At 40.9% G+C, this 72089-nt stretch overlaps 3 protein-coding genes across 3 annotated transcripts; all 3 read left to right on the forward strand.

Moving 5' to 3' along the window:
- The first annotated feature begins 15297 nt into the window (after positions 1-15297).
- LOC139297953 (zinc finger protein GLIS2-like) lies at positions 15298-24849 on the forward strand. Its single transcript, XM_070920769.1, has 6 exons — positions 15298-15463; positions 16004-16197; positions 17447-17626; positions 18417-18550; positions 20527-20645; positions 24120-24849. The coding sequence occupies exons 1-6, from the start codon at positions 15298-15300 to the stop codon at positions 24806-24808; spliced, it is 1482 nt and encodes a 493-aa protein (XP_070776870.1). The 3' UTR covers positions 24809-24849.
- An 8210-nt stretch (positions 24850-33059) lies between these two features.
- Positions 33060-38191, forward strand: LOC139301447 (beta-1,3-galactosyltransferase 2-like). The gene is made up of 2 exons (XM_070924846.1): positions 33060-33103; positions 36952-38191. The coding sequence occupies exons 1-2, from the start codon at positions 33060-33062 to the stop codon at positions 38066-38068; spliced, it is 1161 nt and encodes a 386-aa protein (XP_070780947.1). The 3' UTR covers positions 38069-38191.
- A 6462-nt stretch (positions 38192-44653) lies between these two features.
- LOC139299043 (beta-1,3-galactosyltransferase 2-like) lies at positions 44654-46051 on the forward strand. The gene has a single exon (XM_070921921.1). It carries the CDS (start codon positions 44654-44656, stop codon positions 45623-45625), a length of 972 nt encoding a protein of 323 aa, XP_070778022.1. The 3' UTR covers positions 45626-46051.
- Positions 46052-72089: the final 26038 nt, after the last annotated feature.

Consider the following 72089-nt stretch of genomic DNA (forward strand, 5'->3'; position numbering starts at 1 on the left):
TTACATTCTCTAGCTCATCTCAGATATGGAGCTCCTCAAGGGTCTACCCTGGGCCCTCTGTTGTTGTCCTTATGTGTACTACATATTATTATATATTATTTTTTTTACTGCTATGTTGATGTTATACATAACATATACCAGACGTTGGCGAACTTCATGCACTGATTTTGTGCACACGAAACTAATATATACATGTAAGTATCCTCACCAGGAATTCAGTATTATGTCTAAAGGCAAAAGTGTTTATAGCTGTTGTGAGTGGCCACACTCAAGTCTGGGTGAAAAGCCTGTTGTTGAAGAGAGGAGAGAGACGTAATGAATCATACAATGGGGATAATGTTGCACTCGGTCATACACAAGTCAAGTAGTAGAGGTGTTTGTGTGAAGAATTCCCAGCAGTTTGGTTCATCAAATCCCACGAGTCCTCCACCCCCATCACCGATCTTGACTCCTCATGCTCCCTAAAGGATGAGTACGCCTCCCCATTAGAAAAACTTCCAAACTCCAGCTGTGCTGATTTTCACGCTTTTACTTAACTGAAACTCCCAAGAGGCAGGGCAGGTTCAGGGATTGACCCGTGGGTGCGTCAGCTCCACTCAAACCCCTTCCTTAGTTGTCTGAGATGCATCATGGTGGTCTGGGTGAAGTGTTTTTGAGGATGTGAGGTTTTTCTGTGACGGCAGCATTGTGCAGGTTGCAGGCTCGTTGCATCATGCTGTTGCTCTAAAGGTTGGACAGACCTTCGTGGATGGATTTTAAAAAAGGCCCGGAGCCAAGCAAACTCCTTTCCTGTTGTTGTTGGGTGCGTCTGCCTTACAGCCCACTTCCACCCACACTGTCTGCTGCAGGGTGGGAGTGTTGCTCATGCATATGGCATATATGAGTGTGTGTGTGTGTGTGTCAAAATAGTGTATATAGAGTGGAAGGAGGGGAGGAAGGAAGCTAGCAAAGAATGATAGAAAAGGCAATAAGAATGGAATAAAGACAGTAAGTGAAAAAAATGAGTTAAGGAAAAAAAGAAATGGGAGAAGAAAGCAAGGGGAGGTAGCCAAAGAAAGAAAGGAGGCAAAAGAAAGTAAAAAGAAAGTTAGTTGAGGAAGAAAGTGAGGCAAAAAAAGCCAAAACGAAAAAGAACGGCGCACTGGAGGCCTAGGGGTTTATGGCGCCAACCTGCAACGTGCCCGGTTCGAGTCCAGCTAGAGACATTTTGTTTTCTGTCAACTCTCTAATAAAGGAATAAAAAAAGATCTTAAAAAAGAATGAAGGCAGCAAAGAATGACTGCAGGAATAACTGCAGAAAGGAAAGGATGGCAAAAAGAAGAAGTTATCTAGAAAAAAATTATATAAAAGGAGTTAACAAAGTGGAGTAAGTAAAAAGTGAAGGAAGCAAACAATGGAAGAAAGGAGGAATGAGGGAAGGAAGGAAGGAAGGAAGGAAGGAAAGAGGGAAACAGATGATGGAAAGTGAGGGATAGAAGAATGGAAGAAGGAGAGAAAAATGTGAAGAAAAGAAAGAAAGCAGAGGAAGCAAAGAAAAAGGCAACAGGAATGAAGGAAGCAAAGAATGGTGAAAAGACTGACTGGAGGAAGGATTAAATAAGATATGAAAGAAATAATAAAGAAAAACAAGTGAAGGAAACAAAGTGGAGTAAGCAAAGAAAAAAGTTAAAGAAGCAGACAGTGACAGAAAGACTGAACGACTGAAGGGAAAACAGAAAGAAAGAAAGAAAGAAAGAAAGAAAGAAAGAAGTGAAGGAAACAAACAACGGCAGCAAGAAGGAAAGACAGGACAGGAGGACAGACAATTAGAAAAAATAAGGAATGACAGGAGGCAGAGCAGAGAAAGAAGGAAGAGAGGGAAAGAAATAATTAGGAAGGAAAGAAGTGAAAGAAGGTGAAAGAAACAAAGTGAGGTAGCCTAAGAAAGAAAGTGAAGAAAAGAAGGAGGGAGGAGCAAAAGAAGGTGCAGTAAGTAAAAAAAGGCAAAGTGTAAGTCCTAAGTGAAGGAAAGAAAGACCCCAACCCAAACTGTACAGTTGAACAGGGAGTAGAGGGAGACCTGCAATGACTCTCCTCTCCTTCCTCCATCACTCTCCTCCTCCTCCTCCTCCTCGTACCTCCTGTGCTCCCCGACCTGAGACCCCCCACTGAAGCCCCCTGTGTGGCTGCTGGTCTCGGCCCTCTGTTGTCTCCATACTTTGCCTGCTGTTTGCACATGATGGGTTCAGCGGGTTCAGCTCAGCTATAAAAGCACCACTCCCCCATTTTCTCCCCTGCGGCAGAGGCAGGAGTTAGCAGGCCTCATATGGGAGGAGGGTGGGAGGTGGTGGGGGAGGAGGAGGAGGAGGCCTCCCCTGGTTCTCCCCTTTTACATAACTCTTTTTTACTTGATTTCTCTCGCTTGGCTCGTTGGCTGGTTGTGGTATCGTTTTTGGGCCCAGCCCTGGACCAGACATTCATTTTTCTCCTCTTAGTTTCTAACCGCTAACTAACCACTGGCTCCCTGCATCTCCCCCCTCCTCCCCCCCCTCCTCCTCCATCTTAGGAATGTCTTTTTCACCTCCTCTCTCTGTCTTCCATCTCTGATTCTTACATGCTAAAAGCTTACGTGCACCCGTGCCAACATCTGCAAATAAACAGACAGATGTACACACATGCTTTGAGCACACATCGCTTCGCCAACGTGCAGACACAACTCAGCACACACACACACACACATTTTGACACACAAAAGGCCCCCCATCAGTATGTGCCGACCACCTGTGAGGGTACACACACATCCATAAACCTCCCTTTCTTCTCCCTCTCTTTTCCATTATCCTCCTGAGAGCCCAGCGCCGGGGCATTTACTTCCAAACCAAACATAGACCAAATTCCGCAAACCCCACCCCGACGCCCCCCTCCATCACTCCCCTACTCCCTCTCTCTCTCTCCCTTCTTATTCTCCTCTTCTCCCCTCCCTCCCACTCGCTGCCTCTCGCTCCCTTTCTTTTAGGTCTGTGTTTGAGGAAGGAGGCAAATGAAATGCTGGCCGACACAAAAAAAAAGGCCTGGCAAAGTGAGGGAGTGAACCGTGAGCAGAGAAAGAGAGGAAAAAATGGATGAAGACAAAAAGATGTCTCGGTAAAGGAAAGGAATTATGATTCTAAAGAGGGATCAAGTGCCTTGAAAGATGGGCGTAGAATCAGAAATGGACTTCTTATGTGTCCCACTGGCCCATAGACGTGGAGTACAATGGATAGACTGTTAGCTTATTTCCCTTCTTCTTTCATCGCTCTCTTTTCTCATGGCGTCTTTGAAGATGTTGGCCCAATGCTTTGGTGTCAGCTTCAACACGTTTTTAGCTCCACTACGGCTGCAACTACAGAATACTTTGAAGATGTTTCATTTACAATATTAATACAAAACAGAAGAAAGAAGCAATCATCTCATTAGAGAAGCTGTGTGGCAGTTAGCTTGGCAAATGACTTAAATGACTAATCAAATATCGAAATGGTTGATTCATTTTTTGCCAATTGACTAAACCATGAATTGTTTAAGCACTTTTCTCCACTTGACGTGATTTAATGGATTAAAGTAAAACAGTGACACTAATAATATCCTCACAAGATCCTGTAGGTGATGCTGGAAGATTTGTAACTTGACCACTTGCTGAGTTGCAACCCTACTGTCAATATTGGACAATTCTGCAATTTGCTGTCTACAATGTCTGCTACATGGTTCTGGAAAGATTGTTTTTATGGCAAATGAACTGTGGTTAAGGTTGGGCAACGAAAACACTACGTTAAGGATGACTGTGGATGGGGGTTAATGAAAAGACCAATGCTGATTCCAAGTCTGTGATGGTACGCAAAGTCAGACGTGTTACATGCCAGTACCCCAACTTCCATACCTGTACTTTTCTCCTCGCTACATAAAGGACGTACTGCTTTCTGCATTGGCACTGAATGTTAGCATTCGACGTAAAATAACGAGGTGCAGAATCGTCCGACATGGACTGCTGGTTGGTGAGCTACTGTGGCTGCCTGTTAGCCAACTCGTTTGCTGCCAGAAAATAAGTCACAATCATTGACTGATTTCAGTTAAAAAATGTTCATATTTGTTTTTAATACTGGACTGGCTTTGGCCCTAAGGGTAAAATATCTGTATTTCAACATATTGAAATGATAATACTTGAATGATGCATCGAAGTTAACGTTTCACTTTCAACAGCTAACTTTTTTTCTGTGCTGGTTCCCTTTACATCCATCTATCTCTCTTCCTTCATCGATCTACATTGTTCACTCTTCGTAGCCTCAGTTGTTCTCCCCCTAATCTCTTGTTTTCATCAACTCTTTTCTCTCCCTTAATGTGGAAAAACACTTCTCTGTTTTGTTAAGACTCAGCCCCAATTAGGTTCAGCTACTTCACACAAATCCAGAGAATCAGGATGAAATTGGTGGATTATATTCCGCAGTGTGAGGAAGCCAACTTAATGAGTAATTGTTTTCAGGAACTCTGAAGGTAACTGTGGAGTTTATTTACCTGTGTAGCAGCTTTCCCTCCTCTAAAACGTGCTTGCTGGCAGGATGGAAACGTATCAAGGTGGTTCGACTTAAGGTCCCCACTGAAATGAGTACAAATTGGATTTTTTTCAAATGGCATGTAACTCCTATACGTGGAGACCATTGGCTACCAGCTCTACAGGATTCATGTCTGTTAGCATTAAAACATTATTAATTCTTCCTGCTCAACTCTCTGCTGACTTTTTTCCAGCTCATTACTCTGTTATTAGATGGAGCCCTTTTCCTTTCTCTCCCTCTTTGTTTCCCCACTGAGAATGAGAGGGACGGCCTACAGTGCAGCTGGGATTGGTTATTATTTACTGGCTTGGCACACACACACCCACACACACACACACACACACACACATATGCAGTGGAAACAAATTGGGTGAATCTGCTCCGCACGTAGGAATGTGAGGCGCATGTGTTTGTGTGTTTTAGGTCTGGATGACAGAGCTGATGGAATGAAAGAGGGATGGAGAGAAAGAAAAGAAGGAAGAAATTAAAGAGAAAGACAAAGCACAAAGAAACAGAAGGAAAATGAGTGATAGAGAGAGAAAAAGAGATTGATTTCTGGGATGCAGACTGCTCTTGGCCTCGTCTGTCTCGCCTGACAACAGAGGTTAAAAACACTTTTCTCCTTCAGTCTTTCTGTCTCTCTCCACCGGCTCCCCTCCTTCCTTTCTCTGACTTTCATTTCCTAATGTTCCTTCCCTCTTTTGTCCTCGCTGTCTTCATATTTTCAGCACAACGCAGAATATCTGCGCTCATTATTTTTCAACTTCTCCTTCGTCCTGTTCTCCATCTCTAGTCCCCTCTCTTTCCCTCGCTCGTCAGAGGGCGGCGGCGGCGGATGGCAGGATCGGGGAGGGGGAGGGATCTGTTGCTCCGTTGATGTGAAGAATTACAGGGAGGGAAAGCAGAGAGGAGAAGTGAGGAGGTTTCAGTGTTGACCTTGTACCGCTGCCAAACGGTGGGGTGGTGGTGGTGGTGCAAGGGATTATGGGTGGAGGTTATGAGTGAGAAATAAATGAGAAGAGTAGATGATCTGCTACTATGGAAGGAAAAAATGTAGAAGAAAGAAAGACTTCATTCACTGACTCAAACAAAAAGGTACAAGATGAAATACAACGGCAGAAATAAATACGGGCATGCCATCTTTGTACATTACATCACCCCCCCCCCCCCACACCCCCCCCTGGTGGAACTGCTTCCTGTCCTTCAGTACATCCCAGGACCAGAAGTGTTTGGCTTTGTCCTAAAATCCCTGTTTGTATGCATTAAACTTTAAATATACTTTCAGAGCTGTTTTGATTTTATATTTGTAAAAGACCCTTTGGACCTTTATAGACATACTAGTTTACGATTGGCTGGCGAGTGTTTATTAAAATCATATAACAGGACACCTCCAACAAAGATCTGGTCAACAGTTCCAAATCAGTGCTCAAAGTATATTAACCTGCAGTCAAACACAGCAACACTGTAGCTGCTTGATGTTCCCATAAAACTGATGAAACAGACCTGAAACTTTAAAGCAGCAATCATTTTTCTTTTTGGAGCAGCAGAAGAACATATTATCACTAGATAAACTTATAGTGTTGAACGTGTTAGCACAGCAAGTGCCTATTTAAACCTTCAGGAAACACACAGCAACATTTAGCATTTATTTGAAGTCAAGAGTCTGGCTGACCGATAAGTTTTAAGTCCAGTGTTCATTCTCCTTGTAGCTCCGTTTTGCTCTCCAACTCCTGTGGAAATACCTGGCTCTGTAGAAGATAATTGCTCCACCATGTTCACCAGGTAGTTGGAAACGACGCTATGAGAGTAGTGAGACTGAACCAAAAACGAAAAAGGTAAAATCAAAACAGCTGAAAGGTGCTGAAAAGCTCAGGAGAGCTAGTAGAGTGCAGGTTAGTCTGCACTCTGTTTGTCACTATAATCATGTTCCTGAAAAAGAAAGTTATCAGTTTAGTTTTATTATTAAAACTAGTGAACTTTGTTGTCCTCCACAAAGGAAGCAGACACCACTTTAGCCCGGGAGTAAGATGGTCTTCAAACTTGCTCCAAAATGGTATCAGCTTGAAGTTTGTATATCATGACTATATATGGTTAAGTTCATCTTTGAGCTACAAAAGGATAAAGTGGGATGAGGTGGGTTTATCCTTTATTATAGCCCTGCTGCATCACTCCCCCGACCTCAACTGATCTCCTTCCCATCTGACTCAAAATATTTGTATTCTGTCTCCTGTTTGTCCAAGAATGAACTCTGTAGCAATTTCCCTCTAGGATCCAACCTGTTTGCCTGTGACATTTAAAAAAAGGTAATTGTCAGTTACCAGTATTTTGCAAAAAACTTCTGTCAACCTACCTAATGTACTCAAGTTTTCTACATTTTCCATAATTGGTTTTGACAATCCAAATACTGTGACTGTGTGGAGAGAAAAAACAACAGTGTGGTTTTGCCTCTGACTGAGATGCAACATGTGTCATGTCTGTGTTGTAATCTGGCTGAAAAATAAATGATTCAGAATAACTGCGTTTAGTGTTAAAATGTTTCTAAGGAAAATGCTTTTAAATGGTGTCATCTAAGACAAAGAATAAGATAAATATATATTCCTTTTTACTTAGACTAGACCTAGACTTAAGTCAAGGACTAGCTACATAGAATTTGCAGTTCTTGTTTTGGATAGCTTGAAGCACTAGAGGATCACTGTCCCTGACACTGCAAACAGTGTCAAGTGTACAACACTACTAAGACCACAAAGTTGACTTCCTGCTACTTTACTGTGAATCATTTCTGACTCATGGAAGTTGAGAGAACCCTTTCTCTGGTGCAAATATAGTAAGAAATTCTGGTGTCCTTCCTGGCATTTTGGAGCACATTGAGCCCTAAAGTCGCTGCTCTGCAGTTTTGATAAAATCCACACAGGTGATGAGCAGCCAGCTGTGATTTTAGTTTAGAAAAATCGAATCTATCGGCTGCAACAACTTTTAAAAAGTCTAATAGTCATTCAGAAATATGTTTGGAGATTTACAGAAAGTCCAGAAAGAGAATTTTTGTAGTGAAGAGCTAAATAATCCCTGTTTTGAGAGATTACTCCCCCGCTCCTCCTCCCCTGACAGCCGCCACCACTCCCCTCCTAAATGGTAAAGACGCCAGTGTCAGAGCGAGAGACACTGCAGGCTCCACTGGTGGCTATTGCAGACTTGCTCTGCAGAGTTGCATCACTTAGTGCTGCCGAGACTCAAGAGAGAGAGAGCGAGGAAGAGAGAGGAGGAGAGAGGAATACTGGGACAAAATAATGGGAAAAGTGTGAGGAGAGGAAAGGGTGGGAGCCCACGTCTGACTCCCACAGTTTCTGTCTTTGCCTCCCTCCTTTCTTCTCTTTCAGTTTTTGCCGTTTTCACCGCCTGCTCACTGTCTGTCTCCCCGTGCGTTGCCATTTTTCTTGTCCAGAGAGAAATTCACTCTCCTGAATGTTGGCACTGAGAACATGCTGTGAATCAGAGCTGACATAATTTAAAACAGTGGTTCAACACATTCACAAGCTGTGAACACTGACAGTAAATTTCCTTTTCGCTGCCGTGGCGGCAGAAACCACCTAACTGCAGTGGCGGTGGTTTTGTTTTTGTGACTTGAGTTTGAAATGTGATATGGTCATTACTGTTTTGGATGATCTATGTAGGCTTCAGTCAAAAACATATTGTGTAATGTGAAAAAATACTTGGATGTCAATAAGAAAAGAACTCTTGTTTGTGTTCCTTCTTTTGCCTCAAAGAATTACAGTATGCTTTGCTTGATGTCTGTGTGGTGAGAGGAACCCCCGGCTGTTTTCTACATGCCTCTCAACCCCTCTCTATGTCCTTAAAATCCCTTTTTCTCCTTAGTGCAAACCATTCTGACTTTTTGTTTTTATCCATTGAAATGTTCCCTGCTATTTGCTGTTCAAACAGGTGTGAAGTTTTGGCCAATTCCAGCCATTCCCCATGAATGCACCTCAGCCTTTACAGCCAGCCTCTCCCCTCTTGTCTCTGAATGCCCCTAAGTCACAAAAACAAAGCCTCCTGTCATCCTCGCAGTTGCAGCGACATTGCGTAACACCTTATAAGGACGTGGGATGGAAAGATCAAAGGATGTAACCCCTAAAAAAACAAGGGCTGACATCGCCATCATTGGTGCGATGGACCGTCTTCTGTCGCTCCTCCCTCCCACTGAAATCCATTCCTCTTCTTCAAAAAACCCCTAAAATACCAACTTTTTAAAACGAGTTCACTCCCCAATCCTGCTCAAGATTTGAGAAATATTTTACCCCCAGATTTATTCAGTTTTTCTTAAAAACTTTGTTCATTGGGATGTTTTGACAAAAGACTGAATGATATATTCAGTGACATATTATGTAAAAACGAGACAGGAAAAACAAAATGGGACATACTGACACTAAAAAACCCCAACATACAATAAAAAAGCAAACCCCCAATAATCCAAAATGAATTAATAAAAAGACAAGATAAGAAAGTAGCAGGGCAGAGAGAACTGTTTTTAGTGAATGTCTTATCTAGTAAGGGAGGTTTTTCAAAGAGAAGGTCGTATCTGAGTCCAGATCTTAATGGTTGCAGTCACAACTTTATTTTTTGGTGAAACAAACTCACAAAACAACTTTCCTCATTAAACAGAAATATACAACTGCATACCTTCTGAATTCAAGTTTCTCTCTTCCACCGGACTAAGACTAGCTTATTGCCTTGTGAACTCATCATAAAACACACTCAATTCAAACGCGACAAAAACTGAAACTCACCAAAACCGTCTTGATAAATCTTTCTACTGTTCCAACAATCCCCAACTCAAGACAGCATTTTGCTACATTAGCAAGCTAGCATTTCGTCTGTGTCCACAGGCTGTTAGAGGCAGCCAAGAAAGTCGGGGAGGGTCTAATATTTAAGTGACGTTACACTCCGTTCACACATTGGCAATAAAAAGCAATTAAGACATGTCAATTATTGCACATTGTTACATATGGCACCAGAAGTGACTCTTGCATGATAGCGGCAACTTTGCACGGATCATAGTAATTTATTGTAAACAAGAAAGTAATCTATTCAGGAAAATGTGCGATGAACAGGAGAGAAAAATGAATATCTGTGAGTGTTGAGGTTAAGACAACACCATAGCACAACAGCAAAGTCGCTGAGAAAAGTATTAATCACTTTTGCAGATCTATAATTAGCAGTTATTTTATTAGAAGATCTGTCCAAACTTTAGAAGTCTCCCCCAATAATAAGGTGATGCGAGTCAATATCAGATGAAGAGGAAAAAAGCTTAACAAAAAACTCCTCATCATCATAGTAAGGGGCGTATACACTTACTGGAATCAGTGGAGAGTCGTACACACCAGCAGTTAACCTGTCTTCCTCACTGGGACAGCCTAGCTCCATCTCTTCAGTGGATGCGCTAGCATTAGCACCACGAGTGCTCCTGTTATTCGACAGTTTATTGCTCGGAGACTTCATAGTTTGCTCTCAAAGTTGGTCAGTCTCCGCTATGGTAGTTTATTTTAGTCGTTTGATGAGGATTGGAGGTCGAAATTGTCTGTTTGTATCAAAATTAGAAAGTCACCTGATGGAGCTTGCATGAAGTTCACCTACATCTCCTCTGCACAAAAAGCACCTCCCTATTCTCTGTTTAGAAGAGGGAGAGAAAGAAGAGAATGAAAAGGAAATTATCAAAAGATTATATGTCATAACATGTGCGTACATGAGGGAGCAATATACGAATATATGAAGTCAAGAATGACTTCTTGTAAAGAATGATGCGATGTGTTTCTGCTATGACAAAATGACAAGAAACTGAAGAAAAATGGAGAAGAGAGTTCAAAAAACGCTCTGGAGAATAAAAAATGGGAGAGAAGAAAAAGGAGTGGGAGGTGCAGAGGAGAGGGGAGGAGAACAGGAGAGGTATGCTCTGCTGGAGGACTGGGAGAGGAAAACCACAGGAAGGAGTGAGAGGGAGGGGAATAGAGAGAGAGAGAGAGAGAGAGGAGTAAAAAATGGGGAGGGAGAGGCCAGATCAGGGCGCCGTGGAAGCAAATGTTTCCTGTGAGAGGGGGAAAGACTCTCGGGTTAATGTACGTTACACCCGAGGGGGGCATCCACTTTCTGTCTGTACAGTTTTACATATGACTGTGTGAAAAAATATTTAGTTTCTAGTATGTTTCTGTGAGAAACTATCATTCATGAGAGAGATTTGGTGTGTATTTGCATGTTGAAAGTGTAAATGCACGTGTGTATTGAGCGCTCAAAAGAGCTCCAGTGCACAGAGTTCGGAAGGGATATGAATGTATATAGACATCTGTTTGTATCTGTGAACTCTTTTACATACAACTGTGTGCAAAGTGTTTGGTTTCTGCTTATGTTGTTTGCTTAAGTGTGAATAGGTGTTTATTTGCATGTACGTGTGCATGCATGTGTATACTGTACTGCAGTCCTCAGAATATGGGTGTGACCAAACGTATAAATGCACATGCACATATACTGCGTGTGGAGGGATTGTATGTGAGGACCATTTTTAGTTTTAAAAGATTGTAGTGAGGACATTTCTGCATTATGGGGACATTTTGGCCGGTCCTCAGTACTTCGAAGGACTGTTTGAAAGTTAAGACTTGGTTTTATGGTTAAGTTTAGAATTAGGTTTAGGGGTTGGGGTTAGGCATTTAGTTGTGAGGGTTAGAGTTAGGAGCTAGGGAATGCATTTTGTCGATGAGGGTCCTCACAAATACAGAAAAACAAACCTGCGTGTGTGTGTGGAAAAAGTGTTACTCCTTACATGTGTTTAGAATATACTCTATATGTGACTGTGTGTGCATGCATGTGTGCACAAGTACATGTGTTTGTGTGCCAGCGTGTGAATAGTCAAAGTATGTGTTTTGCTAGGCAGTAGGGGATCCATAAGAGGGTCCGGGCATGCTGCCCAAACACAGGTCATTGAGGGAAAAGAAGGGGAGGAGCTGCTGGAGGTGGTGGGCTCACGTGTGGTTATGAGTTTTTGCGCATGCCTGCTGATGTGACTTCAGTCTGCATGCGTGCCTGGATACATATGGTCCTGTATGTGCGTGCCGTCACAATACCTCCAAATAGCAGCGTGTGTGTGTGTGAGAGAAGTCAGCGAGGTTGCTGTGGAATGTGAAACCAGTGTGGTGAGGTAGCTGGCAGGCCGGCAGAAGGACCTAAACACTGACTTCATTGTGGTTTAGCCTCTGCCTCATATTATGTCGGGGGGGGATCCTGTCGGTGATTGTGGAAGAATCTGTGGTGACAGCAAGTTTAGAAGTTAAAGAGGTGTACATGTAGCTGGAAGGTTGCCAGTTTGAATCCCAGACTGCGTTTGGAAATCCCGCCAGTGAAAGTAAATGAAGAATGCTCTTACTGCCAGCTATCATTAAAGAAACATATAGTGAGACAGTCAATAGAGGTTTTCTCAGTTTTGTCACAAATCTACTTGCAACCCACGTCTGGCGTTCCACTGGAGACGCATGCTGGCTAAATATATAACAACTGGCAAGAAAAACAGATATCTGAAAATATGTTGGTGCTGTGGGTGTAAGGTTTCAAGTGAAAGTGAAATACATTTATTTGTTGTTGAGAGTTTGATGAGAAAATCGATACCACTCTCATGTCAAGTATGGAGATAAAGCCGGGAGGCAATTAGCTTAGCTTAGCTTAGTTTAGCGTAAAGACTGGAAACAGCTAGCCTGGCTTTGTCCAAAGTTTAAAGATACACCTGTATATATACCAACACCTCTAAAGCTTAGAAATGAACACAACCTATTTTGTTTATTTAATGTGTGTACAAACATAAACGTAAAAATTACGTTGAAATTAAATGAAGTTACACGCTGCAGAAAATTAGTTATGTTTTCGATCTGTATCTTTACCATCGATTCTGTTTGGATTACTTTAACACTTCGTTTATAATTGAGGTCTAACAGGGAGTTTGACCTCCCACAAACACGGCAAACAAAAGGAATATACATTTGTTCATTTGTAGCACATTTAACATTTAAAACATGCAATATTTCCATAATTTGTGTAATAACAATGCCTTATGCTTGTTTATGTATTTTGTCACCTTCAACAAATGTAAAGCCCAGTTTGTGGCAAAAGGGAGGGTCACCACTTTAATACTTTTCCCAAAAGTATCCCACATATTGGGATTTAAGTCAAAAATGTTTGGTTTTTACACTTGAGTAGTTGCTGTGGACTCTAAACAATGAGGAAGAAAAGCCAATGTCAACAAAATTAGTGGTGGAGGACAAACTATGCAAATGCTACCCTGTTAACATATACCTTTTGACATTTCTGTAACTTCTTGTTACTTATCTACTGATGATACTGGCTATATCGATGTATCGATCATGCTCTGCCGATGTCAGCTTCTCGGTATACTGTATATCAAGAAATCAGATTTACTAAAAGATGGTGAGTGATGGTACAGTAGAGACAGTAGACTTGCAGAGATGACCTTAAAACAAACAGAAGACAAGGGATGTGCCAGGCCGCTCTCAGGTGTGAATGTTGTGTGAAGTGTTACTGAAAAACTGAGTGTGCTTCAACTTTCACAACAGCTGTCAAGCATTTGTTTGCAGGTTTGGTCCACTTCACTGCAGAGTCCCCCCCCCTTTGGTTTCCTCCTATGAGATTATTTTCCTTTGAAGCAAATATCTGGGTCTTGAGTCATTCGGTCTAACAAGAACTCACGAGCTGAGTCATGGACCAGGGTAGCTTTTTGTCTCATGCTTCACCCAGAGTATCATACCGCTACGGGTGGAAAACTACTGCAAAATCTTGTTAAGCCCCTCAGTGAAGCCCGACCACAGAAATGTAGAGGATGGCAATAACAAACCCACATCATAATGCTTCTCAGAGGTTTTATCCCTCAGGAACTGAGCAAAAACTAAAATTCACAACCCAGGACTGGACCCTGCTATGATCCTCAAATTGACTGAATGGTCTTAGAATACATGGACTAGGACAGGACAACAGCTAAATCTAGATTATTGTATTTTCTGATGTCAGGAGTAAAACAGGACTTTAAATTTTCAATTATGTTCACACCCCTATTGATTGAGCATGTACTACATCGTGATAGGCCTTTTTTTTACAGTGGTTATTTTGACTTGTCTTGGTAGGAAAAGCGCAGGTGTATAATGACATTAACGATGGCTCCAGTAAAACAGTGAGCACAGTGAACCAGCTTGCACAATAGCAGGACCCTGAAACTAAAGCAGCCAAAGGGAATCAAGCAATCATTAATTATATAACTGTGCTTGTCCTGCTGGGACATGTCAAAATATCTTGTGAAGCCCATAGCCTGTAATTTCTTTATATTTAAAAGTGGTACTGGACACATTACATTTTGGCTTACTGAAGTTTTCCATAGTCATTTATGTAAATAACATGTTTTAGCTGGAATCTCTTTACTATGCCTGAAGCTGCGTACTTCCAGCTGATGTTAAACTGCCACTTTAAGTTACTTGACTGACTGTAGCTATGACTAATGTTGCTGGAATTATTTCGCAATAATTCAAAAGCCAAACAAATTTTTAGAACGGCAAACCTACCAAAATGATGGTTCAGCTGTCTATAAAAGCAAAGTAGAGATTTTTATGGAGAAGATTTAAATGCAGCTGGCAGTTAGTTGGCAAGTGTTTTCTTCACACAGTCACGCCACACGCCTAAGTCTGTTTTGCACTGATGTCAATGGCAGATTGGTGCAAAATGATTGTACTTAGCTGATTGGTCAATGTGCCACTGCGAGAGACTGTTCACGAGGTTGTTTTGATTACTAGGTAGCAGACACCCACAAAAGGCATGTGGATGTGGATCCCTGTCAGAGAGAGAGAGAGAGAGAGAGAGAGAGAGAGAGAGAGAGATTCCTCTGTAAAACATTCAATGAAATGAGGAACATTTACTTTAAAAAAATCAACAAAACTTTCATGCCAGTCACTTTCAAATTTGAATTGAATTGAACTGAGAGAGAGAGAGACCATGTGCATCAGATACCTTCCAAAAAGTGATTTTATACATTTCACTCTGTGAGTGTCTAAGAAATGTCGTCCTAATGATATGTATCATATTCCTGTGTAGACATATAAATGTAATTAACTAGTGTCGTTTCAGCCAATCAAAGCAAACAGAAGCCCAGTTAAGACAATAACAAAACTATGTGTATGACAAGATATTTTTTAACCCCAAAGCTTATTTTGAAGTTGCTCTAATCAATATTTTTTACATTAACAATGGAGAAATGACAAAGTTACATGTGTGTAATGTGAAAAGTGCCGTTCGTAGTGATAAGCCCACAGAGAATCATCACTCGCAGTTCCACTTTATGGAGCTTTTTAGCGTCTTTCAACTCATTGTTTTGGTTTTACGGCCCACAACTTTACTGTTGTGATTCACTCTCACTGCTCTCATAAGTGCCATTTTCAGACGTAGCAGGCAGCTGTTTTCAGCAAATAAACTCTGATAAATCCACTGTACACGACCTGCCCAGCACCAAACGGCAGACAGACAAAGTTAGCCACTAGCAGGTGAACTTAGTGGAGTTTTATGCAAAACTATTGCAAATATCTGAAGATAACTCAGATAAGTGTGCATAACAAGGATTGTTTCATTTCTGATACAACATTCAATTGAAAATGATGGTTATTTATGACCACTTGACTCCTCAGGTGAGCAGGAGTAACCAGCCGCCATGCTGTCATTGGACGAGCCGCTGGACTTGAAGCTTCCCTCAGGACGGACAGATGGTCCGGTGAGATTAGGAAAAAGGGCTTGTCCTTCCTCTATCTGCGCCCCTCTCAGCGCCACACGACCACGCCTGATATACACCACCTTTCCCTCTCCACCCTCCTCCCCAGGTGAGAGTTAAGGACAACATACAGTTTTCTCATCAACAGACATCGTCAAAGTCTCCATCATGTCTCCTCTCACTCTAACACACACGACATACCTTTGCTGATGCCACGTTGCAGCAGACTATCACTGTGATAATGCAATATTATAATAAGTGGATTCCGTGTTCTCACTTTCCCCAGTAACTTAATATTGTAAATCCAATGAATGATAGCTCTCTTCTGTCCTCCAAAAGACACACATTGTTCCCAGATTTGTCAGCGTGGCTCATAACAAGAAGAGCGTGACACTGACATGAAGTGACCCAAAAGACAACCACAACATGGCCTCTGTGACAGTCTGAATGGACTGTATAACTCCATTCTTACTACAAGATGTAGCCACAAAATGCCTTGGTTAAAAAATCCAAATGTACACTGACCGCAACTTTTAAACCTCAGTTACAAGCTAACTAAGCTAATTTAGGCTAACTGCAGTAACTGCAATTTGACATTGCTGATTGTGTGACAAAAGTAACATCATCCCATTTTAACTCTAATCTCCAGATTCCCAGTCTTCCTCTCAAGAACGACCCGGGTCCTGCTTCAGTCCTCCAGCCATGGACCTCAGCCTGTCACCCTCCTCCCGCCACGCCTCCTCCCTCTCCCCGTCTCCTTCCTCCCCCTCCTCCCTCTCCCCTTCCTCACCCCTGGAGTCCCCTCGCAGCAGCAGCAGCCCTCAGCCACATCTCTTCTCCCGGGTGAGTCAAGGTGTTCGTACAACACCAACAATTAGTGCTTTACATAAACGTATTGTGCGAGAAGTCTTGAAACAGAAGTTTACATTAGCATCAGATCTGATGGTGGCAGCTTCTGTACAGTTGCTTTCATTATTTTGAAGTGGATTTTTAGATTTGACTCATCTCACAGTGTGGCTCCATGAAGGATACTAAGCACACAAAGATCTGGTTTTTCGGCAGCTACTAAACTATAAATAGCTACTATTACACAGGGCACACACTATAAAGCTCTGTAAAGCTGAGCGGAGCTGCAGAGTCAGATGATAATTCGCATCCCTACTCGCGACCCCTTTCACATCATTCATTTAATACATTAATATTAATCATAAGATTATAGCGGCTTTACATTTGACCGTAAGAATCAAACTCTTGTGTTTCATGAAGGTACACTGGAGGGAAGACTGTTCTGTATAAGTGTGTGTCTTCATGTCAGCTGTTCATCTTGTCCATGACCACGTGTCCTCTCAGAATAATCCAGCCAGTTACTGACTGTGGCTGAATGAGCTGCACTCTTCTTCAACAGGACTGAATTGAATTGGGATCCTGGAAGTGAATCTAATTTGTCGGTGCAGTGTCTGCACACAGCACACAGCCGTCCACTGACTCTTGTCTAAATCAAATTCTAGCCATGCTTGAATGGTAAAACATAAAACACACAGCTTCTTTGTTAGAGCATCAAATGTCCTCTCTCGGACCTCTTCATCTTTTAGCTCAGAAAGTACCCGTTTTAAATTGTCGAAAACATTAAACGTGGACTGTGAGAACGCTCATTATGTCTAAATGTCCCAGACATACATCAAAGATGTCTTTTAAACTGTTAGCAACAACATTTTGTCTATTTTAATTCACTTAGCTGACCAGAGTGAATGTCCCTTCAAATTTTGAAGAACCTCACCTTTAAAAAACACCTTGATTTCACCATCCGTAAATAAATACTCTATATACGCATTATTCTAAGAATGTCACCCCAACTGTTAGCCATGTAGTCACACCAGATAAATATCCTAAATAAGGCGTTTTGTTTTGTTGTGTGACATATTTCCAGCGGGTAAATAAACAAGCAAACAGTATATAGCTCCTTTTAAATTAACTGAATTGTATTAGTGGTAAAATTGGAGAGCAATGGTGACTCTTTATGACGTGGACACGGCATTAGATTGTCTTCCGCGGCTGACGTGAGCTTTCTCTCCGTCCTCTTCCTCTCTTTCAGGAACGTCATCGAGGTGTGGAAGGCGGAGCTTCACCGCAGGGTTATCCGTTTTATCTGCCGATTGGAAGCCCGCCGAGGGCGTACAGCTTTCCCTCCTCCATGTTCATCGGTCAGAACAGAGAGAAGCAGGTTTCACCAGAGCCCTCATTGGACGGTCAGCTGGCCTGCCGTTGGAGGAAGGTGAATATAATTATGAAGCCCTCATCAGTCAATAAGAATAAGTTAATCAGATGCACTGAATTTCTACTGTAACAATATCGTAGAGGGCTGCGTGAAAAAGACTGCAACTATTATTTTTACCACTAGGTGGCACTGAGATCAAAATATAATCATGACAGAAAAAGAGAGACAGAGGATGAAGATGACTTAAGTTTACAATACAAATATTGGTGCTAAAATGGTTATTAGAAAACAATTGTGACACTCGACTCATCATTATATTCATTTATCAAGCAGAAAATGTTCAAACATTTATGTGTTCTTGTGTATAAAAAGTGAGGATTTTCTGCTGTTGTATTATCATTGGAAATTTAATATTTTGGGGTTTTGGATTGCTTGTTGTATAAAATTAGTAAGTGACAAGTTACTGCAGCATTGAACAGGATCTTAATTTAAAGTGTTTTAAGATAGTATAAAATGGTTTTGACGTTTTAATGGATTCAGGAAAACATAAATAATTAAATCAGTATACTTGTGATATGAGTGAAACCTATTTTTTTAAATAATAAAACTTAACGATATTATTCATTTGACATTCCTTAGCAGAGAAGTTCAATTCATTCTACAGTGGAAATCAAAAGAAAAACCCATAAAATCTTGATGTAAAGTTACATGCAACATGTATGATGTGTGGAATAAACTCAAAAACATATTTAAGGAGGAGCAGTCAGGCATGCAGTATTGTTGAACAGCAGTTTCATCAACCGACTCCAGTGAGTGTATAATCTCTCCCTCCTTCTCTACCCTCCAGTGCCACCTGCTGTTCGACTCGCTGCAGGACTTGGTGGATCATATCAACGACTTCCACGTCAAGCCTGAAAAGGATTCTGGGTACTGCTGCCAGTGGGAGGGCTGCGCTCGTAATGGGAGGGGCTTCAATGCCAGGTATGGTCACACTGTTCTCACTGAAATGTCAACTCATTTCACTTAACATACATGAAGAGATAAACTATTCAAATATCCTGCTTAGACTGGTGTGAAGTAACTCATGAGTCTCATGTGTATTGACTGCTTGTGATGCATTTGAACAGCATTACTGTTATAACGAAATGGTTGTGTAAGAATATTGGGTTAAAAAAAGAGTTTAAGAGTTTGCAGCCTTGTTAAAAAATGTCCAGCAAAATTGAACTTATGTAAATCCCAATTTCAAAATCAGTTAATGATTACTGTTGATTAGTTTTTGATTAACTGATTTATATTTTAGTTTATAAAATGTTTTAAACAAGGGAAAGTGTCCACCATCAGCACCCAAAATGATGTCTGGAAATTACTTACTGTAATGATAATAATATTAAAGTTTATTAACATAGTGCTTACTAGATTCAAATCATACAAATCTTGATAAATTCATACATACACCAACCTGTATACACACATAAACATACACATGCAGACAAAATTACCCAATTTAAACAAGGTTATAAAAAAGCAATACAATTATGGTTTTAGAAGTGATTTAAAAGAAGATGCAGAGTTCATCACTCCAGAGTTGAAGTATCCTAACAGGGAAAGCTTGGCCCCTCTTTAGTCGTACGCCTTGACACAAGAACAGCCAACAACTTCCTGGTTCCGGATGACCTCACCAATACCTAAACTACCATACTATTTAGTATGCCAGAAAAAGATTTAGTATGTCTCAATACATAGTATGTCAAATGCTGTATACTCAAAAATACCAGGATGTCCTACTGCATCCAGCCGCATTGTATGAAAGCCAGCACGCTTTTCTGGCTATTCTGACCCACAATCCCTCTGAGCTGCACAGACAGATGACACCACATGTTGGGACTGCAATGATATGATTACACACTGTCACATATCATTACTTTTGCAATAATGTGTATGTTGCACTACAAATAACATTAAGTTAAATGTAAGTTTTCTTCATGTTTCTTCATTCTTCAAGGCGCATTGTTATGACAACGTATTATGTCCCAGTTGTATGTACGCACGTATGCAACCATATGTACTTCGTGAGGGCAGCTGCAGTGCACACAAAAGAAAAAAGTATGAGATTTCATATCAGTATAAATTAAATACATATGTGTGTTTTCACTGTCAAACAATAGCACTTCCTGGCCTGACCCCAGACTTTATCTCTGAATTGCTGCGTGCAGGCTGATAAGGGCACAGCAGTTCAGAGATAAAGTCTAGGTTCAGGCCAAGAAGTGCTATTGTTTGACAGTTTGACTTTTTTCCAATGGTATTTAATTTACATTGATCAGTGTGTATATCAATAATCACTATCAGTTCTATCAGCAAAGAAGAACACCAACTGAAATAATGCTGCAAACTATACCAAGAAGAACCAGCAGAAACAAAACCTGAGAGTCTAAACAAGCAGTTATTTGTATCACCAGGTTTGTTTTACTTGTCTGTTGTGTTGTAAGGCGTCTGTGTTATTTCATCCACAACCTGTGAATGATCCCAGGCTGCATGCAAAGTGTGCAAACAAGAGTGCCCATAGGCGTATGAATTATGAGCCGCAGCAGCAGACGCACTAGAAAGAGGAGTGTTAGATAAGATAAGACCTTTATTTATCCAGAGGGAAATTGTTAATGAAAAAATTGATGAAAAGTCCACGCTTCACACAATCACATGTATTCTTCCCTGAAACAAAATAATTTCAAGCACAAAGATCAAAAACAACAAAGAAACAAATACCCTCATTCCCTTATAAAACCAAGTATGCATTACTTAATAAGATAACTTAATCAATTAATACCGTGTTCGCCTGGCAGACCAGCAGTAGAATAACAGACGGGACAAACAAACAAACCTCTCTGGCTTCAAACATCCAGATCATATGGTCATGTATTGTATGTGTGTGTGAATTTGTTTGTATGTTTCATGTTTTATAGGTATAAAATGCTGATTCATATCCGCACACACACCAACGAGAAGCCACACCATTGTCCCACCTGCAACAAGAGCTTCTCACGTCTGGAGAACCTGAAGATACACACTCGCTCACACACAGGTGAGCTCACAATGACAGAAAAATGCAACCAGGCAGTTTTAAAGGATACGTGTGGTGGTATTCTATATTTTTATTATCATGGGATCCTACTAACAAGTATTATCTGAATATATTATCTGTGTATCCAAAGCCTGATATAGCTTATTATTCCTCTCAAAAAAGGATATATTTACCATTTCAATCACAAAAACATAGTATTTAAAAGACTTTAAGACTGGGAAAATAACATTAACCAACTCTTAAGTTTATTTATCAAGAACTTATAGTTGGTTTTACTGGTTTAGCTTGTATTTATATGCAATTCTTTTGTCTTTTTAGGACTATGTTAAGTCACACTGGTGTACAAACTAAATATACAATTTCACTTTCATAAAGTTGGGGGGCTTGTGTGAAACAAATAAAACAAAGGTCACAATCGAAGCAGCAGAGGCCGAGATATCCTGACTTTTTGCCCCTAGTTTGGGTCAAGCTCAAAGAAAACCGGATCCTACATTTCCCATAATGCAACTCTGTCAACTATCCCTGCGTGGTAAATGCCTGCTTTTCAAACCCCACACCCTCAATCTGTAATGCAGGGTTTCTGTTTGAAATTAGTTTATAATAGAACAAGCTTGCTAACCCCGATGACATCACTATGACATCATTAGGGTTGTTTTCTCAGAAATCATGATACAAACCAGTAAACTGATCTTAATGTGAGTTTAAAGTGAAGTCGCTGCACTGCCCCTTTAAATGTGGCCGACCCTCATTACACAACTAGCATTTATAAGGTGTTTTATTTCTGAACAGCTCTCTTCACTCTGTATCTTGTATATCTTTTCTTAATGACTTCTGTGTTACGTAAAAAAAACCCATTGCAAACTTGCCCGCCTTTTGTGGCTAACGAGGAGTTTTGTTTTTTAAATAGGTGTGTAGTGTGACTGTGACATGAACCTTGAAATGGAAAAGTCTGACTCCCCGTAGCCTTCGTGGATATTGTGTTTAATTCCCTCCGGTGCTGCCAGGGTCAGTTCACTGTTTCCGCTCTTCTCTCCCGCTTATCAGCTTTTTACACAATTCACCACTTTTACTGCGTTTGGTATGAAAGGTTCCCGGCAGACTGACATGTGACTGTGTAGCTCACGTTGGTGTTGTGCTGTGGTGAGTTCACTTGTGGTAGAAATTGCCAGCTTCTAAATCCTGACAGAACAACTCACTCCATGCAATTAGCATGGTTCTAGGGTTGGCAGTGTCGGTTAGTCTGTCTGTTGGTTGCTATGAAATTGAATACAGACATTAAGGGACCCCTGACCTTTCGTCCAGTGCCTTCATCAGGTCAGGCCAGTTTGCCCAATATGTTGGTTTATGACCAAATATCTACAATAACATTTCAGTCAGCCTCAGCATTGCAAATGCTAACCACACGCTAAACTGAACATGGTAAACACTATACCAGCTAAACATCAGCATGTTTCACTGTGAACGTGTTAGCATGCGAATGTGAGTATTTTGCTCCAAGGACCGTTATGCCCAAGTGCAGCGTCACAGAGTCGCAGAGACTCTCAGCCGTGTTGGTTGTAGGAAGCTATTCAGTTCATCAGCGCTAATTCATTTAGCCTGATTTTAACAATTCACCCAAACTGCAACTTTAAAGGTGAAACAGTGGAAACTAGGCCCTTGGCTAAGGAGATAAGAATTGTTTTTTTGTCACAAAGTTGTTTCTTGTCCTTGAAGGGGCATGTGGTACCACAGAGTTGAATCTATGAGTTTACTGCCAGACACTGCATCACAGACCTCTTTATCATCTCTGTGTTTTCAAAACAAGTTGGGGCCAGGAGGCTTGTCTACTTCCTGCACAACTCCATTAAGTCTGTTCTTTCCTTTAAACTCCAGAGAGAAAACGAATGAAACATGACACAAACCGAATACTGAGATTGGAATAAACCCGTATCGTCATCTGTCTGAACAAGCCCTTTAGTCTCATATTCAGCCTTCATGATAAAGATCTTAAGGTATGAAAGTATTCTGCAGGTGGGATGAGAGACAATCCACTTTGTTCCCAGTCTTGTTTCAGTATCTCAAAACAAGACAAGGTAAGATAGACCACTGGGCTGGAGCTGAAAACGAGGAATGATCAGTCAGTGGATTCACCAGTTTCCAATAAATTAACTTCTTGCAAGAAATTAGTTTCATTACATTAAGAAGTTGTCCTTTTGATTGATTTGAACTGATTAATACTGATATGCAGATTGCTCAAAACATTCCCAATATGAGAGTCAGTGCAACAATACAATGAAAATTACAAATGACCCTTTAAATAACAATATAAACACCCATTATCACAAATAAAATTCTAAGTAAAAGACGTTTGTTTGTTTGAAACAGTTGGCTTAAAACTGAAATCTGTTACTTTGGATACTGCCACCATGTCAGATCCCTGAAATAATGTTCTAAAGGCAGTTAAGTTGTGTTAGCCTTTGCAAAACTTGGAAAAACGTGGAAATATGCTAGCTGTCAGAATCAGAAATATTTTATTGATCCCCGGCGGGAAATTCCATTTCTTCTTTTTTTCCATGTGATAGAGCTGGATTTACACTGTTGGCTTTAAAAGGTGAAAATAAAAACATGGTGTGAAACGCGCTACTTCCTCTTCAGTGTCTGCTTTGAGGTCATCAAAGTATCATTGCACAGTACTAATAGATTTGATAGATTTCTGACAGTAACAGTAGACAATCAGTCAAAAATGACTGAATACCCATCTTTCCTAACCAGGCCACCAGGTAGTTACTGACACAACGACATGAATAAGGCATGCCCTGCAACATGAACAGGATCTGCTAGTGACGATAAGTCTTTCCACACCCAGCACACAAAAGCTGTACAAATACATCCAACTTTAGAATAATATAGAAAGCTTTGTGGAATTGTGCTTGGCTTCATTGTTTGCTTTGTCACTTCCACGTTGAGCTTGTTTGATATCTGGTACCTGTTCCTGTGTTCCTGTCTTTGTATAACTGTCATGAGACTCTTGTGTTTCTAAAGTCTGAGAAAATAACCCCTAATTAAGTCACAAAGCCTCCATCACAAACAGTTTGAAAGATGTGTTTCTAACAAAAATATGCTATCATGGGAAGTCAAGATATTTCAGCCAACGCTGGACCAATTCTAACAACACACTCTTTAAAACACTCCCTTTTATCTTTGTTTATCTTTTACTTTATGGAAGTGTGATACCAAATATCTGATGTACAAGTTAGGAAGATCCATTTTGTTCTGATCAAAAAAACCTGTCTTGCTGTACAGAATATCTCCAACTGAGAGCTATTGGCCACAATGTCAATTGAATTCAAATGAAGTAACAGAGCATCATATATTCACATGCGTAATAAGCTCACACATTTGCTTTTTATGGCTCCTACAGTACATCTGCAGTGAAACAAACCGTAGTCAAGTAATGCAATCATTCTCCCTCTGATTCTCTTTTTCCTTGTCTAGGAGAAAAACCCTACATCTGCCCTTATGAAGGCTGCAGCAAGCGTTACTCCAACTCTAGCGACCGCTTCAAACACACCCGCACCCACTACGTTGACAAGCCTTACTACTGCAAGATGGCCGGCTGCCTGAAGCGCTACACAGATCCCAGCTCGCTGCGCAAGCACATCAAGGCCCACGGGCACTTTGTTTCCCAGGAGCAAGGCGCTCCGAGCAGGTTGGGGACGGGTCTGGGCCTCCACGGGCCCCAGAGCGCCGCTGAACTACCATCTCTCGGCGGGGCCCACATCATCATCCCAGGGGCTGCTGCAGCTCTTCTTGGGGGCCTTGGGACCTCTTTGCCTCTCTCTGCTTTTTGCCACACCAGACTCCTGGGCCACCATGGGGCACCACTCTTCTCTGTGGGTGGAGGAGGAGGCAGCGGCATGGGGCCGCTCGGCCTTTCGGACTCTCCTCTGTTACACTTTGGACTCTCAGCTGCTTCGATGTTAGGGCTGGGAGCTCTGGGAGGTTTGGGAGGTCTGGGGCGAATGGCAGGGAAGGACACAGAAGGCGAAGAGGAAGAAGAGGAAGGAGAGGAGGGCGAAGTGCTAAACCTGTCTGCCGGGGTGGGGCCCAGACGAAGTGACCCTTTGTCCTGGGTGGTTGTTCCCCCGAGGGCTCTCCTCCTCAAACCAGCTGTTGTCAGCTAGGACGTGCACTCAGCAAAGCACAGAACCAAGGAGTGTGTGTTCACAGACATACACGCATGTTATGATGAGTGTGTGTGTGTGTGTGTGTGTGTGTGCGCGCATGCGTGCTTGTGAGGGGTCAAAGGTCGCTGTCACCTGCAGAGCCATAAAAAAGCACTTCAGTCATTCTAGCCAAGACACAACTGAAGACTGAAAGACTGAAAGTCTTTGTGTTGTTGAGTACAAAAGCTAAACAAGACCTTTGAGTGTTGAGTTGCAAGAAGTTCTTGAATCATTATGTTTCAGCTGTCTTAAATTAAAGGGTCAATTCAGCCAAATCACAAAGAAAAAAAAATAAAATTACCCACAATGGTATCTGGCCATGCAGATCCATTTCATCTGGCATTTGAAAAATTGAACTGTAACTTCCACAAAGTCCCTGTTATTTTGGATGATCCACAGGTGTCACAGTGAACTGTTTCTTTATTTGAACTACTTTGCAATGAGATTTGCAAATATCTTTTTTCTGCTTCGCTATATGGGACAGTAATATCGGTGGGTTTAGTCCACACTGAAAGATCTCGACAACAATTGGTTGGGTTGCCATTAAATGTTGTACCAATATTCACAGTCCCCAGAGGATGAATGCTACTGACTTCGGTGATCCTCTGACTTTTCCTCTAGGACCACCATGAGGTCAACATTTCAATTTGTCAGATACTTTGGTTTATGACCAAGTACCCTCAAACAAATTATATCAACCTCAGCTAATCTTTGTGTTTAGTGTTAATAAGAAAACGTCAGCATGCTAAAATAAGATGATCATATCTGGTCTGTTAGCACGCTGACGTTAGTATTTAGCTCAAAGCGCTGCTGTGTGCTCCTACAGCCAGAGCTGCTAGCCTGTGAGTCCTGTTGGCATGTTGTGAGCCTTACATATAGAATTCTGTTTATACATCAAGTGGTGGCAGATGTTTTAGAGGTAAATATCTCAAAACCACATCTATCTGCATGGCTTGATATCATATAAGAGAAAAAAAGTGTGATTTAGGTGAACTGACCCCTTAATGTTCCTTGATTCACCCATCTCCACCTTGTCTTCATGGTCAAAAAACATTTTACAGTGGACAATCACCTGTGTCTGATTTACTCAACCAGGTCATGAAAAGAGCAGGTACACTAACCAGTTTATAGTTTTTATGTTTGACAACCCCCACTGACTGCTTCCACAGACCCATTTTTTTTTTACTGTTAAATAAATATTGGGAAAAGCAGCATTATGGGGAGCAATGAAAAACACAGTCCATACACAATAATTGAATGTGACATTAAAGAATATGCGACTTCATTCAAGATCTACCTTTGTTACATCCATCCATACTTTTTCCTTCAGACAAAATTTGTGCAATTAAGGGGTTAAATTTCAAAGTAAGATATAAATCATTTGAAAAAGTTGACATCAACGCCCATAAAATGACTTTTTTATTTTATTTTAATACAACTGTTTACAAAATATTTTTGTGTTTGAGAAGATAATTATGATGTGTGAAACAGATTTTACACAGTTGTCTGGTCACAAAATGGATTTAAGGCGATTTGGAATCAAATGTGGATTTAATTTGGTACATTAATTGTCATGTGCAACAGGTGCCCCTCAGATAACCCCTCACCTGCTTAATTTACAAACCTACAATATATAAAATAATCAGCCCCCTCGACGAAAACCGAACCTCCTGAGGTCTAATGCCACGCATCATAATTTGTGGTCTCAGTGTGGCTCTCAGCTGCTCTGTTGTTTGTTTTAACTCAGAGAGACCTTGACTCAGATTAGTTTGGGGCATTTACGACACTACAATGTGCGACGAAAGTTTATAATCCACACAGAGCTATCTGTTTGACCATGTGATTTTTCAAGTCGCAAGAAGAAAGAAGAGAAACTGTGTTGACGCAACTGAATGTAGGTTTGAGGTTAACTCCTTTGCTTGCAGTTTATCTTAGCGAACTCCTTTGCTTCATTAATCATTACAAGACAATGATCTAGACAGGATCAGCCCTCCCTTTTAGACAACACCAACAGTGTGAGGACAGCAGTCAGGTAGGAAGAAGGTAGACAAAGGTGTGTATTAGGCAATAATACGTACACATTTGCTTCATATGAATGTTAAAACACAAAGAGGTACAAGAAGCCAAATGGTTTAAAAAAAAAAAAAAGTTGAGTATTTTTGTAGGGTGAATGTTTGACAATGGCCACTTGTGGCCAGTATCTGTGTTGATTTATCTTGTATTCTTGTTTGCACATTGATTTATCCTTATCAGTATTTCAAAGGTGTCCAAGTGCCTTGTGTTTCAACCAAAATATATCACACAATATATGGAAACTATTTACACAGATGTAAAGTGTATAAATGTACTTTTCATTACATTTTAGAAAACTGAAATTGAATAACTTGACAACAGATGTGATTTATACATCAGGGCCACTGCAACACTTTCCAAGGACGTCACCAGTGTTGATGACTGACAATGACTTTAAGTCAATAAACACAAACAAATGAAAATAAAAGCTTGTCTCTCCTGTTGTGTTCTGATGTCAGTACATCTCATGCTGTGTGTGTCTCTGTGTGGGAACATCTATCATCATTAGTTAATTTGAATTGCCTGTACAACTTGAATGAAACAAAACTAACAAAATGGTAAAAGTAAAAAGAAATTCATCAAATAAAAAAATGAATGAATAATAAAGTTAAGTCAGCTTAGAATTTCTTTTTTATTTCCACACTTCAGAACTTACTGTACTCTTTTCTACTTGAAATGATGAGTTGACTCAATGTAGCTGCTGAGTTCACTAAACTCGACAACTTACGTTTTTAAAGAAACACAGTCACCACATTGTCAGACTTCCCAGCATGCATCTTGAGTTTTAACTCTCCAGAGATCCTGCTCTTTTGTTGTTATGACTGAACAGTTGATTCGACTTAATATCCCAAGCGTATTGAACACTGTATCTCAAGTTAAATCAGTGGGTTTTACATTTTTAAAAGTCACGAGACGACTTTTACTTGCTTCAAATGGATCTAGTGAGCTCGTGGTTACATGGGAAGTCATGTACACGATATACGTGGTAAGTCGTGAGAACACTGCTGCTAGGAAACGGCAACATGGACGCCAAAAGACTCCTTGTCCACCAAGGCTAACAATTTAGCAAGCTAGCAAACGGTAACATAATGCAGAGAGTGCAAAGGCATAGGTAATATTATTTTCCTCAGACATATTGTACATTTACTTACTAAACTAGTAAAATAAATATATTAACTTACCATCCACTGCATGAATGAAAATGAACTTCTGTGGCCTGCACCATTTCTGAAAAGATCAGCAAACACATCACAAATCGTGAACTTTGAGCTTTCGGAAAATGTCCACTTACGAGGTTGTGAATGTCTCAAGAGACGGGCGTTCATATGGACTCTTTTCATAAACACGGTAAACATGACCCCATTTGAAGGCACCATTAGAATAATTATTCAACTTAAGTTCCATTAACTTACATTTTTAAGGCTGCAGGGAAACGTATGCTTTTAGGTTGAAGCAGTTTAAAATGTTTACAGCGTAGGCGGATTTCGTCACCTTTGGTCGGAGCCAGGCTAGCTGTTTACCCGTTTCCAGTCTTCATGCCAGGCTAAGCTAAGCTAAGCGGCTGCAGGCTGTAGCTTCATATTTATTAACAAAAATCAGCTCTATGGGCCAAGTATGTGTACACATACAAGGAATTTGACTCCGTTTTCATTGCTCTCAATGTGTTCACACAGAAATAGACAACAGCTAAGCACAAGGACAACAAAGCTGAACATTAACATTAACAACATTAACGAACTATTATGTAGAGACAAGCATGTGGACAAAATAGGTATATATGTATATAAACACACACACACACACACACACATGTATATATATATATAAAGCACTAATTACCAACAACAAAAATAAAATTAAATAAAAATGAAATATCTCTATACAGATGTGAGAGTGGTGTCAGTGTTCTCATCTAACAGTTTTATAATGTTCACTGGAAGAAGCCTGATATAATATTTGATATGTAAAACTTCATGCTTGACCGGATTCTCTGGTTTCACCGTTGAAGTCATTTCATGGCCATGGTGGGAGGATTTTCTCCACAAACACTGCTGTCATGCCTTGTAATTACATTTGTGAATGTTTGAGAAGCTGCTTGTCCAATTGTGGTTAGAATTCATGAGAGTTCATCCCTGGTGTACATAAATTAAGTACACACTCAAGTACTTCACAATTGTAAAGATATCTTCAGCTTTTATGAGTTTTAAGTGAACAAACATACTTTGAGCTTATAAAATATGGTGCACTCTCTCTCCTGCAGTCTGTGCAGCAGTACACAAGGTACACCATTCAAATTCTTGTTACAGGTTAAAGGGAAACTATGGATTCATTTTACATTCACTGCCTCTCACTAAAACTAAACAAGGCTCCTCCATATATAACTGCATGAAAAAATCAAGAAGCTTGGCTGCACAGAGTTGCAACGATAATGATAGAGGTTAATTGAAAAGTGTTTGATAAAAAGCTGTATAATTTATAAATTTTTGCTTGCCATGCTATCTCCCGCAATTTATTCCTAGGACCCCACCCATGGTATATCATTTCCTGCCTGCTTTTTGCCACGTCAAAAAAATCATTTGGTGCACAATAATAAAGGTGTTAGCGGTGCTGTAGTGTTTGACTTCCAAATATTGGCCATAATTTAGTTCAGTTTTGTTTTAATCTTATAATTTCTATTTGTCAGACAACCACACTAAAGCTGGAGTGCAGGGCTTTTACATACAATATTAATGTCTGGTACGTTCAAGCCGTTGCCAAACAACTTCACGCAATGCTGCTTAATCACAAATGGTCAGTGTTTCTTTTAACTTCAACGCTCAATACAAGCTCAGAATGGAGACATAGATAGTGTGGTTATGGCTTCACATGTGCCCTTCATACCTATCCCAGCTTTGCATTGCTATTGTTTTATCAGATTTTGGCATTGGGGTCTATTCCATAAAATATACAAGAAAAATACATTTAAAAAGGTTATTTAATACCACACAAACATAACATCTGCTGTTGGTAACAAAATGGGGATCTTTAATCATCGCTTCCCCAGAGCAAACTGTCAGTAGTTGATTTGTCACAATAATATGTAATAAAACAAGGAGTCATTTTCACTTGCCATTTAAAGCTCATATGTTTTATTTTAACATTTAATCCATCCTTCAAAAATGTTTGCTAGTACTGCATGAGATCATGCAGACAAGTAACACCTAGGTCTGCAGCTTTTTAGCTCTTTAGGCCACAATTAAGTAAACAGAACATCAGGTAAACGGCGACAGTTTTCCAGCATGTACTTCTCTAAAGAAGGTACATAAAAAGACCTCCTCTTAGCCTCTGCTCACATATACATTTCGAACAACCGTGATATGGTTATGGCAAAATTTACACAGACTCACAGGAGCTGCTGCTACATCGTCCGACACCAGACAAACTGAGGAATACGACCTGTCACCCACTTCCTACTATGAACAGGTAAAACTCTTTTCCTAATTTAAATAAAACGTTGACGTGTGTAAAACTCAGGAATGACCATTTTAAAAGAGAACAATGTATTTATGTAATGCAGTGATCAGGTTTACATGTTAAGAGAGACCATATTCAAGATGTCAGATTGCATAAACACGATAACAGAGAAGTGGGATTTGTTCGGTTTACATGGGACTTCCCCACTTCAGCAGTTAATGACAACGACAAGTACCATGAAACAAGACAAATACACTGCCAATAGAGTCCAAAATGTTATGGGAACACATCCAGTAGTTGTTGCCAGGACAACAGTGTCCTCCATGGACATTAAAACATGAAACCATTGGACTCCGATCTGCATATTCCGATCAACATGTCTAAATAACACAAAGAGGAAACATGATATCATAATACTTTTGAGACTGTACATTATCATCAGGGCCTTGAGCTTCATAGTGCCCCCGCCCACACTTAAAGAGTCGTTCCACACACCACAGGAAATGCGTTCCAACTGGGACCATTAACTTCGTGGGCTCTTCTCTGGCTGCCTGACAATGGGTCCCAGCCAAGAAATAAAAGAAATAAAAGATTTTTAGTAGGAAGGCGGAGTTTGTTTGAACAGAGGCAGGCTAGCTGTTTCCCCGTTTCTAATCTTTATGCTAAGCTTTCCGACTGAAGCTTCATATTTACCGTGCAAACATGAGCGTGATATTGATCATCTCATGTCACTCTTCACAGTGAAAAAGCGTATTTCCCATCACGTCAAATTATGTCTGTCAAAAGAAGATTTTGCTTCTTTCTGTCACACTAATCTATCGGCAGTTCAGTGCAGCTTCTGGGCACCTGCTCGTCCTCAGGAGTGTTTGTACTGGGATGTGAGCCCGTTGTTTGAACTGCAGTCACTTACTGTAAATCGTAATACTCGTAATGGGACATAAAACCACGCGTAACATTAGTGATGTAACAGATGACTGCACAGTTTGCACCTAGACAACAGTAGAACAGATAAGCAGGCAACAACTGAGACAAACGTGGGCTGACTCCATTCAGTCCAGCTTCGTTCTTGTTGATTATCTGTCTTTTGTCTTTATGGGGGACAAATAAAGGCACTTGACTGCACGATCAAACAACTTATCAGCAAAATATTATAAAAGAAAGATTCTATTGGGCTCGGAGGCAAAACATTTGATCAATCTACAGTACTTTTCTAAACATCTTCCTTGGGAGATAAACAGAGAATGTGTCTCCTCCCTTCTGCTTAATTACTGTGGTAAAGCCCCTTCCTCCTCCTCCTCCTCCTCCTCCTCTCTCACACACTCTCACAGAAAATACCAAAAAGACCGCATGACCCCACGCAATAAATCTTCAGATTTAGTTGAGTTGGTCGATGGATGAGCTGGTCTTAATTTGGGAGAAAATTCCAAACCACCATCTTTTTTTTCTGAGTCACAGTCATAGTCTCTGTGTGTGTGTGTGTGTGTGTGTGTGTGTGTGTGTGTGAGTGTGAATGTGTGTGTGTGTGTGTGTGTGTGTGTATGTGTGGATGGGTGTGTAAAACCAGGCGAACACCTGAAAAGGACAAAGTCTGTAAAGAAGGTGTGAAGCTCTATGACACCGCCCCCCCTTCCTCTCTCTCTCCTCCCTTCCCCCCTCTCTCTCTCTCCCTCTCTCTCTCCCCCCCTCTCTCTCTCCTCCCTTCCCCTCTCTCTCTCTCCTCCCTTCCTCTCTCTCTCCTCCCTTCCCCTCTCTCTCTCTCCCTCTCTCTCTCCCCCCCTCTCTCTCTCCTCCCTTCCTCTCTCTCTCTCTCCTCCCTTCCCCTCTCTCTCTCTCCCTCTCCCCCCCCCCCTCTCTCTCTCCTCCCTTCCTCTCTCTCTCTCTCTCTCCTCCCTTCCCCCCCCTCTCTCTCTCTCTCCTCCCCCCCCTCTCTCTCTCTCTCCTCCCTTCCTCTCTCCCTCTCTCTCTCCTCCCTTCCTCTCTCTCTCTCTCTCTCCTCCCTTCCCCCCCCTCTCTCTCTCTCTCCTCCCCCCCCTCTCTCTCTCTCTCCTCCCTTCCTCTCTCCCTCTCTCTCTCCTCCCTTCCTCTCTCTCTCTCTCTCTCCTCCCTTCCCCCCCCTCTCTCTCTCTCTCCTCCCTTCCTCTCTCCCTCTCTCTCTCCTCCCTTCCTCTCTCTCTCTCTCCCTCTCTCTCTCTCCTCCCTCCCCCCCCCTCTCTCTCCCCCCCCCTCTTTCTCTCTCCTCCCTTCCTCTCTCTCTCTCTCTCTCTCCTCCCTTCCCCTCTCTCTCTCTCCCCCCCCCCTCTCCCCCCCCCCTCTCTCTCTCTCTCCTCCCTTCCTCTCTCTCTCTCTCTCTCTCTCCTCCCTTTCCCTCTCTCTCTCCCCCCCCCCTCTCCTCCCTTCCCCTCTCTCTCTCTCCTCCCTTCCTCTCTCTCTCTCTCCTCCCTTTCCCCCTCTCTCCCCCCCCCCCCCCCTCTCTCTCTCCTCCCTTCCTCTCTCTCTCCCCCCCCCCCCCCCCCCCACCTCTCTCTCCTCCCTTCCCCTCTCTGGAGTTCATGATGCGTGGAAGTTGTGGCCAGTTAGTAATAAGCTCGTAATCTTTGAATAGTTAACGCCATGGCGGAAATGAAGTGACCTAATGAAGATAGGGAAGAATTAAGGGAAACAGGAAGGAATGGTCGCGGCAGTCATGGGGGATCCAGAGACTGGCTCAGGTGGGGACGGGCTGAAAAGGTAAGGACTTACAATCATTACAACTCCCTTCAAACTAAATCAAACCTTCATTCGTGAAGCGTGAGTTAAGTTTGGGTTTTTGTCTTGTAGTTAACGGGACGCACAGATCACGTCGACGCTGTCGTTTTTACCTATTTCAGGTGGCTTTAGAGATGATGTAGAAACGTCACATATTGTTATCAGGATCCCACTGTCACCATTGAACGTAAGGCATATGAACGTTACCTTGATGAAATGAAATGGATCACCTTTGCGCTGCTGATCAGCTGAGCGGACAGTCTGAATAAAGCAACAGGTATTTTGATTTCCACGTCTAACTGAAATGTACAAACAAAGAGACACAAAAGCTGTTCTGCAAAAAAAAACAAAAAAACGCAATGAAAAACCAGATTTTCGACGACCATGTGTTTAAAACCCGTTTCATCAGGTGCGTATTTTACGCACAGAAGCGCACAGCGGATCACTCACAAACCATTCATTTTCTGTAGCCACAAACAAAATGAAAAACCCTTTGAAGCTTCCGAGCTTCCTGGTTCTCCTCTCGGTCTCTGACAGCACACCCAGTGCTTCTTTAGTTTTTTGCTGGAATAACTGGACCCAGGTTTTCTGTGTGTCTATTGAGGTTGTTATAATTTGATTAAACGCAACTTTACTTATGAACATGCACCATATGAGCACAATATACCAAGATAATTAAAAGTAAAGTTTTTACACATGTGGGTCTCAAGATTAGCTAATAATGCTGGACCTCCCTTGATTGATATTTCACTTAATGAATATGTCATTAATCAAATGGCACGAGGTGAATTTGGGAATATTGGGGGCATCTGGGACAGCTGTTCACTTTGCCTTGGTAGTCATCCAGCCTTGGGAACTCCTGAGTTCAGTTTATTTTGTTGCCTGGCCAAACGAATTCTGTAGAAAATGCCAGGTGCTAAGCTTGTACCTTGTGTATTGTCTACTGTTTTCAAACAAAAACAGACTAACAGAAAGGAAAGCCGTGGTTCCTGTTGGTGTTGATTATGGGAATACACTTTTTCTTTTTTTCACACACTGTTTCACACCTGAAATAAGGCTAAAATACGGCCCTTTAATGCCGCCACACACATGTCAAACTCCACTCACTGTCACATATATCCAACGCACCCTTCCGCGTGTGGCGGTCTATTTAAACCAAAAAGCGGTGCAAACTTTCCCCCCAAATACACCCCTCCCCCCCTCCCCTCCCCTCCGCAACCTCCACTAACAATGCTGCTGTAAACACATTTGATGTAAAACTTGACAGCCGACAACGTCCCTCATGGCGCTTCAGAGAGGCTCCGCGGAGGGTGCTGTCCGCCCCGCGGGCCCTGCTGCTGCTGCCCCTGCCCGTGTTATGGCACTCACCCGTCGGTACTTCCTCGTGTCAGCTCTCGGCCTCAGACGGGCACTCAAGGCGGAGGTCGGCGTCTTTCTGTCAATGCTGTCCGCGTCTCCGCTGCGATCACGCCGACTGTTGGGGTTGTTCTCCGCCGAGGTGCAGGGGATCACTGCTGCACACCAGTAAGCTTTGAGGCCGCTGGCTGTTTTCTCAGTTCAGTCTGCTGCAGGTGTTTTAGTATCTGTTTGTGGGCTGTGTGGCTGATGTAGTCCTCATGTGGTCTTATCATGCTGCTGCCTTCTTGTATTATTTTATGCAGTGGTTTGTGTATTTTGGTGAAAATACAAAAAGTTTATCTACAGGATCTGCAACCCACAATTATTTTCATTATTGATTAGTTGTCTAATTATCTTCACAAGTAATTAATCGTTTGGTTTACACAACATGATAAAACTGTCCCAGAGGTCATGGTGACCTCTTCAAATGTCCAAAACCCAAAATATTCAATTTGCCGTAACGTTGGCACCAAGAAAAGCGGCAAATTCTAAGTTGAGGCAGATCTGCACACCAAGTAGGTCCCATTAGAAGGATTTTCTGATTTTTCTTGTGCTCTTATGAGGTTCTTCCTCAGACTTTGAGTCTAAAACGTCACAGCTAATAAAAATCCTTGTAACAGGAGCTACTTGGTGTGCGGATCCATCTGTTTCAACTGTTCTAGATATCTTTTCAATCCAGCACCCATCCTACTGGGCACTGGGATGTGTGTGTCTTTGTTATCGTTCACTTTAGAACTTGGAACCATCAGATTTTTGGCGATAGATGTTTAACAAAATCAAAATAGCTGCCGAAAGAAAAAAAAAATAGTGAAAGATAAACGTTAACATCCTGAACTTTTAATCCTTCATGTGAACTTAAAGTTCTCACAAATTACAAAGAACATATTTCCTCACTTTTTTCCTGTAGTGGTCTCACGGATGGTTTAATTTGTCCTATTTTTGACACTTGAGACGTCACTGTGATGCCACGGTGAATGGAATTAAGTTTGTGCTGCTCAAAACCTTAAAAAAATTCATCCATCCATCCATTGCCCAAACAGGCATACAAGGCAGACTGTCAGTTTCCATGTACATAGGTGTGAGACCAAATATACAAATATATTATTATAGGAAAACATGAATAGTCTATATTTTATGTCTTCATACTCGACATGCATCAAATGACCTGATCTCATATTGTATGTTTGTATTATTCAGTCTACTTTTCCAAGCTTTCGGAATAAAACTAGCCCATACTTTGCCACTCAGTCCAACTTCTCATCTGAGAGGGTCATGAAGCTTGCCGAAGCGTGCACTGCTACGTCCTGCAAAACCACGCCCAAGTACAAGTGCCCATGATGGCTACATGGCACATACCTCCTGAGACATGTTTTGTATATCTGTACAAAATGGCCACAATTAACAATATATTATCTGCAGCAATATTTACAATTCAGTTGCAACTGCTGTCTTTTTAGGATGTTATGCATCGTCTTTCACTTTTCTCAGCAGTGAGAGTGAAGTAGCATTTGCATTTGTTTTCCATAATTATGTTTTTTTAGTTGTATCTCCTCTACTAGCAGCGGACTTTCCTCCTCACTTCAGTTTGTTGTTGTGTTTTAAATTTCAACCAATGTCCTGTGATTTTAATATTCAGAATAATATATCACTGAGAAAGTGTAATGACTTCTTAAATAAAGAATAAATGATGCAGGCAGATGTAGGTTAAATCCTTGTGTCTGAAAGAAACAAAGGTTTCTTTCTTAACACACCTGTGATGAATCCAAGATGCCAGTCGATAGTTTTTTTGGTCAGCTGTCACTTGAGAGTTAATCTTTAAAGTTATTCCTAATCCTCCCTGCTGTAAGTAGGAGTGAGTTGTGTTTGAGGTGAAAAGGACAGAGTACATGCTGATGTTCTAAAAAACAGGAAGTTAGTTATTGTAGCTTGACCTGCTGATTTGGCCTGCTCACCAACATAGTCAGCTCATGGAGACAACAAAGGTATTTTAAAACCTTTAGTGCCTGATTGCTGCAATTTCCCTCGGAGTCATATGTTGGAGTCATAACTCGGTGAAATCTGAACACACAGACCTGATGCACATATTTTTAGATTCAGTGTGACTTAAGTTTTCTGAGGATATCACCATAATGATAATAATAATTGCTCCTACACAATCGGCTTCTTCAGTATAGCTGTCTGTACGTCCAACAGTACATTGCAAACTGCTAATAGCTTATTCGGCATAATGTTAATGGTCTCACTTTGCCAAAATGTAAAGAAATATAGGCTACAAAATGCTAACTCACTGACTCCATAGCAACATTAAATCAGAATCAGAAATACTTTATTGATCCCTGGGGGGAAATTATACAAACTTAAATTAAATTTCCTGTTTACGCCCCCCCAACACGTTCTCACCAGTGTTAACTCTGCCTTTCTTGTCCTTTTAGACAACATGCTGAGAGCCCGTGTCGTCAGAAGAAGCCTTTGTTTCACTCCTGGTTCCAGTTCCTGCTCCTGTTTTGTCTAGCGCTCTTCATCTTGTGTTACACTCTATCTGACAGCTCTTTGTCATGGTGGGAGAGCCTTCCACTCCATGACCGCTACCAGAGGCTTTTCAATCTGGGCAATCGGGTTAATCTACCTCCTCCTTATCTTATCCATCCGAAACACAGAGTTAAACCAAGTGAAATCCCTGAAACCACAGAAAACCTTACTGTACCATCTACTCAGTACCATCAAGCCTACCCACGCAACTACCACTTTGTCAAGGATAACACTGAGGTGTGCAAGACCAAAACCCCTTTCCTGGTCCTGATGGTTCCAGTGGCACCAAGTAACGTGGCAGCTCGGGACGCCATCCGGCAGACGTGGGGCAAAGACAGCCTGGTTCAGGGTGAGGTGGTGCTTACTCTGTTCCTGCTGGGCTTATCCGGAGGAGCTGATGTTACGCAGATGCAGGAGAAGCTCAAACAGGAGAATCTACAGCACCACGACCTGATCCAGAGTGACTTCATGGACACTTACTTCAATCTGACCATCAAAACCATGGTGATCATGGACTGGCTGGCCACACGCTGCCCTACAGCAGCATACGCCATGAAGATTGACTCGGACATGTTCCTTAACATCGACAATTTGGTGATCATGCTAAAGAAGCCAGGCATCCCCAAGCTGAACTACCTGACAGGGATGCTCATGTGGAACAGGCCCGTTGTGCGTTCAAAGAACTCCAAGTGGTACGTCCCTGAGGAAATGTACCCAGAACCCACATACCCGACCTACACTCTGGGCATGGGATATGTCTTCTCCAACGACCTTCCAGAGAAACTTGTGCAGGCCTCAAAACTGGTCAAACCCTTTAACATAGAGGACGCTTATATTGGAATGTGCATGAAAAAAATAGGACTTGCGCCCACATCACCACCAAATCCCTCCCAGTTCAAGGCCTATAACAAAAGATATAATCGCTGTGAATACTCAAAGATCATCACCTACATACTTGGGTCTTCACAAGAGTTGGTGAAATACTGGACAGACTTGAAGAAGCCTGGACCACCATGTTAGGACAATGACAACTACAGATGCACTGAGAAATCACTTGGGTGGAAGGGAATTGGGAGGTTAACTTATTTATAGATTTGTATTGTTCTGGTGTATAATTCTCATACATCCTCATTTCAGAAATGATAATTGCACTATATGCATGGTCAAAATGAGACCATGTTTTGACTTGGGGACTGTATATTCGTGACGTGAAGTAAAGCGGAAATATGAATTGAAAGTACCCTGAGGAGCTTTTGACCCCTATTGTCGCTGTAGAGCAGTGTTTTACGAGCAGGTCATATTGTTTTGTACCTTTTGTTACATGCCTCGAGCACTGGGGTTCCTGGATACACATTTCTTCTAATGGCATGGTGCAGTAAGGCTGCATGAAGGTAGCAATGAGCCACATAAAAAAAAAAAAAGAAAAAAAACCCCTCTCAATCAACAAATGCAGGTTTAAAAAACGTCTATGCAACTATTGAGAGGTTCGTTTTACAATGAACACTCCTCTTTTAAGCAACACAGGAAACAAGCCAGACCTCTGGCAGAAAAGTGCTGAAGTTATTATTTTAATGTTTATTTTGCTGAAGAATTTTTCAAATTAAAAGATTAAAGAAGCCAAACACACCTCTGAAACTAATTTGTACAACATGTCACAAAAACCTTGACTTATTATTCATCGAGAATGTTCTTTTTACTACATTGATCTTAAAATTGATGAGTTTTTTTTACATTTCTTTTCTAATTTTGTTAACAAGTTGCAAGGTCGCTAGAAGGTCTTGGGAGAAGTTTCATTAACTTGAATAGTAATATTGTCATGCAGGACAGTGTGGTCCTGAACAGCTGAACTTTCTATACACAAGGTACTGAATGTTTGGTCCAAGAACCCCTTTAGGACCTTAAAGGATAGATTCAGATTTTTTCAAGTCTATCATAATATATCCCAATATGTACATGCACACTAGTATTTTCATAGTATCCCAGTTATGTATTGTGCATGTAAACACCATATCCTGGTTTCAGAAACGTGGATAGCTCTTAATGTGGCAACTGGGTTATGAATAACAAGTTTAATAATAAGTTTCGCATGTTCCATCTAAATGCCTTTATGACCAAAACCAGTATAAGGCTTAAAACTGGGATACTTACGTGCATGCAAATGCACTCAAGATACCTACTTGATTTGAAACCCTATATTAGTCTTAGCTGAACTTTAGAATATATTTTTTAGAATGAGGATTTTGTTGGAGTCGTGCTGGGAAGGGATCTTTTCAAGCCAAGTATGGAGAAGAGGAACAATTACAGCGACCAAGAACTCTTCCAGATTACATGTGGGCATGTCAATATAGTATGAAGATGGACAAGGAAAAAATCTGAAAAATCCTCAGAGATTTCTTTCTCGGAAAACTATTTTCACTCCATAAAGACATAATGAGACTAGGGAGCAAAATTAAAAGGCTAGATCTATAAAGAACTTTGTGCTCTTGTAAACAGTTTTGTGCTCTAGTACGCAATTTAATCGTAAACACATTGGTTGTATAGAGGGCTGAGCCCCGGACAGCCCCGGCCCAATTTAACCGCTGTGTATGACCTCGTCTATATACACTTTAGGACAAAATTATTCGTAATGAGAGTGCAGCCCACATGCTTACTGCAGCAAGTGTTGCTGCTTACTGCCGTCTGTTTTGAGACACAAATGTGGGATATGCGTAAAATGAAGGGAGGGTGCAATATGAGAGCAGTTAGATCAGCCATATAAGCATTGAAGGGAAAGGTTCATGATCTCTGCAGGTAGCACTTATTGTTTTAGATTTCTACATGCTCTAACAAACAGAAAGGAAACTAACAAGGCCAAAGTAAAGAGCTCATGAGTGTTTTTTCTTGACTTGGAGGGGGGCGGTAGAGGTATTTTCATTCTGCGGCTTGTAATGAGACTGACTCATTCAGGAAGAGTACACACGGCACACAGGAAAGGGCTTCGAGGAAGTTTCTTTAACCTTCGTTCATCACTGGTAAAACTGGACTGGTTGCACAACAGAAGATCAGGACAGAATCTGTGCCCTTTCAAAGCTTTGAGATGGCCTCTCTCAGGGGTTCAGTGTATTGCAGCTACACAGTATGTGGGAATATGTTTGAAGAATGTTGAGAATGGCATGTCACTGTTTGGCTCTTATGGCAAAACTTGGTTATCCTTCGAAAAGCCCCGTGGGTTTGGTGGTTAGCTGAAGAAGAAAATTCTCAGCAGCAATGATGATATGGTGAGTTTATGTGTGCCAAAGGGCAGTTGATGACAACATGTTTGACTTGCCTTTGAGTAAAGACAATCTGAGCACTTATAGCCATTTGACTTTGTCACAGATGACGCACAACTTAATCTAAAGGTACATGATATGCAGATCACTGTCAGGAACACGTGAGAATAAATGTTTTTGTCACATTTCCTTCTACAGTAAAAGTAATTTTTTTCTGATATCTGTTGGTTATATATATAGAGAAGTCACAACATTTGAATACAACAACACTGGTGGCAGTATATTACACAATAAACTGTCTGAATCAAACCTAAGAAAAGTGTTATGTCCTTCATTTGGTGAATTTGCGGCAAGTTGCTAAAATCCAACTTTAAGAATCTATATTGAATTTCTAAGTTTGTTTTTACTTTTATGTCATGCACATGCAGTCATGGGAAATAGATAGGACACCCCATGAGAATCTTTTGAACATATGGACATTTCATTGACGTTCTAACAATATTGAGAGATTGGGGTAATATAACTAAACAAATAAAAATAAAAACAAAATTTGCTGCATTTAAAAGTATTTTTTATTATTATTATTTTTTTTTTACAGTTTTAACATTTACTGACCTCATAGGATTCACATTACAAATATCCATAATTGGCCAGTCAAAACATTAATTTAAGATAACTCTAATGATGTTTTAACTTATCAAAAGTCTAATTTAAGCCTAATTACATTTTATAATACTGCGTAATACTTTTTGTAAGACTGAAGTTACTCTTGTCATTAATTGGTAAGGTGGAAAAAGCCTATTACAGTAAAATCATGTCCCAAAATTGACTGCAATTTCTTTTAATCTGTTATGGATCTTTTGATGGGTTACGGGTCCATTTAATGGGGCTTTTTACATTAATGGCTGATTATTAACCATGCAAGTCATTACCAAAAGGCAGACAAATCCTTTAATTGCAAGTGCCTCCAATGATCCATCCATGAATGAAATATAAGCCTTAAAATCCTGCGCACCTTAAGCTATCGTATTTCGTCACATCTTGTTTTCAAAGAAGAACTATGCAATTTAATTATAGGTCAAATGTGTCCAATTGCTAAACTTCCAATTAGTTACTTACAATTAATTTCTGACGGAATATAGAGTATTTTAGTCAGACCAGTGAACATGCAAAAGTATGAAAAGAAAAGAATAAATCAATATATAATATACATGAAGAATAACGTTTCCAATAATAAATGCATAATTAGAAAAGACTTTATTGGCCAAATATGTTCACATGTACGCGCAATTTGACTCTACTCATCTATTTACTGTAAATGGAGCCGTTCTAACTCCTCTACAAATTAACAGCTAATTATAGACTCCCATAAACTAAAATAACTGTCTAAATAACTTTTAACAAAATTAAATGAAACTATTTTTCCTTTCTCTGCATTTGTGGTGTAAAAGCATGAAAATTTTAATAATTAGGGCTGTAACTTTTTTTTCAAATTATCAATTAACCTATCAATTAATTACTTTCTCAATTAATAGAGACAGCTTTTTATGTCAGAAAATAGTAAAAAAAAAAAATAAATGCCTGGCATGATTTCCTGATGTCTTGGTGATGCTTGTTTTGACGACTAACAAAACCCAAAAATATTTTATATAAAAATAGTTTACCATCATATAAAACAAAGAAAGGTGACAAATCCTCATAATTTAAGAGCTGGAACCAATTAATGAAAAAACTGCTAAAATGATTCATCGATTATATATATAAATAGTGCCTTTTTGATTATTTTCTGTCGATTTATTGAATAATTGATTGTTTTGGCTCTGAATAATTTGATTAACTCAGCAGGCTACGTGGATTCTCTGTCTACAGAATCTGAGATGTTGGGTGTTCACATACTTCTGGCCAGATAGTGTATCAAATCATCAAATCATCATCAGGAAATCATTCCTGCCTGTGGTCATCAAACTGTTCAACTCCCCAGACTGAAAATCTGGACCTGCTCCTACACATACTACCTCATTATTATTTATTCTTTAAATTTTCAGTGCAATACATACATATATACATATATATATATATATATATATATATATATATATATATATACACATACATATACATTGTTATTGTATATATATATTTTTTACTCTATTTCTTAATTAAATATTGTAAATGTGTATATTTTTTTATTTTCTATTTCTTATTTTTATATTTTGTACATACTTTTAGTACTATATTTTTTGCCACTTTCTACTCTTGGATGGGATCACCAGTACTGTACAATTTCCCCCCGGGGATCATTAAGGATTTCTGATTCTGATATAATGTGTTTGTTATATTTACACCTTTTAAGTAGACTATATCATAGCCTTGAGGATAAATCGATGATTATTTTAGAAACAAATCTGTGTTAAACGGCCGCTTATTTGTGTTGGAAGAGCAACTTGCTCTCTTCCTGTTTCCAACATATTCCGTAACAACAGAAGCACCGTTCAAAACGCGAGTTTTAGTAGGTGACACGAATCCTCATACAAGACTGTAAAGACGAATAAAATAGGTAAGTTATGTTTTCAGAGGCATTCACGAGGACAGCTACGTATTCTCTTCCTGTTTTCAACAGCTGTCGTTACTACGACAACCACAGACGCATTCGGCTGAAAGTTGCCAGTTAACAGGGTCGTTCCATCCGGGACCGTACCTGAGTTAATGTGGTCGCTGGTCTCCCGGGAGTCTTTCTACAGAAGAGAGAGAAACAGGAAGTGCTTTAGGACGCGAACAAGTAAAAGGTAAGTTACGGTAACGGAACAAAATAGTAATCTAACGTTAGTGTACGTGTGATAGTGTGTGCGACTCCGTAATTACGTTAAAGTTTTCCGTGATTCGGTTGGAGAGTCCAATTCAGTGCTAATTTAAGGAAATAAAAGTCAGAACTTCATTTAAACCAGCCAAGTGTTGAATCTTCAAAGGCAACCAAGTTTTCTTTCAGACTGCTCTGCTCAACTTAACGTTAGCTAACTATCGGCTAGTTAGTAACGTTAGCTTAGGGCAGTGTAGCGGCGCAGTTTGTCGAAATATTGGATTTAAACGGTGGTTTCGCCCTGAAAAAGTAGCCCGTATTTCCCGACAGACAATAGACCTTAGTGGGATAACGTAGCTAAATGCCTTTGAAGATATAAACCGCTGCTGTATAACAGGTAAAAGAAAAACAAAAATAGTCTACGTTTGGATTTTCCACCCAGGTTTTAGAAGTAACGTACGGCGTGATGACGTCACATTTCTCTCTCTCTCTCTCTCTCTCTCTCTCTCTCTCTCTCTCTATATATATATATATATATATATATATATATATATATATATATACTGTCAATAGTTCTATCAAGATCACTGTAAGTGAATGTTTTAGCTTTTGTTTATGTTCAAGTCTAGTGTAGTACTCTTTATAATGAGGAGTACATTATAATTATACCTCACTGTACTCAAAATAGCCTTTTTTACTCCCAAAATACAGCTTGGAGCAACATTCTTGTATTTTGTTGACATTGGCTTTAGTCCCTCATTGTTTGGGGTCCTACTTCTGCATGTGTAAAAACAGAAAGATAACTGCAAAATGAACAATTGTTAAGAAATTGAATAGACAATTTTTCCTTCTGACCTATTTAAAGCCAATAGTATGTAGAAAAGTGTTTAAGTGGTAACTCTTCCATTTGCCACAAACTGAGCTGTCATATTTAATGGAGGTGACAGGGTCAAACTAAGCTAAACTGATATAAAGCTCTCATAATAGAAATCCAGATAGACTTATTTGGAATTTGGGAAGGGTAACGCTGTGTAAAACGTACCATCAACACCAATCACAGAGAGCATATGACAGTCCATTGTATTTAAGTGTTTTACAACTTACAGCAAACAGAAGTTGTGACATAAGTTCAAAATCATGTTTAAAAGGAATCATCATTAGATAAGGAAAAGTCTAGTAAGTTTCAAAGCTGATAAAATGGTCCGAGGGGGGCTCTGTTTGAGTTAAATTTGCAGGATTGGGCTGGATATCAAATCTCAATATTGTGTGTTGCTATCAACTGAAATGTGTTTCTCAAAATCGCATATTGAAGAAGATATTGTGGCTATGAAACTAAGCTACCACGTTGGAACTAGTGTCAAAACACACCAAAGTGGTACTGATAAGCATTACCTTGATAATGAGGGGCACCATTTTCTTGCAGATTTTGCCTTTTTAAAGCATTAAAATCTTGTTTCTTTTTCTGAAATATAGTAAATTGTTGAATTGTGTTGCTGTTTTAGCTGAATTATATTTGCTATCATGTGATTATGTGAGTCTCTTGTCTGTGTAGCTTTAATGGAGAACGGGAGGAGACTATTGAAACTCATCTTTATCTGCATCATGGGAGCAGCAATCCTCCTCATCTATCTCAACAGCTTGGATACGCCAGGTTATAGAAGAGCATCATCATCATCAGCAGATCCTGGGCCGTATCATGTGGCCTATCCACGAAACTACAAATTCATCATGGAGGACACACCGACGTGTAACAGCACGACTCCTTTCCTGGTCCTGATGGTTCCGGTTGCACCCAGTGACGTGGCAGCTCGGGACGCCATCCGGAAGACATGGGGAAATGAGAAACTGGTTCTGGGTCAGCTGGTTGAGACTCTCTTCATACTGGGCCTTCCTGGAGGAGCTGATGCTGAGCAGCAGCAGGAGAAGCTGAAACAGGAGAACCTGCAGCATCATGACCTGATCCAGAGCAACTTCCAAGACAGCTACCGCAATCTAACCATCAAGACTATGATGATGTTGGAGTGGCTGGCTGCGCACTGTGTCCAGACTTCCTATGTCATAAAGATAGACTCGGATATGTTACTCCATGTCCAGAATTTGGTTAAACTGTTGCTGGATCCCTCCACGGCCAAACAAAACTACATGACAGGTTTGGTGTGGTGGCACAGCCCGGTTTTAAGAAACCCCTTCAACAAGTTCTACATGCCGAGAGACGTGATTGCTGAGGCAGAGTACCCCCCTTATCCTTTGGGCATGTCCTACGTCATGTCCCTGGACCTGCCTGGGAAGATCCTGGGAGTCTCTCCACAGATTAAACCTGTCTACATTGAAGACGTCTACCTGGGTCTGTGCCTAACACATCTGGGCATTTCCCCAACCGACCCTCTTGAAAATACAATGTTCATTGTCGACCCCAGGCATCCTTTGAGCGACTGCAGCCTTACAAAAGTGATCGCCGTGACAACAACAAGCATCCCACAGATGACGGGATACTGGGAGAGGAGCAGACAGCCAGAAGCTAAATGCTGATCTTCATCTGGTTGACTGAATTTAGACTTTTTGGTGGTGGGGTGACCCTTTAATTTATATTTGCATCATGGAAGTGATACTGTGGCAACCTGAGTCTGACAAATCTTTAAAATTAATTAAAATGGAGCATATTTTTTATGTGTTTACAGACAACATGGAAGCACCTTGCTTTTTGGATTGACAGAAAAATGTCAAAAGACAAAACAGGTTTAAGGATTAACCACCTTCTTGGCTAGCTGAGCCATGAAGACTCTATGAGCTGTATCAGCTCTCACAGAGATAAGAACATCTGCTGGATTCTGAAGATAAAAATAAACATAATGACTGAAATGAATATATGTCTTGTATAATGCTTTGTTTTGACTTGGTATTGCCTATACCTTAATGACTGAGATGAGTCCAGACATGCAGATAACAGGTAAAGATGATCCCAAATCCTCACTCCTCTTATAAAACAAACAACTCATCTTACTTCATACAACTTGTGGCACGTGTGTCAGCTTGGATTTGAAAGTGTTGTGGCACCTTTTCGTGATAGCTTCTCTCTGATCTGCTGTGGCTTCGATTGTACATAATTCAAAACTGGATTACCAACTGGGGCCACAGAACCAGGACCTCAGACCCTCATAGGGCTGGAAGGCTCCAGGTTCACTAATTACTAACCAATGCATACACAATTCTTAGGGTTAATACCTGTATCTTCATCTTTAAAGTCAATGCATCTTAAGTTGCCAAGACATTTAACATTCTTAGCGGAGGTCAAAGTGAACAACCATGACACCAGATCACAGAATAGGTTCACTTCAAAAGTTCCTCATACCTACACTGAACTGGGGAAGGCTGGTTTCCAGTGCTATGCCCTTCACTACTGGGACACACTGCAAAACAAACGGATCAGAGACATTGATTCCTCTTTAAAGTTGTACTTGTTAATATTGTTAATAATTTATTTGTGAGTATTTAAGTGTACGTGTGTGGGTGATGATTGTCTTGTTGTGATGTTGTATACATGTATTTGTTCTCATGTCTCATAAAATAGTTTCTTATGTCAACAAGACTTTCAGATTAGATGAAGCTCGACTAAATGAACGTGAAAGAGCTCTAATTATATTTTTCTCTAATACTTGTTGTACTATTATTGTAATCTTAAACTACACTGGCTGTACAAAGTGTCAAGTATAAGCAAACTGTGTTCCTTGACTTGCACTAAAGAGTTGTTTACTTAAAAACATGTTTTGATATGCCAAATTCCATATTCCTCAGTGTTTCAAATATATTTCCTCAAGGATTCAATCATGGTGTCCTTGCAAAAGTAAACTGTGTTTTGGGGACAGAATTCTACAAAATATACTGTCATACCTTGTTATCTGTTCAAGCTACATGCTACTTCACTTAAAGAGTTGAATGTGTAATATGATGGACATTCAAAAATCTGTGGTTTGTTATGTATTGGAAACTTCATGTTACTATATATAAACTGTTTTGTACTAGACACACTGCACTGGAATGAAATTCCTCCTGCGTCCTCTTTACTCAGCGGCTGAATGGAAGCCTCTGTACAGTTGTAGTTGGCCCTCCCTCCAGAAGAGGGCAGGCTAACATCAGATACTGGATCAAATTCTCAGGATTTCTCAGGGAAAGTTGGCATTCATGTGTAGGAGTTTCCCTTCTAAAATAATATATCCATACACTTTTAAAAAGATGTTTAGGATTTAGATCCTGTATGAATAATGTGTAAATCCATACTGACGCAGATGTAATAACACCTTTACTGTACTGTATTCTGCTTTATGAATGAGAATGAGAACGTCAGCTGAGGATCTTCCAAAATTGAGTATTGCTTTAGAAAAAGCCCTTCTCATGACTATTTCTTGATAAGAGCAAGTACTACAAAGATTATTTTCTGTGATCTGTGCTCATATATCTGTATAGCACTTTCAGTTTCCCATCATAGTCTGATTTAGCATAGATCAGCAGAGGCAAAATAGGGAAATAGGGTACCATACAGTGCTGCGGAGTGTCTCTAAAGAGAGCGCATTGTGCTGTGACGTGACCTCTGCCATGAACTAGGCATGCTGCTGGCCATGGTGAAAATGAGGAATGCTGACTTAACTTGTGTGTCACTGCAAACATCTCTGTGCACGTGAAAAGGAAAAACAAATACTTATACGGCGATACTGTCAGTGCAATACATATATAGTCATACAAGTGCAATACATCCTTATATATAGACATACATATACATTGCTGTTGTATATATATATACAGTATATTTTTTATTTTTCACTTAAATATTGTAAATGTGTATATTTTTATTTTCTATTTCTTCTTTTTATATTTTGTACATACTTTTATTTCTAAATTTATGCTGCTTTCTATTCTCTCCTCACCTTTAAGTTAAGAGAAGAGGACAGTGACCTCACCTTGGCTCACTGTCGCTTCCTCTCCCATGTGTTCTCATTCATCTCCAGCTGTCTATGATCTGTTCTCCCTCTGTCAGATAAGGGAGGATCCCTGAAGTCAAAGGCCCTGCTCTCTCTTTTTCCTGTTGGCTGCAGCCTGCATAAATCACACAGATGCTGAAAACCCAAACCCCGGATCCACACATAATTCATTGTTTTGCTGCCATCTAACGTCATAGATCCTCCTCAGCGGTTGGCATCACGGCATAAATTGCTGTTGCTGCTGTCCTCTGTGCAAGAAGTACAGTTTTACACCTGGCAAATAAATAATGTGTGAATCCTGTTAATGATGTTGCACAGTGTGTATTTCATGTTTGGAGTTTAGGACCTTGTTTTAGCACAATTGTTGTCAGGCACTTATGACTGAGCCACCAGGTCAGCACATTACATATATACACATATATATATTTCCTCCTCTACTTCCTGTCTGTGCCCACCAGACAGTTTGTTTAGGTGTGTGTCTGCTGCCTCTCTGTTACCAGACCCATTTATTGTCTCACTATTTCAGGCATAAACACTGAACTCTCACAGAGATTGCACAGATGCTGCCATTTGTACGCACACACACACACACACACACACACACACACACACACACACACACACACACACTACAGAGGAAATTGCTCATCATCTTCTCTTCCTTTGATGCTCTCAGACGGGATTGACTTGATGGATTCCTGTATTATTTATTATATGTAATGTCTGTGTGTAGCAGGTTGGGGGTGGGATATTATTCATGTTCCTTTCCTTATCTTTAAACAAAAGGCTTTTCTCACTGATTTAGTGCAGGAGGTTGGAAAGTTGGTATTAAAGGTCTGAGACAGAAGTTAATGAGAACCAGAAAGACACCAGAAAGCAAGATGACGATGATAAGAAATTGTTTTTGAGATGTTATTAAGATAAGTGGTTGGATGGCGGTACGGGAAAGCAGGTATATGTTCTTGCATCATTATCAAGGCCTTCATTCATTTACAATACAACACATGTACAGAAACTATACCATCCACCCCCCAATATTCTCTAGTTTTACTCGCAGACCAGGTGTCGCTGTAATGTAACCCGCCCCCTGCAGACCGGCTGTCCTCTCTGTCACCCTGAGAAAACAGAGAGCACTGCAGGGTCATAAACTTCAGCTGGTCCTGTTTTGGCCACAGACACACACACACACACACACACACACCACCACCTCAAACATCTATCCCTATATGTATCCTGAAGACTGGAATAGCGGCCTTCAACTACAGCAACGACCAAAACAACGCAGGTTTCTATGTGAACTGAACCCTAGAACAGCTTTACTGATGAGTACACCTTCATGAAGATTTATCATAAATACATTGTAGCTGCAAAGCACATTTGTATCTTTAAAGCTATGTTTACATCGCAGAGTCACTCGCAGTGATGAACCCAATGAGAATTATCACCGACTCTGCAGTTCCCTCAGCTCTGTGGAGCTTTTTAGCATCTTTCTTTGGTTCAGTCTCACCGCCCTCATCAACCTTGTTCCAATCCCAGCAGGCAGCTGTTTCCAGTGAAAAGCTCTGATAAACCCACTTTACAGCACCAAACGACAGGCAGACAAAATTAGCAACTAGCTAACATAGCTAACATAGTGGAGCAGTTATTTCCCTCAGGAGTTCCTGGTGGTTGTACTTTGTAGGTTGTCATTAAGTCACTGTTGTGTTTACAGTTTCTGCTTTAAATGATTGATTTAACATAATTCAAAAGTAATTGAAACCATTATCTTTTATGACTTAAAATGAAGCTTGTCACCCGGTAGAGTAGGTACCACATTTGTGCCCTTTAATGGCCAACCATTGATCAGTCAATAGACCAAAAGACGGACGGACGCACCTTCCAGGATCAAACCAGTCACACTGGTCTACTGTAAATGCCAAGTGAGACAAACCACTAGCCTGCTGACTGTCTAATGACATTAGTCCATTGAATATGAAGCCTGTTGGGTTTGTTTTTTCAGTAGCAGTTCGGTCTGTTTGTTGCATATGAAATGAGCTCTTGAGGGGTTGTAAAGTAGAATCTGGACCTGGATGTCAATGACCAAGATTAAAATTTATACTAAAATTGTTTTATTTATTATTCCAATATTGAAGTGTGGCTCACCAACGTCAAAACAAAAAGACATTAACAATGAGAGGAAATCTATGTTAACTTAGAAATGAGTCAGTGTGGCATTATGAAGTATTTGCTGCTATTAATGTCTAATTTAGTGAAAACATCAGACTTAACCAACACATGTCCTTAACGTCTACCAGTGTTGTTCTCTCTCTGTCACACACACACACACACACACACACACACACACACACACTCATGAACAAACCATGAATGTGAAAGTAAGCCAGACTCGGTGGTGATTTAAGTGTAGCAGACAGTGGAAGGGTAGAGGCCAAGCTCTGGGTCTCATACTATCTCTCTCCATTCACCAGCCCATAAATAATCCCACAGCCTCACAGTGACACGAGGGAAGCTGCAGTCTGAGATGAAGGACGGAGGGAGAGAGGGGGAAAGGACGTGGTGTCATTTGATGAACAGAGAGAGAAAGAGCAAGAGTGCAGAGAGATGAGAGAAGGAAGACAGGTGTGGGAAAAGGGAGGGATACCGACGTCCTGCTGGTTCCAGTTCTGGGTCAAATACTGTTCCTGTTGGAAACAGTTTGAGCAGTTTGCACGTTCTCTTCTTACTTCACTTTTACTTTCAGGTCTTGATAGTTAAAAATCTTTACATCTGTGATTATAAAGCCGTGACTGTCAGTGGTGGAATTCAGTACATTTACTCAAGCACTGTACTTAAGTACAAGCTTGAGGTACCCGAGTACTTTCTTTTCATGTCACTTTCTACCTCGACTCCACTACATTTCGGGGGGGAAATATTGCCATTTTCACTCCACTGCATTTATTTGACAGCTTTAGTTGTTAGTTGTTTAGTTTTTGCACACAAAACATATGTAGAGTTTATAAAATATAATCAATTAATAGACAGAAAACTAATTGGCAACTATTTTGATAATTGGTAATGTCATTTTTTATGTAAAAACATTTCATGGTTGTAGCTTCACAAATGTGAGGATTTGCTGCTTTTCCTTTTAATTATTTACGTCTTTTTACCATTTATTTTTAATACATTTGTGGTTTGGACTGTTGCACAAAACAAACAAAATATTGTGAAAGTGTCACTTTGGGCTCTGGGAAATTGTGACAGCTTGTACAATTTGTACAAAACAAACAATCAATCGATTAATGGAGAAATAATCAGCAGATGAATCCATGATGAAAATAATCATTAGTTGCCATCCTGAACAAAATAGTTCAACATTAGCTCCACCTCAACCAGCTACAACAGTAAAATCCTGCTTTTATATTAATTCATGAGTAATAATAATCTAATGATGTATGATATATAATAGTATAACAGTCACAGGGGCAATTTGTCTGCATTAAGTACTTTTACTTTTCATACTTAATACTGAAGTAAAGGATCTGAATACGTCGTACACCACTGGTGACTATGATTATTTTCACTATCGACTAATTTGATGCTCCACTGTCCATGAATCCAACAAGAAGAAGTCATAAAATGTGTCTGTAGGTGCATTAGATAGTTGCAGCATGGATCTTTTTCAACCTTCCTTGATCCAAAAATAGTCACCCATGCTGTTGACATCTATGCACATTGCTGTTTTTCTTCTCTTTACATTTTCTCAAATTCCTCTTAACCACAAGGACCCCTGCCACTCAGGTTCTCACGATCCCTGTTAGAGAGTCACTCTGTGGACTGTGAGAACCACCAGCGGCCACGGCTGCCGGAGGCCTCATGCTGTTGTCCATCCCCTCGACGCACCCACACAGGCACAAACAAAAACACACACAAACATGTCACAAGTCGACGTATGTTGTATATACACAGAATCAAACAAGCGTACATAATAGCACACGTGGCCTCTTCCTCCAGCTTTCTCTCAGACGTCTTCTCTCTCTCTCTTCAAACAAACACAGCTGCTGAGGCTGCTCTGCTACAGATGCTAAAAAATGCTAATGTATGAGGCCTGAAAGTGCTTTGTGGTCATCATAGCAATTATCACACACGTGACGTACGTAATCAGAATTATTTTTGACAGTGTGTCGTTATCAAGTAGTTTCAGGAGTGGTGATGCTCACTAATAACAGCTGTGTCTTTTAATAGCACTTTTAAAAGCACTGCCAATTAGCAGTAGCATTACCAGTAAATGTAGTGGTAGTAGTAGCTAGTAGCAGCAATAAGTAGTCTTTACTGTAGCAACAGCAGTAGAAAATAAATTGTGTTAGTAGCAGTGAGAGTAACAGCCGCACTTGTGGCAGTAAAGGTGGATTTCTGCTTGTGCTTGTGCAGAGTGGGAATTGATTCATAGTTGATGTTTATATTCTTTTATTCACTTTGTGATACACGGCGACCATGGGAAGGTCTGTCTGGTCTACTGCCATGCAATCAAGAACAGGGTCTTTGTGGGCTGAGGGTTCGCTGTGGAAATGGTGTCACTGAAAAGAAACATCTCCACCCCTTTACATGGTGTCTCCACGGGTGCTGTACCTCAATGTGCAGTTAACACTTTTTATGGGAGTCCTCGTCAGCTTCATCATAGATACGGCAGCTACAGTTATAAATGCGGCTCTTGTGCTGTACTTTTATTTTGATGTCTGGATCTTTGCTTTACAACATCTGAAACAATGAAGATTGGTTTCTCACACCCGAAATTGTATTTTTTAATGAGCTTTATGAGCAGTTTATATAGTGAGGTCACTGTATAGGTGCAAGGCTTTTAAAGTCAATGCATCTCACAAGCAATGCTGCACTAATGCCTGCATTCTGACTCCAAGCCAGATTTATTCAATTCCATTTTCATTTTTTGTAACCACTCTTTGAGCGCTTGTTGTTGAGAAACACATCTGTTTTTTAATAGTCGTCTTGGTTTTACAACCAGTAGACAAATAAAAGGAAACATCCGAATAAAAGAGTGGAGACACATAATAAATGTAGAGACTTCCACACAGGACACAAGGAGTCACTGAGTGGTTTGGTGAGTATGAAAATGATGTGTGGACCCAGTTGAACACCTGTGGGGGACCTTGGAGTGAAACAGCGCTCCACCCCTCCATCATCTAAACATCAAATGAATGAAGGAGTTCCTGCCCTCTTGGAGAATCTACGTCACAGTCCATTAAAGCTACTGTGGCTCCTTGTGGCGACCCAACACCTTACTAGGACACTTGATGTTAGATTTTTCTTTAATTTGTCACCCACCTATAATTAGAATGTACTGCACTGTTTGTAATGTACTGTTTAAGATAACTGTTGCCATATGGGTGTGATCTGAGATCTTGCCTCGATCCAAATTATTATAATTGTTCAATAACAATGACGGTTTGGAGCTGGTGGGCAGGCTTTATTATTGACTCAACAATTATTCTAATAATAATGCTAACAATGTGAACAACGCTCCCTCTACTGTCTTTGCGACATTATTTCTGCCTGTAACTTCAGTGTTTCTGCCACTGCAGTTTCGTCACAGCTTTTGTTACTTTTGCGATGGCGTCCATCCTCACAAAACGTCTCACCACAGCTCATTAGCGGTGCTGATGACTCTGAGTAGAAACTGCTGTGAGAAACGTCATTAACATCTGTTTGTGGTCCGCGCCGCGAGGTTGAAGGCCATGTGAAAACAAAACAACAACACTGACGAGGCTAACAACTGCAGAGTCTGGAGCATGGACCAAGCATGGGTTCCCATGTCTGTGTCATCCCCCTCCCTCCTCCCTCCCCCACCTACCTCTCCCCTGTTGTTTTTCTTCCTCCCTTCTTCCCACTCAGTGTGCATCATTAAATCTCACCTTTTCTTCATCTTTACCTTGTTTCCTCTCACTTTCTCTCAGTTTTTCTCTGCCTTCTTCTTCGCTTTCTGTCTTGTTCCCTCTCTCCCTTTGCTTCGCCACATGCCTCCCCATTTCTATCACCCTCTGTCCTTGTTTCTATCATCTCTTCTCCCTCCCGTCCTCACTCCCTCTCCCTTTTCTTCTCTCTCTCAGTCAGAGATAAGAAGAGGGATACCGGCCTCCACATCAGCAAGCATCTTATCCACATGTTGAGCGAGACACTGAACCTCAGCTGCCAGGCAAATGATATATGTTCATATTGTATCAGATAAAAGGGCTCTATAAATGCATTCCGTTTTGATTTTCATAACCGAAATAATAAAAATTGATAATAATAACATAATAATAAATGTGAAAGTACGTAAAAGTGTATTCTAATATCATCATGAGTATGTCTAAGATAGATTAAATGTACTGACTGCTTTGCAATGACCTGAAATACCACTCAGGCAATAGTACTGGAGAACTGCCACTCCCATACTGCATACACACACACACGCGCACACACACGCACACACACACACACACACACACACACACACACACACACACACACACACCCTGTCTGTGCCCTCTCTGGCCTGGTGTGTGTGTGTGTGTGTGTGTTTTCCTGCATGGTCATGTGTGTGTGTGTGTGTCAGGGTACAGGTGGCAACTTCATCATCAACGGAGAAAAGTTCTATTAATATATCAGAGTCTGAGAGGAGCACCAACACACACACACACACACACACACACACACACACACACACACACACACACACACACACACTCACAGATATGGAGAAAAAGAAAGAGAACTGTAACATTATAATAAGACCTTATAATAAGACCTCCAGCATTAAAGGCAGATAGAGGCAGACACAAAGAGCAGTGAAAAGACAGAGAAAGTGGAATAAAAGACGACATGGCCGCCGTCTTCATCTTCCTTTAGTGCTCCTGGCTCAGGACCAAACAGCGAGTCTGACTGCCTCCCCAGGGGAGAGTAACTCCAGGCTTGAATTCCTTTGTGTTATTTCATGTTTTCCTCTCCGCCACAGCAATTTCTACCCAAAACACGGTCTGTGTACCAGCCCTCATTAAAGGAACAATGCTGTAAAACACACTGTGTAGGCAGCGATATGCAGTATACAAGTGAAGACAGGCTTGCATGGACACACGTAAACACATACAAGCATGCACCCTGAAGTATACAAGCTTACACAAAGGTTAACTCTTCCTCTGCTTTATCCCTCTTTGTTTTCCTGTCTTATTTACATTCCTGTAAAACAACAAGTGGAGGGGTTTGGGAGTTTGGGAGGGACTGAAGGAGAAAAGCGAAGGTCTTACATAGACAGAAGTCATTTCCGCTGTGCTGGGGAGGTCTGTGAAGGGTCAAACCTTCCCCAGCCCCGGCTGTGTGAATCACATAAACACTCAGACTGAAACACTCCCACTTCGTGCCCGACTACAGCCCTCCTCTGGTGCTCACTCTGCGGGAGTCACACTCTTTCACACACCACTTTGCACTGTACAATTAATGTTTTGGCATGGAAATGTTGTTTTCCTGCCATACTTCAACATTTCTGGTCCCTCTGTGAATGCAGATGTAGATGATTTTTACTTGGTAAAAATGGTACTTTCAAAAAGTGGCATTTTTTTAGATGTTTGGAGTAAGAAATAACAGAATAAACCTTAAAAATGTGATCTAAAAATCGAAAATATGTGTATAATCCTATATTGTAAAGTCATTAAACCCCCCCAAAGTCCTAGAAATATTACTTTAGTGCTCCAACCCTGGATGCAGACACATCCAGTGATGGTCTATTTCCAAATACATTATATTTATTGCTATTTAACAAAATGCACAAACAATTTTCTTAAAGTTTCTGAAAAAATCTGTATAGATTTACAGTTTACAGCCATGCTAGTGACTCTGTGAGGCTGTATGGAGGACGGTGCTTTGAGCTAAATGCTAACATGCTCATGATGACAACGTGTTTACCTCGTTCACCATCTTACAGTTAAGCGTGTTAGCATGCTAACATTTGGTGATTTACAGCTGAGGCTGATGGGAATGTCATTATTTGGTCACAAACCAAAGAAGTGGAGAAACTGAAATTTGATCAGATGGTGGCGCTAGAGGAAAAAAAGGATTCATCATCTGGGGAACATGAATGTCTGTACAAATTTTCAGGGCAGTCCATCCAAACGTTGTTGAGATGTCTGGACCAAAGTGGTGGAACAACTGACTGACCGTCTGCTATACCTCTAGCATGGCTAAAAACCCACACTGATTTCAGTTTAATGCTATAAAAATCACCAACCACCCCTTTTGTTCATTTATCAGATTTTTGTGCAGGGTTTGGTACTGGTAAAATATTGATTAAATAGATCAAATCAGTGGCCACCCCATCAGTTTGGGGTTTTGATTTCTTCCCATGAGAACATCCCACTTTAGTGTTTCATTGTAAAGCAGCAGATCAAACATGACTGTGGAGGATCGGCGTTGCTGTGTTTGTTTTCTCGCACTCCTGTCAAAATCTGTTCCTCTTTCTCAACCTTGCAAGTTCGCTCACACAAACACACAAAGCAGCTCTGTAATGGGCCTGATCCCACAGCACAGCTGGCCTTGTTCAGGGGGGGTTTGAGGTCTCTCTCTTAACCATAGTGGACACATAACAGTGATATTAGTTGTTTTTGGAAAGATCATTTTCTATGGCACTGACAAATGTACACTCCAGTTTAGTAGTTAAACTAATGCAGTCTAACACAACAGTCCTGCAGTAAATCCTTCCTTCATGAAGGTTATAATATTCCGTTTTTAGAGAGGTGTTGATTTATTTAAGATAGGATTTATTGCAGGACTGTTGTATTCGACGTATTAGTTTTAGCTGGGTGTACCTAATAAAGAGGGTTAGGGTTAGTGTATATTTCACATCTTTCCCTCTTTCTTACAGTGAATATGATTGTGATGTGGCTGATGTCACACCAACACACCTGTAAAAACATTACAGATCACTCTGGTGGATGGATGGATGTTTTTTTCTTTCTTTTTTTTTTTTTGCCTTCGTTCAAAGTAGTGAACACTTTCTACCCCAAGCAACCAATAAAGGTCAGCTTTAATGGAAATGATTAATGTGTTTGGAATTCATGTTGGACCAATCAAATCGCTGCTTACTTCTGTAAAAATATGCGATTGTGCAACGTCGTACTTCCTGGAATAAAACACACAGTAAATCACATTCTCAAACCGCTGTGAAGCCAGACTCAAACTGTTGCACTATTAAATGTACCAAGCGTACCAATGTGATGACATTGTCATAACTGACTTGGTTTGCTGATTTGATTCCTTTTGCTGAAATCCAGATAAAATGTAGAGATCAAGAATAAGCTACGTGTGAGCTCGTTCCTTTGTGTTTTTACTGTGCCTGAGTCATGTGGTTGGAAACAGGACTTCATCTGGACAGTGCATGTTGTGACTCGTCTGACTGACCGTCTCATTTTAGACTCTCAGATGTCTCGCAGTGTTGATGTGTTAGGCATCTGTGTATTGGGAGATGTAGCTGCACATACATGTATTATGTGTGTATTTAAAGACTGTATATCTATCTATTTATTTATTATATATATATTTTTTCATTATTAGTGGATTATTAATGTCTGTCTAGCTGTGTTTGCGTATAGGTGTCAGTGACAGCAGCGGATATGCTTCGCTGTCAGTGATGCTGTTAAACCCATTTTGCCAGTCTGAGCGAGTGCTGGTGAAAACGATGAGAGTTTCAGGTTTCAGTGTGTTCCTAAACACGTAGCACAGCCCCGCAGTTGAATTCAGTGTCTCCGTCCACAGCTCATTTACAGCTTAGGTGACGGGCGGAAGTATTTGGTTAGTGGTGCACCTGCAGTAACTTTCCCAAGACCGTGTATAAATACACAGGCTTAAAATGGAAATGCGAACTTGTAGAGTGAACTGTAAATACAAAGAAATGTAATGGGTGAGCGAACTGTCGTGACACAGTTGGCATGTAGATTTTCAAAAGAGCAAAGCTGGTGAAAAGGACTTTTTATCATGAATGTTGTTGTGTATGGCCTGTTAGTTAACACCGATAAACACATCTAACAACTAACAATGAGTAGGCAGGTTCAGTCTCATGCTTCAACAGGAAACACTGACTCTTTATGGCCTTTTAGTACATTATCATAACGTACAAAGAAATACAAAGACATAGTTATTTCTTTGCTGTTTTGTCAACAGATGTACTTATTTGTTGCTAAGTTACTAAAAGTGTTCATGTAGGATCATGTTTACAGAACAATTCGATTTTCTTACTTTTAAAAAGTGAAAAAAGGTTTTAGAAAAAAGGTTTTGGTTCATTTAGGTCCATCGTGGCTAATTACCAGTAAACAGGGCTTTTAAACAAATATTGAAGAGTAGATTATTTAGTGGACTAAATTTGTTTGTACTGTCACCGGTTTGGAAATGTTGGCCGTGGCAGCAGAAGTGGAAACAAAACTGAGTCATTTCCTTGTTACTTAAGCTAAACACGACAGACGTCTGTGTTATTTGTTGTAATTGGCCTTCTTTAGTGTTCATGTTGGTTTGGATGAAGAAAAATGAAGCTTCATTTTCTGCTCAAGTGTAATGGAGCTGCTGGCTTTCAGACCTCAACATCCGTATTCCTCATACCCATAAACCCTTGTGTTATAAGGTCATTTCCTGCCGTTGATTAGGGATTACGTTCTCACTTCTAACATATCTCTCTACAGTGGGGGGGAGGGGGGGGGGGGGGCAGAGAATTGCATTTTCAGGCATCATTTATCTTTTACCACTTTAGTTTGAATTGCAGCGTTCTCACCTGGCAAAGCAAAGCAAACTGCTCTGATCAATGTCTTTATATTCAGAATAGATGACTACATGTCATGTGAAAGATTCAGATTGTAGCGACAAACCCTCAGAAAATTACCACTCGACTTTGCAGTTCCAATCTGCTCTTTGTGGATTTTTAGAGTCTTTCAGCTCATCGTCTTGTTTTTTTTTCATGGCCCGCAACTGTTTTCATTCACTCTCACCACTCTCATCAGCTTTGTTTTCAGATGCAGCGGCCAGCTGTTTTCAACAAAAAGGCTCTGATAAACCCACTGTACCCTACCTGCCCAGCACTAAATGACAGAGAGACAAAGTTAGCGACCAGCTGGTGAACACAGTGGAGCATTTGGCAGCTAAATAGATACCAAACCAGAGATAGGAAGTTATAAATCTTACATTTCCCAGGGGGCCAGAAACACAACACTAAATGTCAGTCTGTGTCTGTTGGCTGTGTAAATAACAACTGTTTGCTAAGACGTACACCATATCAACCTTATAGGATGATAATATGTCAGTTTTGTGTTTACAGTTCGTTGCCCTGCCGCCAAGTGGCCAAAACATCCATTAATGCAGCTTTAAGGAGATTCGCTTCAGAGCTTTAATAAACTGCTACAAAATGCATGTGTGAACTCAACTCCTCAAGTGTCCTTGAACACATCACTGAATCCTTGAATCACCTCAAATCAAAACTTTACAGTGAGTCGTACAAAACTGTTACACAGACTGACACGCAATCTATAAATAGACAAATCAAATGTATAACCAACAGAGGGAGACGCAGTGATGACAGTAAGAATAACGTTAGTCTTGCATCTGTGCTAAAGGTTGTGTCATCTGCAGACAGCTTTCGCATCTCAGTGGCGATGAGGAGAATAAACCATCTTTCCCGCTGTGGACATGTTTTGCAGGTGCACTCCGCCTCGGGGACGCGCAGTGCCGCGCGCTCCGGCTTCACGCGGTGCCTCCCACTCCCCCAGCTTGTTTAAGCGCTCGCGTCCTTTTACTTCAATGAGCGCTATTGTTGAGAAGTCTGTGCGCCCGTGAGCTCAGACAGACCCGGGGCTCCAGCTCTGACACACGGAGCGGGTGCGCTGCGGTGATACACCTTTCGGCTTGAACTTCGCGTGGACTCTAAATCTTTTAACGGCGTTTGAACGGTTCGGGACTGCATAGAGAGAGACAGACACGCCGACGAAGTGGATGAACGGTTTGGGTAGAAGCTGCTCGAGCGCAGTCCTCGAGCCTTTGGATTACTTCACCAAGGTAAACCTCCCGCGCGCTTCTCTCGCACCAACTTTAACTGTGATTCTGAACTGACTTTAACTTGAATGAAATACAGTTTTGTGTACAAAGCGGATGACTGAATAGAACAATAACTCCGTAAGATCCTCAGTTGAGATTAATGCGACTTTACTACCTTTTTAAATGAGAGAAACTCCCCTCGTGCATGAAGTCTTTTAGATGCTGTGTTATCGATTCAAATCACGGAGTTAATCAGTCCGAGAGGCTCTGATAATTGATCCAGCCTCCGCACACGTGAAAGCGCCTTAACTTTGTCAGCGTGTCCTCGCATTCCTTCCCCGGCGCACGGGTCACTATCTCGGGTCAGGATCTGCCGGCCAGACGCGCTCAGAGGGACTCACGGACAGGGGGGTGGGGGGTCACTGAGAGGAGTGTTTCCTGCAGAGATACGTGGAAAGAGGATTAGTTCATATCGTTGTTGTTGTTTCAGACCGTGTTTGTGTCGAATGTATCGGATTAGAGGTCGTTATCTGCCTCTCCATGGTTTCTCTCACTTCTGGCTGTTTGCTGTGGGAGACTTTAATCGCTCTGATTGGCCGGTGATCCCCAGAGACAATCAAGATACCCCCATCGGGGCGCAAAGGCTGTCTGTGGGTTTAATGTGGTTACTTTGTGGTGTTTGCATGTTGCATGTGTTTTTATTTGTGCACTAGAGGGTGACTGATGATGTTCAACTCTATGTTACTCTTATCACATGGAGCTCAAACTGTTGTTATTGTTGTTAAACGTATGTTTTCAAGCAGAAATGTCAAGCCTTTTCTGGTTCCAGCTTCTTAAATGTGAGGATTCGTTGCTTTTCTCTGTTTTTATGTTATGAAAATGTCACCTTGGCTCTGGGAAAGTAATAGTTGCAGCCCAACTGTTCTGTTCTATCTTAAGGTCTCCCTTAAGCAGTGACATTTCAACAGAAGCTTACTGTGAAATGCCTGTGATTAGAGCTGAAATGATTAGACAATTAAATGATTAGTGTGTTAATTGATTGCATTTTGATCGAAATGCCAAACATCTGCCACTTCCAGCAAATCAAACATGATGAATTGTCGCTTTTCTTTGTTGTATATCACTGCACATTAACTGTAAAAACAGACCATAGTGATCTTTATTCATGTCTAGACTTCATGAACCTGCACTTCATGGTAAACACTGGTAATGCATGAGCAATATGTGAGGGGAGAGTTTGTAATGTAATGGCTGAGCTGTTGAAATCTAGACAGCGCTGCTGTCTTCACCTTACATTGCAACTTGCTGCCTTCACTGTCTGTGGGCTCCATGAGGAGTTTGGGTACAATACGGGCTCTTCAAATCATTATTGGTTGGTGAGCAGGCAGAAAAACAAACCCAGTATGAGTGAGTATGGGAAAAGCAAAGAAAGGTGGAGTGAGAGGGATGGACTGAAGTACGTACGGGAGAGCAAAGCAAACATTCCTGACTTGGTGTCTCAGCAATTTAATTAAGGTTTTTGTGAGATGCTGCAGCGAGCACCTCGAGGTGAAGGCTTAAACCCCCCCCCCCCCCCCCCCTGTTTCCAGCTTGGACTAATCCCAAGGGTCAGCTAATAAGTGTTCGGGTCATGCCACCATGACAACTAAATAGGGATGAACCCGAAGGAAAGCTCCCCAATCACAGAGTTAATAACCCCATGAAGGAAGTTAAGAGGTACAAGGTGAAGAGGATGGAGTCGGGGATTGGATAGCGTGTGTGTGTGTGTGTGTGTGTGTGTGTGTGTGTGTGTGTGTGGATGAGGTTTCAGTTGTTATCAGCCACACCAACTTAAAGCCCCTCCTCTTAGTGGGGTTTAAGTGTGCCCTGTGGTGCTCTGATGTTACACACACACACACACACACACACACACACTCACTCCCTCCCTTCGGGTCAGATTTCGGTCACTGTACCACTGCTTGGGTAGATTTTTATAGGGAAATAAAATCAAAGACACAACTGGCTGTTCTTATTTTCTGACACTTGTAACTGAAGCCCTGTTTCCTGGAAGATGTTGCTATTTTAAACTTTCACTACTGTTAAAGCACTGATGCACTGCCTGTCATTTCTCTCCTGTTCTCCACGTCCGCTGTGTTTGACGTGTGCAGATGTGACATTTTTACCACTGCAGAGAGGCTCGTTTCCAGCCTCACCCTTCTGCTCTCTTGTTCGATCTGTTTTCCATCTTGGTTTTCAGCTGTTAGCTTAATACTTTCTCTGGATTTCTCTTTCATGTGGAACAGAGTGTCACATTCACTCTCACTCAAATCCTCATGATGCACAACCCCATCGCCAGACAGAACATTGATATTGGACGATTCTGCAAAACCCTGGGTTGTATTCAATGACAACCTTTTTAAATGTCCAATTCCAACATTTTAAGAATGATTTCCTTCTACAATATCTGCGCTTGGCAGCTATGGTCTGGTTAAGGTTAGGGAAAGGATCACGGATATGGAAAAGGGTTAGGGTTAGGGTAGGCAACTAAAACACTTAGGGTCAAGTTTAGGGAAAGATTGCACTTTCAGGTAAAAAAAAACTAAGTCGAATTGTAACAGGATGTAAATTCCAGTCTCCTGCATGAAAGCCAGACACGATACACGCCCTTCCACCACTCCAACCTCCACACACATCGGACCTTAATCGTGCACTGCAGAATCTGCCAATATGAATGTATCTCCTACAGATACGTGTTGATATCCAGGCCTTTGTCATGATTTTCTCTCATTCATTGACCTTTCTTTTTCTCCCTGTCTAAGCACATTTCCTTGCCAAAAAGTTAGGCTAAAAAAACACAGCACATCTCCATGTTTCCATCAGCTGTCCTGTGATTACTGAGAAGAGGGTGCAATAACATCATGTACTATAAAGGATCACTGCTAAGCCTTCTCAAACTTCCCTCTAACTCTACGTGATGTACAGCATTAATTGGATTTTTGTTGTTGTTTTTTGGGGAAGATGAGGCATGCAGCAGTGGGCAGTAAATTGCCAATGTGCATCCACACCAGCATGAATGAGACAAGAACGAGATGCAGAAGCAAAACAACAAAATTATTTAAAGCCGCTATGTGAAGAATTTGAAAATGTCTTACTTTGGTGCCACCTGGTGGTAGTATTAAGAACGACACTTTAGTAGATAGCAAAGCATGCCGCTAGATTTGGCTGAGACAGCACAGAGACTGCACCAATTTTCACTGGAATTGCTTGAGTTTTCTTCAAACCAAACCTTACTGAAAGATGTTATAATTAAATAAAACTTCTACACATAGTGACTTTAAACAAAACTTTATCAACATCGCTTTTTTTTACCCTCAGTTAGGCTTGAAAACATTAGATTTTTGTTTCTATCATTTAGCTTTTAAGCACAAAATCAAACTGCACATAAGAACAGGTGGAAGAAATCTTGCTCTCTCCCTCCTGTGGCCGTTGTGCAGATGTATCGTTGGGGTGGGCCGAGCTGCTCGTCAGCTCATTTGGGAACGATTAAGGAAGCGGGGACCATGCAGATGGAGCGGACGTCCAGCATCAAGCCTCTGACTGCTGATAAATCATTCTGCTCAATTCAGTCATTATGCTGCTCATGAACAGGCCTACCTGGACCTCTGCAACCACAATGAAACCATTTACAGTAACAAGCTGTTCTGATTATGTATGCTGTTTCCCTGCTTGCTCCATTTGGCAAATGCATTTTTCAAAATGACCCAGTATCAACTAACCTTGGAAGTGTCAAGAGGTGCAACTAAAATCGATCTCTTCTTTGATTTTCTTGTTTTGTCCAACCAAAAGTTTGCTTCTTTTGAGAAGCTGGAAACAGAGAATGTTCTGCTTGATAAATGACTTAGACGACTAATTAATTGATTAGCAAACACTATAGTTTAAGTTTTTGGTTTCGTCTGTTACCTCTGTTGCAGCCTCACATCTGTAATCCAAATCTTACCTAAAGCAACTTTAACATGAACTTGCTGAATATACTGTTATTCAAATGATGGCAATTGGGATATTGCTAAATTTGGTTTCTGTTTTCAGTGACATAAAAAGACTCGCATTACATCTTTACAAGGTTCCTTGACACCAGAGGAATTCTAGACTCAAACCTACAACAGGCTGAGACTTAACATGCTCACGAGAGGGGGACCTCCACTTTCCTAGAACTCGACCCCTGCCTCACCCGTCCACCCCCAGGGAGGGTTCAGGGGTTGCTACTCCTTTACTAACCCACAAAGCGTGTCTCTAAGTACCCCCCCCCCCCTTCATCCTTACCGTGTGTTGTATAAACACGGTGGTTCAGTAGGAAGGTAAAGAGCGTGACACATATAGACTCCTCGTAACATTCCTCTCTGGTACCAGGAGGCACCAGGACAGAAAGATGCCTCCAACGGCAGGTCTGTGGTCAGATTACCTCATGCAGAAATTCCAGGCTGAGATTATGAGAACGATTTGATAACCTGATATCAGCAGTTTGTCCCTCAGTTCATATCCCTTTTAATGTAGCCATACAAGAAGTACATATCTTGTGCAGAATATATATTTACACCAGTTGTGATATGCTGTGGAGTGAACACCAGTTTAGAGTCGCTTGGGGACGATTCACAATTTTAATCGTTTTTTTCCCTGCAAAATGCAGAAGGACTAAAACATGATTGAAGTGTTATATTTTTAAAATCTTAACGTAAGACATTCAAAAAATACAGGTTATACCTCACAGCTGTCTGTCCATACCAGACGCTTCAACTAAGTAGAGCATTGACATCCAGTTTAATACGTTTCAGACAAACACAACAGAAAGTCCGCAAACGAATTAATCTGCTCTGTGTGTGGCTAACCAACGATACTCTATAACAGAAGATGACGCTGTGCCAATGGTATGAAACGGTGTACACTTCCTGTCTCCTCGGTGGGCGTGGCCGCCTCCCTGTCGCCTTATTTTGCTGCTTGTTAATAATAATAATAATAATAATGATAATAATAATAATGTCTTTTTTTCCCCCCTCCGAAAGCAAAATAACAAAAAATAATAATGATAATAGTGTTATTAAGAGAAGAAACACTCCACAAAGAAACACGTTTCAATTCAGTTTTAACTTTTAATTCACTGCCGGTTCAGCACCAGCAGCGAGAAGTGATATCTGTGTGTGCCAGATCTCACCCAGAGACAGGTCTTGAACTAAGTTATTTTATCCGCATTTGTCCATCTGAAAAATGTCAATATATATATATATAATACTTTATAGAAACCTTGGCTCTCATTCTGCTTTAAGAATGCCTTTTGCATTAAGTCCGACACGTTGAATCTTAAAAGATCTTTGAAAATCATCCCTGAATAAAACCGCAAACCATGTAGAGAATTCACAATCTGAAAATAAACTAATTTAACAAACTTGTAAACCAAGTATTAAACACATTTGTCTTGCTGAGTGAAAACCCAGAGAGGCAGGGACTGTATATACAGAAAGCTTTTATATTCTGACTTGACACCTAATCTGTCTGCGTCTTTAAAATAACACATGCCTCCGCCTCCATCGTCTGACAGCAGCCATGCTGCTACCTGAGGGAGAGGGGAGGTGTGTGTGTGTGTGTGTGAGTTGTGTGAGGAGTGGTGTGGTAGATTAGGGGAACCCCACCTTTCAGCCCCCCTTTTCTGAGCCCCTCTCTCTTTATTTCTTCCTGAGGGCACATAGTCTAGTTATACACACACACACACACACACACACACACACACACACACACTCTTTCATCCCCATTCATGAGCCTCATTCACCTACACACACACACACACACACACACTCACACACACACAGGCTGGAAGTAGACAGTGGCCTGGGGGCTGCAGGGCCTCACAAAGCACTTCAAAGGGTTGAGGTCTGGATCTATGATGTTCTGAACAACTCGAAGGCACAACAGGTGAAGAGAGAAGCCATTTGACTAACGGAAGGTAACCGGCAGTGTTGGTTACCATGGACGCGTGCTCTGAAGTCCACGTTTGTTTGTAGCTTGTCGTATGTATCAGGACGTGTGAAAGATCATTGAGCCTCAGTGGCCTCAGGCGTGTGTTTCGTGCTCGTGTGTCTGCATTCAGGTGCACATGCAGTATCATGTTCCCCTTTACTCTCCTTTTTGTTGTACACTTGACATGCAAACCCTGCTTTTGTGCAGCAACAAGTCATTTTGACTCTTAAAATAGTATTTTTGCAGTGATGTTAATGCAAATAAACTAAAAACAACCAACGAGATAATTGATTAAAATGCTAATTAAAACAAAATACATCAAGTCTGTAGGTTAAAACTGAGCTAAATTTGTTTAAAAAGTGATTTTCTTTTTTTGGACGACTAGGTTAAACACAACTGTTAATTCACAAGTGTTAGATGACTACATTTCAACATGCAGTCAGGACCTGCTTCACATAGAAATATAGCCCTGGAAATGCTGTTGAACAGCTTTATGTAACGTTAATATAATATATAAAACCTTTTTTTCCCCCAACCACATTTAGTCCAATATACTGTATGGACCTAGAAGTCTAGACATCTTTTGACTTGCAAATCAATCAGTGCTTAGTCAAAACATTAAATATAGTATGATGGGAATATACGGTTCAAATGTGTAGAGAGGGATGGTATGATTGGTTTGGCAGCGGCAAAAAGATTTGGGAGTAACTATAAAAAAAGAGAGACTGGATAAAAGTTGTGGGAGTGAACATAGAAAACAAGCAAAAAGTACCAGACTGAGCATAACTATGGGAAGAATGTGGAATGAACTAACATTGAGGAGAAATATTAGGTGTATGTGAGGAGTGTCGGGGCGAGGTGGCCCTCCTGCGTCAGTAGCTTCATTTGTTTTCACATGAAACTGCAGATTTTCTTCTGTTGACCTCTTTGCACATTTTACGCAGAAAAATGTTGTAGAAAGCTGGTAGGAAACTGTCAGCACGTCCCAGAACTAATTAATTAACTAATTCATCTGTGTCATGATAAATTGTCATCTTTACCTCCTAAAAAAAAAAAGGTCCGGTCACACCAGACAGAAATTCATTCATGTCCAAATATGTGGCTGTAGAAGACTGGTGACGTAGTGATTACTGGCAGGGCTAGTTGATAAACAACTGCAGCTGGTGAGCTTAACACTAACACAAGCATGCTAGTGCTAATCAGTTACAATAGCTCTCAGAGGTTCTTCTTCAAATTTCTCTCTATTGTGCCGTTGATTATCCCCTTAGCATCCCAGTATTGTTTACTGAAGGGGGATATAAGCTCTCAGCTCGGTTGCTAACAGGACAAGAAGTTCATACAGTTGATTCAAAACTGGTATTTGAACCAATGAGTCTTGTCTCATAACAGTTCGCAAACCATTCCTCATGTGGAGGAGTTATATGCCAACAGAAGAGGTTAACAAAAGTGGATGGTGACAAAATGGCTAATAAGCTACGATGAGCGTCCTCCATTTTGGACTCCCGACTCTGTGTTCCCTCCATAGGAACTATAAGAACTGGATACCGGACCCAAAGATGGTGCCTGTTCAGTCCAATAAGAATTCCTCACCTGGCACATACGGCAAAAAAGTTTGTAGCTTCTGGGTTTACTTCGGGGGTATGTGGCCCATTGAATATGCGCAGTAGTGTTTCTCCCTCTGGCCCTGCCCGCAAGTTGCCGCTCAGCCCATAGACTTTACATTGTGATGATATACGTCCATAGTTCCCTCAAAGGTCAGCACTCTCTTGACATGGCCTCCTATTGGTCAATGGTGCAAATTTGTATGTTCACCAAAGTTGAATTCAAAAATGCATTTAACATTTTTAGAAATACATCAGCGCTTGATATTTCCTTTTTTGTGTTTCTGGACGTCTAGAATGAACTATGAGCTGATTGGTTGGTCAACGCTTTGGTTTTTGTAGCCGTTCTCTGTTTAATTGCATTGGACTTAGACAATTTGTTGAACATTGTGATATGAGTAAATTTAGACTTCATTTATGGTCTAGTACTTTTTGGACGAGTTGCAATGAAAGGGCATTAAGCTCGTTGCGGTTACTGAAATTAAAAACTCCTTTTGGTAACTGAGGCTGCTGAGAGCGCATCGCCACAGCCATGGCTGTTGAGTGTTTAATTTGAGGATTCCTCTCTTTCAAACGTCAGACGATGAATTTCAACTAAATTATAGATTGCAGAGATAGAGTGTTATATTCATTGCTTGATGAGACGAGATGTGTAACTGAACCCGATGAACCAAAAGGAGTCGTGCTACAGGACGAGTATATCAACCAAACGTATTGTTATGTCAGCTGAATCACAGCCTTGACTGCAGGTGTGGTTCCACGCTTGTTCCTCAATAAAGTGTTTAGCCCCAAGTCAGACGCATGTGTTTGTGCAATAAGTGTAAGCCTCAAGTGTATTGTGTGCCTGTACGCCCTGTCTTGCCATACTCAGTTATATTGTAAAGCAGGCCATTATTTAACAGTCCTTCATACAGTCTTCAAGCTACAATGCTGCTGAAAAGATCATCAATCCACACACACGTAAAGATACACAAAAAGCAAACTACATACTGTATACTCTGTTACACTGATTCTTGCATAGACAGTCTCACTTCTCTCTGTCGCACACACATTCACACGTGCATGCGCACACGATCACAGAGTCCTCCTTGGAGGCCTCGCTGCAGCTGGCAGGGGATTAAGAGGTCAGGAGTCAAAAGGGGGGGACCAGTCAACCCGCAGACTGCAACAAGAAACTGACAAAGCAGAAGAAACACAGGCAAAGAGAGGGAGCCAAGCAGAAAGTGTTGAATCAGAGTCGAACTCCAGATCACCCAAATAAGAAGGAATCTTCCCTTCTGAGCGAGCGCCACACAAGCGAGCACGTTCTGTGGTTCACCATGTTTCCATTTGGCCTGAAGCCGACCATCTGATGATGCTTGGACCACCACAGAAAGACAAGCAGATCAAACCAGCGCGTCAGGGCTTGTGCAAGATTTTCAACTGTTACTCACTTGTTTACCGTGGTGAGAGCAAGTTAAGGTCACGATTACAACAGTTTCTTGTCGATCTAGTCAGACTAGCCATTTTGAAAGTAAAGGTGTCTTCAGGTCAGCTGCAATAAATGTTAGTCATTATTATTAGAGTAGGTAGAGATTTAGTACGGAGAAAATATTAATAATCTAACTTTATTATGCCATTAAGAATAAAACAGAATTAACTTGTCTGTTTCTGACCAGTTTCATAGTTTACTGCAACAAAACTAAAGATATCTTTGATATTTTTCTAGAACCTGACAACATCTGTCTCCACTGCTGCAACAATGAACCCATTGATGGCAAACTTAAAAAAAAAAAAAGGAAAAAGGACTAGATGATCCAGATAATACAAATTATCCAAATAAAACTACTGTGGAAGTGAGAGTGCTTCTGTAAATTAAACAGCTTCGTCCGGTGCTGCAGTGATAAAAGGCAGAGGTAGGGCAAAGCTATGTATTTTATTGTTTGTGGGTGACATTGCAAGGGTTGGTTTGCTGTAAAACAGCAACTCAAATAATGCTTACAATGTCCAAAAAAGAACTTCAAACAGTAGTGAATGTTCAGTATGAACACTTTAAAGTTGTTGTTTTGGGTCGCCAAGGCACACATTATTTACTCATCATTCACACATGGCATGTTTGCAGGGTGAAGAACTCTCCTCACAAAATCATGAGCTTTTTAGGAATTAGACAAGCGGCTTTTCATGTGGTCGTGTTCTTAGCATCAGAGTAAAAAGTGCATAAAACAAAGAAGGTTCATCTGGTGAAGAAAAAAAGATCACAACAGTGCATTGACACTCCCTCTGGCTTTTTAACCAACCCTCTGTTTGAGTTAGTGCTGTCTCAGATGAAGCATCCGTCTAAATTGCTTTGCACTTGACTCTGCAGTTTACACATCCTCTGCCCACTGAACCCAGTGCAGAAAACTGTGGCTGTGGGCGAGCCGGTGGTATTTTTAATTTGGACATCTTGTTCACAGATGAGAGCCAAAAGCCACTTCAAAGAGGTGGCAAGCGGATCAGAAGTTATGCTGCAGCAGCTTTTAATGCACACTGGCAGGGAGAGGAGTGAATAGTGTGTGTTACGTGTGCATGCGTTTGAGTGTATGTCTACTTAAAAAAAGAGCCAGGCAGGTATAAAGGGTGAAATTTTGAAAATCATGTGCCCTAAAATTTTACATCATTGTTGTCAGTTTGGTCAGTTATCAAGGAGTTAGCAGCAAGCAGCTGTTTTTCATGGCTCAGTTGCCCTAAAATGCTAAACACAATGTTGGGTTGCCATTGACGTACATTAACTTAAACGTATTTTATGGAATAATCGTTTCTGTTGTGTTTGTGTGCACCAATTCTTAATTTAAGAGAACACACAGTAATTAGAGGGAACAAACTATTAATTTCTACTATCAAAAGTTGTACTCTGATACCTGCAGGTCTCTTTTAATAAAGTTTTATAGAGGAGACAATGTTTATTTCTTTGTGTCTGTTGTGTGTAATCTACCAGTGCATTAGCGATGGCCGCCAGCTAAACCAAAGACACTCCATAAACACAGGCAGACCAATGCAAGTCCAAGACAAGCAGTCAGCTGCAGAAACACCGTACCTCTGATGAGGCCAAAACACACCAGACTGTTACTCTCACTGGAACAGATGGGACGTATTAAACAAACTGAGGTAGCAAAGATGGATGGAGCAATTTCACAGCCTCATAGCAGAAAATGAACTTAATATATGTGTGTTGGGTTTGATTGAGTTGTTGGTCAGTTCAGAGACTCCCTGCTCGTTAAAATTTGATTGCAGCTATTACTCAAAGGGATGGGAAAGGTTTGTGTGTATGCACGTGTGAGGCACTCAAAGTTTGTTGCAGATTCCTACAGTTTGCCAGTTGTTGAAGGTGATTGATTTCCAAATGCACCATTAACATTACTTGATTTTTATATGAATGGCCTTCATGTTATTGTCTCTGCTTCATTAGAGTGAGTCACAACCTAGCTAGGACAGTGAAAACCTTTTAAATTGAGTCTAGTCTGTCTGACAACACATCAGGGTCGGCACACAGGACAGCTGAGTAAGCAAAAGACAGTGCGCATGGAGCAAAAACTGTTAAGTTCGCTCAGTAATGTCAGCTGAGCCTATAGAGATGTTCAGCTCTTTGTTTTAACCATCTCTGTGGCTCACTATGCTCTTGCACAATGTGTTTTTAATACATGTATGCTCTTACCAAACCCTCAAAGAGGCAACGCTGCCATATGCAGGGTTTAAATGAAGTGGAAACCACACAGACTCGGGCCACAAGAACTCAAGCAGACCCACAGTGAAATACACTTTTATGTGCTAAAACAGAATTTATTGCATATGTTGTCCTGATCTGAAATGATAGGACACAGTGGGCTTAATATTTGCTCAATTTATGGACAGTAAAATTGGAAAAAGAGGAACATTGTGTCAAAATAAGTCCCAGCTGTGACCTGAAGTCTAGAGAGAAAATTCAGATTCAGAAATACTTTATTGATCCTCGTGGTGGAAATTGAAGGATGAACTGAATTTGCTAATATGTGTTAATTTTAAACTGATTTTGCAGCATTATTTAAGTTATTTTTCGTGGACTAGCTGTGGCCGAGCTGTGATCCAGCTATGGGAAAACATGTATGTGACTAAAGGAAAGTGTTTCTTTTGTGCATACATCTGCATGCATACCTGTGTGTTTACTCACAGCTGTTGTGTTCAAAGCTAATCTGAGGAAATCGGTTCAGATCTTTCTGATTTCCATCTCAGATTCACACTAGTGATTAACACAGCCGAACTGCACATGCTCAGAAACTTACACCATGTTTGGTTGTCCTGGTTGTTGTTCAGCTCAGCCTCAGTATGTTCTCTGACATACTCTGTAGTTAAAACTCACAGATCTTCCCATGAAATCGAACAGACCAGATATTATCTTCAAAGGAA

This window comes from Enoplosus armatus, chromosome 2 (genome assembly GCF_043641665.1).
Source record: "Enoplosus armatus isolate fEnoArm2 chromosome 2, fEnoArm2.hap1, whole genome shotgun sequence".
NCBI lineage: Eukaryota > Metazoa > Chordata > Actinopteri > Centrarchiformes > Enoplosidae > Enoplosus > Enoplosus armatus.

Bases quoted from the DNA above. Each gene is read 5' to 3' on its own strand.
- LOC139297953 (XM_070920769.1), top strand. From the start codon at position 15,298: ATGCTGTCATTGGACGAGCCGCTGGACTTGAAGCTTCCCTCAGGACGG. The intron at 15,464-16,003 runs GTGAGAGTTAAG...TCTAATCTCCAG, and splicing joins CTCTCCACCCTCCTCCCCAG to ATTCCCAGTCTTCCTCTCAA. The intron at 20,646-24,119 runs GTGAGCTCACAA...TTCCTTGTCTAG, and splicing joins ACACACTCGCTCACACACAG to GAGAAAAACCCTACATCTGC.
- LOC139301447 (XM_070924846.1), top strand. From the start codon at position 33,060: ATGGGGGATCCAGAGACTGGCTCAGGTGGGGACGGGCTGAAAAG. The intron at 33,104-36,951 runs GTAAGGACTTAC...TTGTCCTTTTAG, and splicing joins GGTGGGGACGGGCTGAAAAG to ACAACATGCTGAGAGCCCGT.
- LOC139299043 (XM_070921921.1), top strand. From the start codon at position 44,654: ATGGAGAACGGGAGGAGACTATTGAAACTCATCTTTATCTGCATCATG.